This window comes from Anopheles coluzzii, chromosome 3 (assembly GCF_943734685.1).
Source record: "Anopheles coluzzii chromosome 3, AcolN3, whole genome shotgun sequence".
NCBI lineage: Eukaryota > Metazoa > Arthropoda > Insecta > Diptera > Culicidae > Anopheles > Anopheles coluzzii.
Genome location: NC_064671.1, coordinates 12,972,082 through 13,044,170, shown reverse-complemented (window position 1 = coordinate 13,044,170; position 72,089 = coordinate 12,972,082). Strand labels below are relative to the sequence as shown.

The 72,089-nt window shown below is 40.9% G+C and overlaps 1 protein-coding gene across 2 annotated transcripts; it reads right to left on the bottom strand.

The window, feature by feature from the left end:
- Positions 1 to 31,087: 31,087 nt before the first annotated feature.
- On the bottom strand, positions 31,088 to 71,595 carry LOC120957566 (ubiquitin-conjugating enzyme E2Q-like protein 1). 2 transcript variants are annotated; one of them, XM_040379838.2, is made up of 5 exons: positions 71,342 to 71,595; positions 34,581 to 35,574; positions 32,855 to 32,996; positions 32,430 to 32,779; positions 31,088 to 32,283 (listed from the first exon to the last, which is right to left on the bottom strand). In XM_040379838.2, exons 2-5 carry the CDS (start codon positions 34,955 to 34,957, stop codon positions 32,199 to 32,201), a joined length of 954 nt encoding a protein of 317 aa, XP_040235772.1. In that variant the 5' UTR covers positions 34,958 to 35,574; positions 71,342 to 71,595; the 3' UTR covers positions 31,088 to 32,198. The 2 variants fall into 2 exon arrangements, with proteins under 2 accessions (XP_040235772.1, XP_040235771.1); XM_040379837.2 differs by having other exon boundaries at positions 71,351 to 71,595.
- Between the last annotated feature and the right edge of the window lie 494 nt (positions 71,596 to 72,089).

The window sequence follows — 72,089 nt, the reverse complement described above, 5'->3', positions numbered from 1 at the left end:
GTACCACCAGTGCCACGTATCCCACGGGCATGTTGGGTCCGCATTTCCCGCATATAAATAGAAGCAAATATTTTTCACCTTCTCAATTGACCTCTCGAGCTCGGAGGAAAGGTGCAAGGGATAAAATCAATTCATTTGAAAAGTGCTGAAACACCTCCGGCTACCTTTGAACCGTACGGGGACATTGGGTTGAAAAATATTGCTTCCCTACCGTCGCTGCACAACAACATCAATCGGTTTGCTTTTTCCTGTAGCAGGTTGCGTGACCTGGATTGGCTTCAAATGATCAAGCAAGACAACTCTGCTCGTGGTTTTTTGCTTCTACTCACACACCAACACTCACCTGCAGCCTTACTTACACAAAAAAAAGAAGAACCGGGGGCAGTAAGAGTTGAGTAAGCGTTTCATGCAACACAACTGTAGTGGGAAGTTGCAACTATGCTGTATGATGTTGGAAAACAGCAGATGAACAGTGTGCATTTTTTTGACGTTGTTTTGGTTCTGGTTCGCTACGCCCAGAGCTATATTTGAGTTGGTCAAAGTGGCAAAGAGATGAGAAGGAATGCGACAGGAAGTGGGTAGAAAAGAAAGGTAGAAAGGAAGAGTTGAAATTGATTTCGATGAGCTGATTGACCGGATGATGTGAAAATAGATCGTTTCGATAGCTGGAAATAGGATTGGACGCTTTTGATGCTTTGCTGACGTTAGTGTTTGCTCCGCTGGTGCTGGATGCTGGCAGGGATCGATATTGTTTTGCCGTTGCAGCTTGTAAGCTTATCAGGAATTTTGGGTGCAAAAATAATTTGCTTGGTGCTGTAGGTGTTGATATCTTGTTTTAGTTAATTTATATGAAGTCATGTGATTATAACATTGTATTTAAAGCAAGTAATATGTTGGGGAACTAATTTAACTATTTTATTAATAGTATAACTTAGCACTCCGTCTAGCCTAGTTATTGGTTTGACATTTTATCATTTTTCCCACACTTTACTTTCATCACTTTGGGCGTTACATTTTCGTTGAATTTCTTCCTTTAATTTGATTCATCAAACCTTCACAAAACACTTGTTCTTGTGGAAGTTTAAAAGCAAGGCTCTATGACAGCTAAGTTTTAAGATGCAATAGCCTCTGATGTAAGCCTCTAACTAAGGTTAAATGTATGCAAATATCAAGGTCTTCCCTCGGTGGAATTATAAATCATCTCAAGACACTCTCCACCCCAAGGGCATAACCGAGCGATGAGATGTGACAGGTAATTAATTCAATTCCCTCTGTTATTATGCAAAAACATATTTTCGCGTTACGATTTACATGCTTGTGTAGTATAAATATTTATTGACGTTCAATGATTGTGTTTGCTTTAAACTTTACCACATACACACGCCTGCGCCTGGGTAATTCCCAACTAAGGCCCTTAGGGGATGTATTTTTTTGCTCATCCATATGCTTTAATGTGTGTGGGAACCAATTACGTCCTGGTGTGCATAAGAAATTGCCACAAGAAATGATAATATCCTACAACGCACACTACACACGGCTTTAAGTTCGAGGTGAAAGCATTTTAGGCGGCTAATAAATTCATCCCACCGGCTCATCGCAATCGCTTTAAATTCCTGCCACCGTCGCGCAACACTCGGAGAGATGGAAAATCGAGCCATAACCTCGTGGCTGGAATGTTTGTTGATAAAAATAGTCTGACCGTACGGGATGCGAAGAATGCGGCAGAAAGGCTATCTTCCGCCACGTTCCGGGACAATCTCCGGTTTCGTTTTACGCGTGGCTTGGTTCGGGGAAACATGTCTGACTATCGTGATGTTTTTTTTCTTCTTCTTGCAGTACTTTTTTCATTCCCATGTTCTGGAAACGACAAATATACACTCACACACATAGCACCTACACCCACAAAAATCTCGACGGCAGGCCACACTTTGGCACCGAATGGATGACCCATCATTAAGAGGTTCGTTTTAGCTACAAATTGCTAGCCATTCATCATTTTCCTCCAGCTAGTGGCCGAAAGTTCCTGCTTCTGGGTGAAGTGTGTGTGTGTGAGTGTGTGTGTGTGTGTGTGTGAGAAGGTTTCAAAATGTGGCGCGCCAAACATGACACACAATTCTATGTCACTGTCCCGATGTTGCTGTAAAGTTGTTCATCGAATTTCTTGGCCCAATCTTTGACCACGACAATCGGAAGTTTGTTGGTGTTTGTTTGTGGGCCAGCAAAGGGCAACGACGGCAAACGGAGTGAAGGTGTGTTGTGGTCTGTTTTGATAACACGTGTCTGCTGCGGACAGGTTTGCGGGGCTCCAAAAGGATGAGCGAGGGATTCAAAACTTGCCGAATCATTTGTCAAGGGAGTCCTTTGTGGTGAAAGGGCTTAATTGGATTGGGGACACAGAGGTTAATAGTTTGAAAGTGTGGTTGTGTGTAGAGATGTTTGGTGTTTGGACGTTGTAATAGAATGCTAGAGGGTTAGAGAATGGAGATATCATTCCCGTAGTTTTGTAAGTTTGTAAGAAACAAAGTGATGTTATTTTCTCGATTAAAGGAATTTATTCGTACACTCTCATGGTTTTATAATGTTTTGATTGTCACAACCTTTAAGGTTACTTCCAATGAAGATAAATTATAGCTTTTGCCAACGCAAATGAAACCGCATAATCAGTCTACTAACACAGTATATATTTAGGTAAAACCAGAGGATCTAGAAAACATGGGATTTCCCATTTCCCTCGTATTATGGGAAACATCACATTCCGCAATATAAAACAGATACGCAATTCGTTAATTAAGCATCTAGACAACGCACACAATCCACATAGAGAAGCATAGAGATAGTTGTTACCTTATGGTGCTACGGCACCAAAAAACTATACCGGTTATGCCAGTGTATTACCCCGATAAACCATGATTACGAAGTTTGTTAAGCCTGGTTGAAGCAAGAACAGGTAGCACGTGTACGTTTATGTTTGGAGATGTTTTTGCTCATTCTTAGAGCGAATGAAATGTAAAAGACAAAGTTTGGCAAAAGCTTTTTTGGTGAAATGCTCAAGTGAGAAGATTATCATTCAATTAGTGTAAACGAAAACTTTCACCTTATGGAAAGGCACAAAGTTTGTAGACGTAAAATACTTGTGAAGCTTATTGTAAGGGTTTATTTTTTATTTTTACAGCGTGGAATTGAAATTGATTTACATCATGTTTTCTATGTAAAAGCGAAAGGCCACGGGAGTGACAAAATGCTGACAAATTTTTCAAAATGTGAGCTTTTGTCACTTTTTTGAGCTTTTGTCAAAATTTTGTGACCTGGAGCAGCCAGGAAAAAAGTTGACAAAAGTTGACAAAATTTGACGTTCGTGAAAAAGCGTAAACAAACAGCTATTTGGCGCAGTTGTGACCCATTGTTATGATAATAATGCTAAAATGCATGATTCTAATTGATATATGTACCTAGTTAGTGCTTCTTAAACAAAATATCGATGATATTCAGATGTTGGAGCTTTTTGTCGCTCTTGTGTATGTTTTTGGTGCGGCCACGAGAAAAGCTCTTTTTTGCAGTTGACAAGCAATTTTGACAAAGTTGAAAATTTTTTCAACATTTTTTCAGCTCCGTGGCCACGCGCTATAACATATTAAGGCATACCGTGGAGCGCATATTATCCGGGCTTTTCGGGACTCGACCTCGCACAGGTAGTCGAATAACACGGATAATAAGTCAAAGTGTTTATTTTCATCACAAATTCCAGTTTTCTTTTTTAAATTTAGATAATGTTTTGGTAAAACTTAGCCAGTTTTCATAAAATTCATGTTTTCCGATGAGAATATTTGAAATGTGCCGTGAATTATAGCGGTTTTTGTTATGAAAATGGGCTCTGATAACCGTTTTTTTTTCTAATATCCTCTTCAAGACGCAATGTCATCTTTGCTTATGCTAATAATTAAATAATACTAATCAATATCAGCTCATTGTAAGAATATATAAATTAGTCTAAGGTTTAAAGTTATTTAAATTAGTTTTAAATTGTTAAATTGTAGCTACCATATCGTATTGCTTTTTTGATCACTTCAAAACATAAGAACGCAGAGTCTTCAGAAGCTAAATCTGACTGAAACAAACAGTAAATAAGAGAATGTTTTTGAAACAAATGAAAAACAAATGAAACAAATGAACAAAATCAAATAAGAAAATGGGTAAAAAACAGATTAAGGACAGCCATCATTTTAATATTTTTACGTATCTTTTTAAGGGTTTACTGTTTACAATTTTATTGTATCTAAATCGTCTAAGTGTAAAATAGATTTGTGGATGGTATCATTATGATATTTAAAACACGAATAAACAATGTGATTCATTAATGTCCTTCAACATGTGTTGATGAACTATTTAATTTCCATTTCCTTGAATTAATGTTTGTGTTATTTTTTAAAACCATAAATAAGATGAATTTGTAAATTGTATTTACATATAATTACACTTAATGTCAAATAAACATGTGAGCAATTCCGTAACACCTTTTTGTACCTTTCGCTCCTCGAGTTGCGAAACAGTTGCACATTTGCAATTTGCCTGAAAGCAATTCCCAACATCTGATGCTGATGGGGAAAAATACCCCTCAAACGGCGCTGTTGAAAGCTTCTCCCAGTGCTTTCAATACCATTGTATACTCCCTCGCAGTACTGGAGCAACATTAAACCCATTCGCCTTGCTTACATTAGAAATTGCGTCGTGAAATGTAGGTCACTTGTGCAGCACTGAGCGCAGCAATGGTGAGGCAGAAGAAATGGCAATAAAGATGTCGTACCGCCGTCGCGACTGCATTGCATCATGATGGCAGCCGTTCCGCTTCCGCCCCACCCCTGGGGCCTGCTTATGCATGAGGTCGAGTCGTCAAGATGCACTGTGACGCTGAATAATGGATACAGTCCACGCCCTGCCAATGACGTAGGTCGTTTCGCATTCCGCGAAGAGTTGCATTCATAATCAGAGCAGACCAGACGGTTCCTTAGACGGTTTTGCTGCGGCGCAAGGGTGGCGCGTAACAAATGACGGGGTCGCAGATGTATGGAAATTAAGCTCGAAACGATCCGGGGTTTCCCTTGATTATCGCTAACTAACGCTATAATAATTGCAACACATAACATGCTAATTAATGAGTTGTGTTTCACAACGTGGGACAGTTTTCATTGGATGTTATGGGACTGATTTAGAGCCGAAGGACGGCAGGCACCTTGCCAATGGTGCATATTGTTTGGGCTTCAATCAGGTTAGCTAAGATTTGTATCGCTAAAGTGAATTTCCCTTTATCTATGGTTTTGTGCTATGGTGGATCTTTTTTCTTCCGGGAAATGTGTTAATCAAAAGACACACTAGTAGAAAACAAAGTGGTATATGAATATATTCAAAACAATGCGACCCTTTTCAATTCGAACCCTCGAGTAGTGGACGGTACCTTTACGCCCGTGTACCGTTTATATATTCCTGCCAATCCATCAGGAACCACACAAGATCTTCACACTCCTTGTGCTGTTACTGGTGACAATTTGATGGAGCAGTGAGCTATCCCGGTAGTGTCGTTCCATTCTCCAGCCAGTGTATTTGTATCATTTTTTATCGCATTCAATGTCTCCCACTGTCCCACGCTTTTGGAAGTTCTATCCCTGCGAGTTAAGACCGTGTGCTACGTGATTTGTTTGGGGAACGTGTCTTGAATTTATTTGCTTTGTGGCAGTGAGTGTGACTGTTTGCGTGCGTGTGTGTGTGTGTTTTCACTGTGTCTTGAAGTCTTGAAGTTTAGGGTTCTGTTGGTAAAATAAAGGTTACGATGGAGTAGAAAACCCCCACTGCACAATCAGAGTGAAGTTGTTAGCCATCAACATCATCCACGACTCCTGGGGAAAGACTTTGCCCACCTTTGTTTTGGGCCAGCTCGAGTGGAGACAGTCGTACGTGCCGTTTCGTGCGTACATTATCTTTCAATATAACCTTTGTGTGTAGTGTTTTCGTCTTAAGAGCGGTGCTTAGTGAGATGGTTGAGATAGTTGAGAAACAGATGATTTTCTTACCGAATGTTTGCGTACTTGGGGTGTGCCCGGATGAAAAATGCCTATTCAGCATTGATCTTTGATGGAGTTCATTTAAAATTCGACTTTAAGAGGCTATGAAGGACAACCATTCGTAAAGTGTTTTGTTACGGGTAATGTATGGTTTAAGTTGAGATTACAAGATTTATTATGTGATAGATGGGATATAGTATAAACTACAATTATCTATTATAAGAATATGTATATAAACCAATCTAAATGTATGGTTTGATTTTCATAAAAAATGTATCTGTACAACTTAAGAGAAGAAAGTAACTCAAAAACGTAGCTAATATTTTAATTAATTAATATGTCACTTCTGGTCACGCCCAACAAGACGAGCAACACTTTTTAAAGTAAATTGTGTTGATTTGTTATGTTTAACTTTACAATTTATCAGTTAAAGCATAAATGTTTAATAAAAACGTCATGATTTTTTTTATTTTGCAGTTGCATCTCGAAATGAATTGTTTAAAGAGTTTTCCAAGAGATTTAAAGGATTTATAAAAAAAAATTTAAATCGTATAACATAGGTGGAAGATTGGTTCAGATGGTAGGATTGGTAAAGATGATATCAACTTTTCCACCCAAGTATTATTCAATAGTTCGTCTATGTAAATACTAAAATGGGGAGCGAATTTTATTTTGTAAGTCACAGATCGATCTAATATTTGAAGCAGCTAGCAAATAAATTCAATCGAGAATTCACAGCATCCATATTGATCTAGAGACTGGAGAGCATTATTTCCGACCACCAGTCAACGACTGAGTGGACTAAAAAATGGCTCTGCCCCTCAACTTAGAATAACTGTTTTTTTTTTACTAAAAATTGAAGGAAAATAAGTAAATATAGAACTATAGAGAAAAAACTATAAATTACAGTGAAATCTCTCTAAGGCGAACCTTCAAGGGACCATCAGCTTAGATAGATATTCATGTTGAAGAAAACTCATGGTGTAACTATGAAGTATCCAAGAAACCGCGGGGCCTCCTTTGATCAATTTTTTTTTATAAGCTAACATCCAAAAAATCATCTGAGAGATTTTCGGCTGCCAAATCGCATATGCAGCTTACAGAATATTCGCTTAAAGGAAATATTTATCTTGCAGAAACTTAAAATGTATGAAATATGAAGGGACCGTCAAAATGTTCATCTTAAAAAAAAACAATTCATCTAGATGAGACCTCGTCTTAGAAAGGATTACACTATTTTCATAAATAATTATTGTTTAATGGAGCGTGGCCACGGAGGTGACAAAATTATGAAAATATTTTCAACTTTGTCAAAATTGCTTGTCAACTGGAAAAATGAGATTTTTTCGTGGCCGCACCAAAAATATACACAAGAACGACAAAAAGCTCAAACATCTGAATCTGAACTTTATTTCCTGGCTGCTCCTGGTTACGAAATATTGAAAAAAACCAGAAAAAGTGACAAAAGCTCACGTTTTGAAAAAAAATATCAGCATTTTGTCACTCAAGTGGCCTTGCGCCTTAAGAATGGAAGTATTTGTTGTAGCTTTGTGTAGGAAAATAAGTTCAATTATTATTTCCATTTTTTTTAATCATTAGATAGACGGCACACGGCAACATCATTACACCAATGAGAAAACAGATAAAAAAGTCTGATTTAGCCTTTATGTAAAACTAAGCTGATTGTGTTAATGAAAAGTTGTTACATTACTCTTTGCAAGAAAAGGAGCCTGCATCACTAATATTACTGCTGGATGTATTAGTGCAAAGGCAAAATATACAGAAAATCATTCATTCATCATTCATCAAAATATGCACCAGATATTTCTAGCTCTTTTCGAAAGGTTTTGTACAAAAACTATTCTTCCTCCATTCAAAAACATAAACCATAAATACACTACAAACCAGCCTGTGCTGGCTTTTCCACAGAAACAAACAGTTGTTCGAGCATGCATGTGGCAAGATAAACATATGTGCTCAACAAACGTATCGTGCTCAGAAAAAGAAAATACACACTACCACCGCCCGTGCTCCGTTTGTTTACTGACGAGTAATAAAGGAATAAAAAAAACAATAGTAGCAAAGAAAAACAGCCCTGGCCTGGCTTTTGCACTGATGGCGATCTGGAAAAAAACGAGCTTCTCCACGGCACCCTCTATGCTCGTGGGAATTGGACCCAAAAATGGAACAGAACAACAGCAGCAAGCCACCAGACACGGTTGCAAAATGTTACGATTGTTGACCGCTGTTGACTAGCGAATGTGAAACGGACCGGCCATATACGGCCGTCACACACACACACACACACACACACACACACACACACACTGCAGATACGCGCTCACATGGAGGCGCCTGGTCCGGCACAACGCAGTACGTTTCGTCCACCAGGTCCGACGTGGTTGCCGACAGTTCAAATAAACCTGGCGACACACCACATCGCAGCCCGATCTTCAAGAAAAGCACCAACACTATACGGTGCCAACCCCTGCAAATGACCCTGGCGCGGGTACGAATGACGAAGCTAATAAAACATACCGGGCGCACGTGGTAGCGCATCGGCGACCCTTGCGTGGAGCGAAACGCTCCAGTGCACTGCATCCCATGTGGTGGTAAGACGCATCGCTAACGGGCCGGTGCCGGTCGGTCACAAACCTTCATTAGGTCCGGTCCGATCCGGTCTCGCAGGGCAGGGTGTATTTACCTTCTTTGCCAGCAAGCTTTTCTTTCTCTTTTCGCTGCTCGCCAAGGGACGCACTTCTGGGACATTTGGTAGAGTTTTGTTTTGCAGAGAAAAAAATATCGTTTCTTCGTTTTTCTTACACTCTTCCAACAGCAAGCACTTTTGTTTCATAACATGCCGCAACAGGCAAGGTTATATTTCGTGAAAACAAGCACCGAAAAGCGTTCGTTTCAAGCAGAAACGCTTCCAGCCATATCATTGAACGACAACAACAGAAGAAAGAAAAAAACTGCGAATATATCAAACGGGTTTCTACTCCACCAACGAATCAGGATTGCTAATGATCGCTTATATTTGTGCGACGTCAACAGTGTGCCTTCTGGGAACTGGGAATCGCGCTCCGGTTGATGCTGAAATTGAATAACTTGCTCGCTTACGGGGCTTTTCGATCGAGGCGCTTGGATAGATTTCATTGGAAAAATTAATGTGCCGCTGGCTTCTGCCGAATCACTCACGACATTGACGTCCTTAAAGCTGCTCCTGACAGCCTTTAAAAGAAACCGTTGACACTGATCGTTGCTGCGTCGCAGTAGAAAGCAGCGTCGCAGTTTTCTATGAAAATCAAGCCATTTTACCTCTTCGTAGTGCGTGCGCTGGGAGGGTTTCACGATGCGTGCACGGGCATACATATTGGCTGCTAGGATAAGGATCTGAAAATGGGGACAAAGATGAAATCGAAGCACATATATGTGCACATATTTGCCAAGAGAAAGGAAAAGAGAAAGAAATAACGAAAGAGAGAGAAAATCAAGGAGGGTATAGGGGTTTTGTTTTTCATCGAAACGCCTCAGGTGAAGTCGTGCGAGCGTACGAGTGATGCGAATTAAGGATCAGACAGGACACGTATCACACCATTGACGTCAGCCAGTGCCAGTCGGGTGGAAGTATGTTAATATACAAACACGACAATCAGTGTTCGCTGTGGCAGGAAACATCCCACACACCGTCACACAACGCGATGTCGTTTGCTCGGATCTAGGCGACTCTGCTGTGAGTGGTGTTTATCGAGAAACGGAAGGTTGCTGTTTGACACTTGCCTTTGGAACACGTGCGAGGCGAAAGGAAATTGGAAAATAATGTTAAAGAAAGTGGTTTGAAATGTAAAACGCGTGGAGAGTCTTTTGACAGCTTAGAAAATTATGGAGTTTTTGCTATTCATTGTAAATGATGGCTGTTTCGTTGGTTCAGATTATATTCTTTAGCTTTTACGATTTTTGTGTAGATATGTATGGAAAGTCTTCCAAGATTATTCAAGTATGTGAACGTAAAATAACATCTTAATTTATGTTTGAATTATTGTTCATATTATTCTTTTTCTTATTTAGTACAATAACCGGTGGTCTAGGTTAGCGCCAGTATCTCTTTTCGACCCGATGGAGAACTGAATCCATACTGAAGATCCGTGTTTTCATTTAGTTTAAGGAATTGAGTCATTTGAACCATCATAGCAATGTCTCCTGGTATCGCCATTTCCTCTAGCAATGAAATTTTGTACAACTTTTCTTAGAATTACTAAAGTGATAAAGTAACATATAATTACCATTCGTTATATTATTTTGCATTATTATTGAGAACAATCGGACAGCAACTTGTTGTAATGAATGCCAATACAGCTGCGGATGTTTTGAAGTAAATCACAAAATACGACAGTTTTATGGCACCAACTTAACCTGTAATGCATATTTGTCATAACAATGTAAAGCATATTCTGTCATAAAATAATATATTCATTAGGCTATTCTAAAAACTGGAATTAGCTTTAATAGCTACGATAATCTCTAGTTTAAGTCATCATCCTCGTCTTCCTAATACGATCGAAGGAAGGTATGAAGGAAAGATCCAAGGTATCTTCTTGGGCGGTCTCGTGGTACAGTCAACAACTCGCACGAGTCAAGAGCATGCCCGTCATGAGTTCAAACATAGAATGGACCGTCTCCCCGTAGCAAGGATTGACTATCCGGCTGTGTTGTGGGGTAATGAATTAAGTCTCAAAAGCTTTATAAGCCGACATGTCCGCGTAGGACGTTATGCCAAATAGAAGAATAACTAATCAGTTGAAGCAATATCCTCGCGGGTGATCTGACAGGTAGTTCCTTGTATACTGGGGAGATTTCACTGGTTTAATTTGCACACACTTTAAGCTTTATTGCCGACTGTAGTGGTAATGAAGGTTTCTCCCTCGGTTAAAGCGTGAAGGTATATTCTTATTACGTTACCGAGGTATGTAACAAACAAATTTTAAACCTGCATATGTTTGTGGCTGATTGGATATCCCGTAGCAGGATAATCCATGTCAACCATGTACAATTGACATGAAAGTTTAAATACATAAAAGAGAATATATTACATACATAAAACATACAAAATTGAGGGCTGTATCAAGAGACCAAACATCAGAAGTAAAGAGTTAAGATATTTTAGAAAATTACTCTTCTTCTTCTTCTTTGGCACAACAACCGCTGTCGGTCAAGGCCTGCCGCCTTATGCCTACTAGTGAAGTGAGCTTGGCTTTCAGTGACTTATTGTTTCCATATCAGGATAGTCAGTCCTACGTATGGCGACACGGTCTATTCGGGACTTTAACCCATGACGGGCATGTTGTTACGTCGTACGAGTTGACGACTGTACCACCAGACCGGCCAATTAGAAAATTACTCAGCTGCACAATTAAAATGAGATATTTATGAGATTCAAACTTGACAACGACAGTTTCATACTTTACAACATCAGAATAGAGTTGACTGCGTCCAGTTGAGGGTTTACGATGTTAAAGTCACACTTGACGAAAACCGATAACTAGTTTACAATATCGAAATGGCTATGAAAACCCTATAACATGGTGCTTCAAATCTTTTCTTACCAGATTCTGAGACAATGATTCCGTAATAAGAAATAATTGTTCTTTTGATGTATCTATCCGTAGCGTTATAAATTCAAACATATAAAAGCTTAAGTTTTATTCCAAACGAGGCGAAGAGTATTGAAGTACGTGGTAATGCACGGCAAGGTACACACGCAAAATAAACCCATTGCGGAACCTCTCGTTAGGGTGTTACAGGTAAAGTAATTTTCAATTCAATTTCATCCCTATTTGTCACCTGCGCTTGCATAAGCTTACCAGCGAAGAGGAAAGTTAATTACGGTGGGTTTTCACAGCCCGGAACCCTTAATTGGTTTATTTACCTTTTGACGGAGTGGAGCCGGTAGAGCGGAGCGAGTCTTAATCTTGATCTTCGCTCATTTACACTCAATCCAGCGTACGTGCTGAGTGTTGCTAATACGAACTTTGATTGATATTCCAGCTAATCTCTTCCTCACTTCACGCACATAGATTTCACACGCGCACACACACTCACACAACTAACTTCACCGGGGGACCAGGGGAAAGCTCTTGGAAATGTTGTTTTACGGTTTGTCGAGTAAATCCCGGCTAAGGCAGAAAGTAAGAGCACCTTCGTTAGCATTCAAATGAAGTGCTATCAATTAAATTTTGAGATTCTTCCGGACATGCCGGTCCCATGGTATACATTTTAATGGGTTTCCTATGAATTCTGTTATCCGAGGACGGAACTAGATGAAATGACGATTAGCAAAACGTTTGAAGAAGATTATTTGAGGCTCATGTTGGGTAAGAGCTGATTCGAAGAATTGAAAGAGTTTCAGCTTTGATGACTGCTAAAATGTTTCGTGGAATCTTGTGCGGTCCACGCGGGTGTGATAGTGTAGGGGGGGGGGGGATTGTTTTGTTTTGTTGATATCTGTTACTATGAACTTATTTTATTGTAAACATTGATACTAAACATTGCAAACATTGATTATGCATCCCTAAAACAAATCATAACAGCATATTGCATATCTTTAGGCGCTCTACAAAGAGAAAAAAGATATGTTTTTGCTAAACTAGAACTTGTTTGTTTTTTAAATACTTAAAAATAAGTTATATGGTATAAATTATAAAGTGAGATTCATTTTTGTCACATAGAGTGCGCTTCGCGGAAGAAAGAATTATGAAAATGTCGCAAAAATATGAGAACCCCCCAAAAAACCCTGTGTTTACCTATATGTATGTTTTAATAAAAGAAAATCTAAACCTTACTCGAGTAGTGGACACCTCAACATTTGGTGATAGAATTTTGCATTTGCAGTTTGGCATTTGAGGTGTGAAAGAATAAAGCATTTTACTCACCTCACAGTTGACTGCCAGTTTCACCACAAACCTAACCTAACGACACCTTTCTTCTCAAATATTCACCCAAATAATACCTGATGAATAATGTAACTTCCTTTGCAATCATCGCCAGCGCCAGCGATTGTAAAGCACGGCTTCACCACGAAAGCCACAAGCTCTGCCCAAGCCAAAGTGTAAGACCAAAAAGAAAAACATTTAACTTTGCCACTTCGTGGCAAATGCCAATAGCAAAGCCACACCAACACAACACGCCTTGCCACCAACTTCAGCACACGACATCAGCAGCAGCTGCCACCCCCTACCCCGGTCCACCGACCCGCTGCACCCGGTGCGGAATCGTGCGGAATCACGTTTGATCTGGTGGGCAAATATTATTCCTTCTCGAAGCTTACATTTTCCCTTCATTTCGCCTCTTTTAGCGAAACCCCCTTTTTGCGTACCCTCACGTGCGCGTAAGAGGGGTTTAGGAAACGAGCCAAGCTTACCCGTCACTCGTTTCATGTCCCTTCTGAGCGCGCCAGGCTTTACGCGTACGGCTGCTGTGTTTGTGGTGCTACAGTAATGATGGAGAAAATGGTTCGCTGCCCTTTTTCCGTCGCCGATGATGATGGTGGTGGTGGTGGTGATGCTGCTGCTGTTGCGACAAAGGGGGAAAACGCGAATGGCAAATCAAACAAATGTCGCTGCGTGCTGAAGCTGTGTTTGTATCGGATTTTGTGTTTTTGAAGTGCGATCAAACGAACCGTAAGTGGGTTGTTTTCGGGGAAATTCAGTTTGGAGCGAAGGCTGAGCTGAATTGTCTGCACAGTACAGTGCAACAAAATAGAATAACTTTAGCTTAATGATTTTATTACATTTTTTTTTTTACAATTTATTCTGCGTCATTATGCAAAACTGTACGATGACTCAGCACACACTTATTCTAATTCACCTCCGAGGTCCAACACTCACTTCATTCGCTGGGTGTTCATTCAAATGAGCTTACGACAATCATTTTCCAGGTTCAACATCATTTAAGAGCAATTCTCCGCTACGTTCGTCTAATCTTATCGGACCTCACCCATCTCAATTTAGATGAGCTTTTTGTGTGCGCGTGTATGTGTGTGTGTGTATCCTATTCCCAGCCACACTGTATTAGCTCAAGCTGGACACCTTTGCCCGTCTGTCTAGGGGTTGTTGGAAAGGACGAAACAGCGCCGATGATTCCCGAACCGCAGCAACCGCACCCAGCTAACGAACGTGCAATTATTGCTGAGTTAATGTTTCTGCTCAAGCCACGGCATTCAACCACATCTCGCTTCCTGGGGGTGGATTATATCGCCCGGCTTTTCTATCACAACCGACCCTAAAGCTCAAGCACTCTCGTTTTACCGCAATATCGACAAAGTCAGACGACAACCGCTCTTGCCTAGGAACAGTCGTCGCCTAGAACATACTGGTAGCTAGCCGCTCTGGGAAGGATTCAGCGTGAGCTCACACTAATTGAGATCAAACAATATTCCTTGCGTATGGTTGCGATGTACGGGATGGGTTGTTGAAATTGCAGGGTTCATTTAATTGTGCATAGGAAAGGAGGAAACATCGCGGGTTTGTGTGGCAGCCGGTTAGATCATATTTACTGTGGGTCGTTCGCCAGACACCATTAGGAATGTGCAGAGTCAATTTGAGTAAGCAGATAGTAAACGTTTAATCGTGTTTCTTGTGGATGAAACGCGGTAAAGTAATTGCAGCACCTCGGGTGTCATTATTTATATGAATACAATGTTGTTTAAAACATTCATATGCAGGTACCATAGATTATATTGAAATATAGAATTGTGTAGTGAGCGAAAGAGTTACTTCAGTTGCTGCGCTCACCTGAATGAGCGTGCACAGAACGCTCTGAGGAGCGAAAGAGCGATGTGGCTAATGTGCTTAATTGAGCGGGATGACCGGTGCGCAACTTTCGTTCAGGGTGTGTGATTTTCGCTCAAATGAGCAGGATTGTATTGCGACAGTAGTGTGCGATGAGTACAACAGAGCGACGTACGTTACACACTGTATTACGGATATGAGCTCCATGAAGGTATTTGAAGGTATCACAAATAACTATGTGATTTTCTTTGATTACTTAACACATGGTTAAGAAATTATAATGAAAAATATATTTCATATCATTATGTTGCTTCACTTGTGATGTATACTACACTGGAATGCTCTGGATTTCATTTTATAGTAGACATCTCACTACTTTGGATCAAAGGGGTTCAGATTAAGGCCGAGGTTTTATCGTAAATTTACCGTTTACCAGCAGAAAAATCCATAAACAATGTTTCAATTACTCTATCCCAAAATATTCTACCAAAAAATACAATTCAAAGCCATTTAACAAAAAATTTGAAAGAATTAAAAGAAGAGAATAGTAATATTTTATCGAAAAATAGAATGTAAATTTAATACAAAAATTAAATTAATTAAAATATTTGTTAGAAATAGCAAAAATGATACAACCTACAACAATTCTGCCAAAATTCAATAGTAGAACGCTTTTAATCGAAGGCCAACCAGTGAGTTCAAACTGTAGTTCTGTATGCAACGGTGAAGCTGTCAATGTACTCCATGATTGTGTTATGTAAAGTTTCAATAGCCTTGATTCCACGGAACGATTGCTGCTTGAAAATTCTTGTCAAAATCACCGTTTTCCATGGCAAATCCGGAAAATCGGGTAGAGTTTGGCGAATTTTTTTCGAGCAATTTTGCCATCTGATGTGGGCTAGATGGCACGAATCTTTGGTTGCAATCTTATGACAGGTATCAATGTGCATGAGATTACATTCGTTTGAAGATTTTTAGTGATATCCATACGGTAATACCAAGTGTTAATGTGTATACGTTAATCAAATTGCCATTGAATCCACAAAAAAATCGTTTCATGAACAAACAAACGTAAACCAACTCAAACACATAACCTTGCTGAACGATGTTGACTTGGTCCACATCTGTCCAGACATATCCGCGCTTTTTCTGCTCATATAATATCTGCTCATATCCGCGCTACATTCATGACGTGACCTCGGTACTGACCGACTACAGCTGCCTATTATACGCAGATGATGCAAAAATCTACCGTGAAATCCGAATTCCCAAAGACCATCACTTCAAGCGACTTCAAGCATCCTTAATTGAGTTCAACTCCTGATGCAAGCGGGACGCTTGAACTGTCAGCATTGAGACGTGTGCTGCTATCACCTTTAGTAGAACGCGTACGCCAGCACATTTCACCCATATGCTAAACGGACAAAGTATTGAAAGAGTGTCTTGTGTCAAGGACATCGACGTCAATCTAGACGCTAAACTCTCCTTCGATGCACAGCTGGACGACGTTGTAGTCCCTGGCTCGTCAAAGTTGGACTTCATTTGGTGCCCGCGACCCCATGATCTGCATGATCCGGTTGCACAAACTCTTTTAGTGACATTTACGAGCCCGGTACCACGGCAGTGAAATTAGCTACCCGTACCCGTACCCATTCGTCACTAAAATAATTTAAAATATCTGTCTAGTTTACTCACGCAGGACACAAATTTTAAGTTTAAGCAGTTTTAATTATGTAACTGGTACATAATCCTCCATTATGATACGTCAATTGCGACAAGTAGAATGACGTATTCAAGAAAACAAACGTAATATTATTGCTGCGCCGTAACACAACCGCAACAAAGACATGAACACAACGGCTGCCGGTCAAGAAGGCCAACTTCATACACTAACTAATCAAGATGAAGAGTTATAATGACGGCAAACGAATCAGTGAGAGTGCTCGTTCTTTCTTTCTTCTGCTACCAGCTTAACCTTCCCACTCATACACCCCCGTTTCGCAGTTTCCAACCGACTTTCCCGAAGTGCCTTCAAAAACTGAAGCAAACAAGCAGCGGCAGCAGCAAAGAGCAAACTTTCCTCAAGGGTTCATTAATTAACATTCGTGGTTGTGGTGTGCCGACGAAGCTTTTTCGCCAGTTGTTGGCCGCGTCCGAACCCAGCCCGAAGCGCCGAAACCGGATGTACTGGCGTGTTTTGTGATGACTCGCTCATTGTGCTGTGCGGACACTCGAGTGGGGTGAAGGGGGATGAAGGACAACGCAAGTACACAATCAGCCTGCAGGGGGGGCGATGAAGAGACCAGCCGGATACGGCATGAGCCGTGTGATTAAAGTGCTGCTCCAAAGTTTTCCCATCTCAAGGAGGTCACTGGGCGCCATCGTTCAGAGAGATGCTGTTGATGGGGCGGGGAAACACAATCACGCCTCTCCTTGGGCGGAAGGGAAAAAGCAATACCGATGACGACTGAAGCGGTTTTCCTTCGTCACTTGCGGTAATTTGTCTCGCAGTAATTATTATCGATCGGCTCAAGTCCGGGAGCGTAGGCTCGGGCGGAGCATACCAAACAACACGGCAAGGAGATACTCTTTCGCCACACAAGCGCCACAGCAATGCAGCATCGTCATCATGATCGCATGGCAGCATGTTTCTCCTTTGCTGCACAAAATGTGCTTTATTTTTAATGATGGTAATTTACGAGCCCGATCTACCGAAAGCACGGAGACGAGCGTTCGAATCTCGATGTGCTGTACGGTACTGTGTGTGTGTGCCTTTGTTTGGACAAGGGGAGACACATTTTCACCAGCTTTTTCCTGGGAGAGTCTGCTGTATCGTTGCCACAGTGACGCCATCTTTCGTGCGATTAAGGCGACTGAGGGATGAGCCGGGACCGAGGCGGATGCCGATCGTTTGTCGCAAGAGATGGAAAGTAATCAAATATTGGTTTTTCCACAGGCTTCCTCGTAGAGAGGGGGGTGGGTAAAGCCACCCGTCCACCGAGGTCGGTAAGTGAAACAGAAGCGAAAATTAATTGAACTTGTATTTATGTGCCTCCGTGGGTGGATGTGTATCGTCGCCATCGTTGTCGTCATCGTCGTATTCGTTGCGGTCGCTGTCGGGTGAAAGTGTACTCTTTTTGTGCTTCCCGCGTTGCTGTGTGTTTGATTGTGTGTGTGTTGCCTGTGTTTGTGAGTGTATATTTATGTGTCCATTTGTTTCAATCACCGTCCGTACGTATTATGGCGGATGATAAACGGGTACAAATCGAGCGGAAAATTAAACAAATGGTGTTTCCGAAAGAAAGCGAGCGAGTGAGAATGGCAGCAGGGAAAGCTAGAAAAGCGATAATGTCCACCATCAGCCGTGTGATTGGGGGGGAGGCGGTTTGGGAGAATGAAACGATACAGCGGTATGGTACCGAAAGACCCTGGTTGATGTTGATGTGTTTCTAATGCCATTGCTCTGTGCGCGCCATGTCCCTCGGGTGGTTGAAGTCGAACCACAAAGCCGCATCGAATGGACCGCTTTTGGCGTTCGGTAGTCGCCAAAACGGTGCAAAAGGTGGCCTGGTGCCGTCCAAGGTGACCTTTGGTCTCAATTTATAGGCCGGAATTTTGATTTCGTCCGGCTGCACGTTTGGGCTGCAGTTGAAGTTTGTAATTTGTAAATGTCGATTAATTTTCTGCCGCTGATGGCTCGCTTCTCACGGGTGGTGGGGGAATGGGTTTATTAATCAATTTTGCGCTGCGTACGGTGCACACTTTTATGGTGAATTATTAATGATTTATTTGTGGTGAAAGGACGCCCGTCAGCAGCTGATATGGAGATTTGCATCGCATTGATGAATCGATTTTAATGAACAGTTGGTAGAAGAAAAAAATCCATTTACAGTGTCAGATGAGGTGCATGTGAAAAGAATTCCGGAATGGTTGTGTGTCTTTATTGAAAGGTATTTGTTTTTACAGACTAATGATTTTGAGCGAAATTAATTTTACACACTGTGGTATGAAATCAACAAGCGGAAAAATGTTGAAAATTCCTTTGAGTAAGGGATACTATCAAACATTGTGTTGTGCTTTAACTTATTCTTATTTTGAATTTTTAATATAAAGCTTCACAAAAATATAAATTGAAACGTAGTATTTAAGTGAATATATTTGATTATATGTTATATAATTATAGATTTAAATATATTTTGATTCAAAGATACAGACACGCGAAGAACTGTGATGAAATGCAATTAAACTAACTTATGGGAAGATTTCGAGAAATTCCAGGTTTCTATACTATTCAAATTGCGTTACAGATAAAGTTATAAAAAACTAAGTATTATTATTAAATTTAGCCTTCCTTATAAACGTAGTTTCAAAGTCATTTCAATAGTCAAGTTGTTAAATTGTTTGCTGTTTCTATGTTTAATAAATATTGTCGATACTTTATAGTAAATTAAATCTTACTTTACTGTGTAATTTCAAGAAGCCTTGTAGTTGTAAAGATGTAAAACAATTTGTTACATTTATGGTTATATCTCTTCAACTTCTTCTTCTTCTGCTTAGGCACAACAACCCACTTGTGAAGAGAGCTGGACTTCCGGAGACTTATTGTTACCATAGCAGGATAGTCAGTCCTACGTATGGAGACACGGTATATTCGGGGCTTGAACCCATACCCATGACGGGCATGTTGTTAAGTCATAGGACTTGAATTTAAAGATTGATTACTGGATGTATTCGATTTATTTACACTTTATTAAAAAAAAAATCATTGAAATTTCCGTAAACGTTCCTTTGTCACTATGTAGTTTGATACAAATTCCAAAATATTGATGTGTATTTATATATGTATTTATTTATTTGGTTATTGGTTCTAGTTCAGTTCAGTTCCAGATCAGCTGCTCATGAGGGATGCTTGAAATACAAATAAAACCTAGAATTATTTTTTCCGAGTTCCCTGTGCTGCAAAGCACTGTGATTAAAATAAAATAAATGTTATTAAAATGCTTGTCTTCTGTTATTAACCACCAAACATAAACTTTTTACCAACATTTTCACATTTAGACGAAAAACATTAAGATCGTTTTTAGATTGCTCTGTCTCAAACTTGCCACAACCCGAGCATCTTCCTTTGCCATGCTTCACTGCTCTAATATATGCTAATGTGTGTCGGCACCGATTTCATTCCTGAGTTTATACACTGCCATAAACACACACACAACGCACACACCATATGGTTAACCGGCGAAGGGAATCAAAGCTGACAAGTTTGCCGAAGAACTTATTGCTTCTCATTTTCTCCCCCCTCTACTCTACTGGTGTGCTGGTGTGATAGATGGCAAAAGAAAGTAATAAAGGCGTACGGTTCCTCTTGTATCCGAGGCACGTTTTCATCGCTTTCATGCATTAAAATTTCATCGCAATTTTATTGCAGTGGGCTGATTTTGAAGGGACGTTTTGCTGTGAACATGTGTCTGTGTATTGGAATTTTAGGCATGCTGTTAATCGCTGTCTGATGAGCGAGTGTTTGTAGATGAATAATTTCCCTAAAACGGAGCTGAATGCTTACATTTAGCTGGTAAAGGAAGGAAAAAAGCTAAATGCTTAATGAAAACAGTATGAAAAAGGGTTGAAAATGTAAAGGGGTTTATTATTTTTTGTTGAGAAAGTTGACTTTTTTGTATTTTTGTGAAGAAAAATAAGTAAATAAAATCAACACATTTTAAAAAGAGTACCTTTGTAAAGCACATGTTTAACAAATAGGAACTATAATCATCCTTCTTTTGATTGCATTGAACCTCCACTAAAGCTCATATTTTATAGTAAATTTTAAAAGACATTAAAACTAGCTTAAAACGCACATTTTATATTCTTTTCAGCCTTCATAATTATAATTCTCTTATATTTTTGTGCTCCCACAATAAAGTAAAACAAAAGTGCACCCGCCCAACAGGGACGCCCCACTGGGACGGAAATGTGATCCGACAGAAATTGGAAAGGATTTTGCGATAATCATGCCCGAAAGTCATTCAGGAAAATGAATCCATTTATCAAGCGCAACTTGACGGATCATAAATCCAGCCAAAATAGGGGGGAAAAATTGGGAATGAAAGAGTGCTATTGAGAGGATATCTGTTTCCGTTATTTTCAGTGCTGGGAAGGAATATGATATTTTTCGCGCACAAATGTATTGTGTGGCAAGCCCGTTTTTAACATAAAAAAAAGCTTTCCGTTGAAGTTGAGAACAGTGGTGAACGCAGTTTGGTTTATGGTTTATTGTGGTTAATGATTTTTATACCATACAAAATTCATTTTTTTAATTTACGTTCATTTGATTTCTGTAGTGGAAAGATAAAAAGAAAATTATCAGAAATTTATTTGAAAAATATATGATAAATTTATAAAAATGATATAATTTGCTGCAAAGAGCAACATTCTGCAACGAGATGCAAAAAAAGGCGCAACAACACGCCATGATTATAATTCTTTGCAACTGCATTCCGATTGCTGATAGGCTCCCGCCGCACTGGCCGTGTCGATTTTCGTTTCGTTGCCCACCTTTCATGCACCCGGGTTTGGGTGGATTCTTTTGTGGCCATTGATAAATCTGTCCAGCGCTTCGTTGCTGTTGGCCTCATAACATCAAAGTATCAATGCCGTCCGATCAAAGTGACAGCTCATTGATGCCGGCGGTGCCAGCTCGATGGTGCGCTGTTTAAATGCACCCCAAATGGCCGAACCCCGCTCAGCACAGCACGTGTACTGCCGGGATGAGGTTGCTGTTGCAGGGAACGGGAAACAGGCGAACAATTCGCTGAATAATTTGCAAATAAAAACGTCCATAAATGTCGCCATCAGTTGTCGGTGTGGGCGTCTGGTAGCAGCAAATGATGTGTGTGAAAATGGTGAATGGTAGATGGACGTGGGCGATTTCAAAACCCTCCCAAAAAAAGGTATCTTATTTTCGATACATGCAGTGGAATGGTAAAAATGAAATGCTACTGAAAAAGCACATATACGCCAGAACCTCGTGGGAAATGATACACCATTAGCTGTTTCGCAACGTGGAGCAGAATTGATTGAAGTTTGTGAACGGGTTGAATTGGCATTTCACTGCCACCAGGCATATCGATTAGCGGGACGCTATTTCCGTCAGAATGATATGTCTTCCGTAGTAGTGCAGAGAAAAGTGTATCGATATAGCGGATGGGTTGATAAGAACTGATAGTTCATAAGAAAATATTGCTAAAATTAATGTTGCTATTTACTTTTTAATCCATTTGGTGTTTCATTGACGCTTTTCAATACTAGTTTTATCTAGAATGCATTGACTGCTTGGAATTACGGACAATTAAGGCATTTTTGGCATGTAATAATTTCTCACCAATTCATATTTCATTCTTCATACCCCAGCGTAACTCATTGTACTACAGCAAACCTTCTTCAATTGAGAAAAAAAAAGATTTCCAATAATTTTACTCAAAACACTGCAAAAATTTATGAAACTGCAACGATATTTTGATTCATATTCCAGACAGTTTTGAGCTCATGTTTCAAATTAAAAACGTTTTGATTCATATTCCGGACAGGCTCAAAATTTTATTTATAATCTTCATATTAACACACACACCCACTACACCTTTTTTGTTTTTTATCTTCCGAACATCTCAACGCCCAACGTTCCCGAACAGTTCAATATCTAGCTGAAAGAGTCAATTATATGCTCAAACGAATCAACAATTCAAAACACGTCAATAATATCATCGAAAACCCTGTAAGGCATTGGGCATGTCTATCTTCAAATATTGTTGTTTTCACCTGAATCTTTGTACTTGTTATTATCACTGTAAAAAACGCATTTTTATGCAATTAATAACCATTACTTTGCCTGTACGGAATTAAAAGCAAGATAAGCAATATTGCTCAAAATTCCGGACAGTATTAAATACGTGTTTAAATGAAAGTCAGAGCACAATATGATAAAACACTTAAATAAACGCTGACAGCAACTTCCACAATGGATTCGAACGTGCACGTAGACGCGATTAATAGGAATTATCGAAGAAATAACACTGGTGTGGGTTTGAAGTACAACTGCTAAATAAAAGCCTCTGGTGGTGAACTGACTGAACTGAATATTCATTAGTCATCAGGGCCCCACTAAGGGGTCAGAAAAAAAATATTCTAGTACATCATGGCATACATCTAAAATATAAAAAAACAGCCAGGGTCCAGGATGTAAATATAAAAAAAATAAATAAAAGCATAATGAATGTCCGAAATTAGATACATAGCGGTATTTAATAAATCAGTAGAAATTAATCTGGGAGCGTCAACTCAAACGACTCATTAACATGCCCGTTATGGGTTGAAGCCTAGAATGGACCGTCAACCCGTAGCAAGGATTTGACTATCCGGCTGCGTGGTAATGAATTGAGTCTCGAAAGCTTGTATAGGCCAGCCTGTCCGTGAAGGACGTAACGCCAAATTGAAGAAGAAATTCATGAACCGGATTTCTTTTTTAAAATCCGCAGCGACTCGGATTTCTGTCAAATGGCAGAACATAACACCCAGTTTGCCTTTTATTTATTTATATCTATTTGCTGCTATCAAAGATCCCGGAAAATGAGTTTAGTTATAGTCTCATGGTAGGCAGGACGACAAGTATCGATCACACGAAGATGTAGTCAACGATTAGAACCCAAGTCTTAAGCGATTTTTAAACGACTTCAGGATACTGCCAAAATCAAGCAAGTGGTTCACTTCTTACTTACTTACTTACTTAAAGTCTATTTTACGAACAAACCAAATCTTGGCATGAAAGCGCCACGACCGTATCCAAACTCAAATTTCAAATCAAACTCAAAAAACGCGACGACCGTAACTATCTTCGAACATACTACAATATAATATTTAACAAATGCTGGGTCCTTGAATTCATGTACAATACAGAACAGGACCCCTAAAAGTCGATTACACCCGGCAATCAACTCATTAGTTTGCCACTCAAAATTCAATTTAGTAATCGAATATGAGTTCGAGAATGACTTTAGATGAACAATAGAAGCGGAACATAACATCTAAGCCATTTCAGCAGACGTTATATGCGATGCTACGATGACCCCACAGATAGCAAAGTCTATAAGTAGTTTAGACAGACCTTGACCAACTCATAGTCTAAATGACAAATAGGAGAGAAAAAAGACAACAGGCTTAATTACAACTCAGCAACAGAACAAAACTCTGATAATTTGCCTTGTTTTTAGCAGAAAAACGAACAAAATATTACATTTGAGATATGTATAAAATCTTACCTATACCACTGTTTATCATCATAATCTTTGAGTGCTAGTCACAGATGACTCATTAAGATTTGATGATACTGGCTCATAGTCATGATGATTATAGTTTTTATCCGAAACGCAATGAAACCTTACACACAACAAACATAACATTCATAAGTAACGCAAATACAGTTTATTTTATTCTTAAATAAATCTCACAGTGGCGAAGTATCTTTCATGGTAATGCTTGATGTACAAGAAAGCGACAACGGTGATAATAATTTCCCAAGACCCAAGCTTTCATTAGTGCTTACATCGTTTAGCTCATCCAGCAGTATTTAGTGGGATAGCGGCACCACCATCACACGTCGTCAATTATCATACCGGTGCAGCACGGGGCTAGAAAATGCTTACCTTGCCTGCCTGCCTTACCATGTCGCTAATTAAAGCACCGCAACGCTAATGACTATTCCCTTTGCGTACCAACAACAACAAATTAAAAATGACTAAAAATCTTGCTTGAAAAAGCTGGCCAGCTTTTTACAGCTAAACGACAGCAAGCATTTAGCGCTGCGCTGCGATCCGCTTCTTGGCAGTTAAACGACTGTGGATCGTCCCATTTAGCGCGGGTAAGTGCAAAACGGTGCCTCGCCATATCTTCACCGGTATGGTGTAGTAAAGAGAGCATAAAAAATGTTTTAAAAAGGTAAAATTAAGAAAAAGGAATCTCCGGTCGGTTGTAAAAAATGTACCTTCAAGGTACCGAAATCCCTCCCCATTCTCCCAGCGCTCCCAGCCGAAGAAAAAGTAATTAATCTTTCAGTCAGTTAATGCAAGATGGTGGTTGAGGGTGCGAAATAAAAATAGAAAATGAAAATTCTTTCCATTGTGCCGAATTTATAAGAATGAAAGCTCACAACAACCAAAACAAAAAAAAAGGAAAAAGGGAAGCATCGTAAATTGGTCAGCAGAGAATGAGGCAAAGCAGTAGGAAAAAAGGCTGTCATCCAATTTCATTATTTATGGGAAAGGTAATGTAGCAAACCACGGAAGGATGTGCGCCATAAGCCGAAACCGTGTCATGGTCTGCGAAAAGGGATGTCATTATTACTTTTTTAAATATTTTTTGTTTAAACCTTTTTCCAATTTTAATTTTATCATTTTTTAGTGGAACAGAAAAAGTGGGTTTGCTTAATATGACCCAGAAGAAGATATGCTTTAAATAATAAATGAGCTTTCGATGCGGATGAGTTTTTAAGTATACAAACCTCCATTTATCACTCACCTGCAAGAGGTGATAATCATAATGCATAATCAGAAGCAAAGCATGACTATTAATTAAAGGATAAAGACACAATAAACATGGCAAAATATTTCTCAACTCTAAACCTCATTTTTGAATTGTAAAATCAGTGTTTAGCATGCATTTTAATGATAGGTCAAAAGGTCATAAAAGACATTCATTTATTTACGTACATTTTCTATTTCAAACTAACGCCGAAATTGCTCCCCTTTTTGAGCAACACATTCAAACAAATCCATACACACGCACATAAACTTACACAAACATGGCTGCTACCATGGTTTGATGCAATTAAGTGCACTACAAAGTGAACGTAACACAACACAGCAGCGCGCTGTGCATGAAATAACAAATTTCCCAACAATTAACCAATTCATTACCATCAAGCACCGCTTAAGCCGCTTCACCTGTGTGTTGTTGTGCAAGCTGCATACCGGAGCCCGTTGGTTCCGGTTGCTTTTGTAAACCCGGGTGCGCCTTTGCACACTTTCGGGAAACTTTCAGCATAAGCTTTTCCTCCTCCCCGTCATCATAGCAACAGGTTACAGGTGCTCGCTTACAAAAATTTCCTTTGCCCAAAAGTAGGCTAGGCTAGCTGGCCCGGAAGCAGAGGGAAGCGACTCATTACTGGTAAGCTTTTTCTTCGAAAAACCTTCCGACCTTTGGCATTGTGATTTGTTTGCTGGAATGAACCCAACAGACAAAAAAATAATCCTCTTGCGTGCCGCTACCATGAGACTGATTACATCTAATTGCATGTTTTTGGTATGGAGGTTTTTTTTTACTCATGTTTTATTTTGCAAACGAGCAACCTCACACGAGTGCAGCCCTTCGGAAAGGGAAACACGCGGATGATTTATTCAAGCGACCGTGCACACGGAGCTTTTACCGTTGGTGGTGTTGATGCAGCGCTGCTGCACGCGAGAATGCAAGTGTGGGGAAAGAATCCGGTACTATTAGTTCGTTGGGTAGGCTTATAAAATATTACTGGTTAGAGCGTGGCGTTCTTCGTAAGGCTGAATCCATTGGAAGCGTTCCACATTCGATGGATGCAGTGTAGGTGTGATAATAGGAAGTAAGTAATAATAATTTAAGAGCTAACCATTGTATGGACGGGCTGCAGCGTGGTTAAGAGTACATTAGGGAGTGTCTGAATCGTATGCTTTGCATTCGAATGCAAAGTACAACTGAAATGGACGATAAAATCGCACCTTGGGTTTGACCTTGGTGGTTTCATCATTGAATTATCATTAAAAACTTATATACGGTTTTTAATAGGGTTATAACGTATAAGGTTCGTAACGTTTATCAGTCCTGTTTTGACGCAACTAAACTAACTAAACGAAGATTTGACGCAACTAAACTAAAGCAAGAAACCCAAATGATAAGAGATAAAATGCTTAAAATGATTGATATGTGGATTTGTTAAAATGCTAGAAATTGTAAAGATTTGCATCGCATAATGTCTACATGCTGATGTTGTCCAATTATCATTAATTCCATTTGATCTCATTTTCATAAGTTTTGGGGAACTCTTATCAACGAAAATAAACTTTATTCTTAATTTATATGTCTAAATGAGCCTTATAAAAGCCAAAAATCTGGAGTCTGGAAGTCTATTACAACCAATATCTATTACAACTAATGCCTATCGGGCTAAAATAGTGCACAACTGCGCGTTTTAAATAGAGAACATTACAAGTTCTTTCAATTCCTTATTTGTGTTGTTGCATATGTTTAACCTGGTTTGATTGCAATGCTTTTACTGTTGTTACCATACCATTTAATTACAATTCATTTTAATTCCAATTTAATCAGATCATGTTGGTACCAGGTCTTGTGACGTAGGAATGGATGTTACTACACCACTGATGTTTTACCATTTTCAATGTTTTACCGCACAATTGTTCCGCAGACTTGTCCCGGGAGTGGTTTAACTGGTTTACGCGCAAAATACGTAGAATCGATTCATAAAAAATTACTCAAATAACATAGGAAAGCCCAGCAGGCAGAAGATGTGATGTGTTATTGATGAACCAGAAACATAACATTAAATACAGAGACATACTGTGTTACATGCATTTCTCTCACACAATTTGAAACAACGCAATGAACATACCTAATAATCATAACGTTGAACACGTGTAACCCAAAACATGAATAGCTTATGCATTGTAACCCAGAGCAGAAACAAAGTTCTTATCTACAATAGATAAATGGAACTAACTAAATGAATACAATAGCTTTCCATCAGGGCAAACAGGTAACCCGAAATCAAATATACGAAACCACAAAGCATAACACACCACCGGTCGGATTCGCACTGTCATAGGCCCTTCCTTCAAGTCTATTCCAAGTAGACTTCTCGATTCATGAGCATGGAGTGTCTCCCTACATAATTTAAGACCTCTTTACTCCAACTGTTCCAGTAAGAAGCGTCTCTTAAAGATGTATATGATCGCCTGGACACAATTTCCAGCTCTATCAGTCTATACGATACGTTGGCTTTCCTCAAACGAAGTCCGAAGATACGGCGTTTGATCACATTGGAATATCTAAAAACCAGAAAAAATCCTGGATACAATGAAAAAGGAACCTCGCAACACTTACTAAATAATACGAAATTAGATTAGATCATCATAGACCTACAATGTCGGAGAATAGCCAGAGTACTGACCATCCTCTACGCCCGGCTAGTTCAGACATGTCAAAAATGTGGCCCGCGAACCCTATGAATCCGGCCCGCGACGAACTTTGGCAGTTATTTGAATGAAACTGATGTAGATTGTAGGTTTCAAAAAAGATTTCAACATTCAGCCTTAATAGTAAGATTAACGAAGTGTGAAGTAAGTTACTCACAGTGGCTGTTTTTGGGAAGGTATCCGCGAAGATGCCATATAGCATGTGTTTCAGCTCTTGTTTGCTGGCGGCTCCTCAAAGTCGTACTCATATTTTTCCATATTTTCGCCCATTTTCTGACTTTGAGACTTTGTTGAAAATTCGGAAACCATGTATACCACTCGGAATACCATTTACTTCACTTCATTGATGAGGGTACTCTTTACCTAAGCTTCTGAAAAAAATCAGGCCAAAATCTAGAAAAACTTAAAAATCCAAGCACTTGAAAAAGGCGTGAATTGTATGAGGCCTATTAGAAGTTGGTAGTATCTTTTCTTAAAAAAAAGGCCACATAGCTTGCAAATATTTGCCGATATAGTGCTAAAATGATGAGATATAATTATTAGTCATCAGCGTTGTCATGTAGATACGATTCTAGGTCAAACAATAAGTCCTTAATGATTTTTACCAATCGAAAGCACCATGTGGTATAGTGCGTGATGGACAAAACAAAACCTACACCAAATATTTGAATTTTTTAAATGATATACTCTGGTATAAAAAGGTAGAATGTTATTCTCCACATAATCTTCCCACCCAACCTACCCAACACCGCTCAATTGCGGCCCGCGAGCATATTTTCAACAGTAATCCAGCCCGCGACCCTAAACGAGTTTGACATCACTGGTCTAGTTGATAATTCGAAAAAGATCATTGTATTGGATTAGAGCTGCAGTGTCCTAGTTCACCTGGGACCTGGGAGAAAGACAATTTTCTTCTGTGGGTTAACTACTTGTATTTGTACCTTGATTATTAACTTGTCTTCATTAACATTATCATAACAAAACATTATCAAGTTCGTTTTCTTTGAGGATTAAGTGGTAAAAGGGTTGTTAAGCCTACCTTACAAGTTCCATGATTGGATGCTTACCAACAGTTGAACCTAGGATTTAAACCCACTTTTCAGGACACAGTAATATCAAGTTGTTCAAGGAAAGATGTTATTTTTTTAAATATCGGATAGTTAGAAAAAAGTTAACAAAATTTGTTTGTCAAAAGACCTAACGCCCTTTTTAGTTTTATTCCAGCATGCAAACATGTTTAATGTTCAGTACACTAGTTGATGGTTGAACGTATGAAACAAAGGATCGTTGCTTAAATATAATTATCCGTGAAACGAAAGAGCAATTCAAGCATTCATGTATAACACTATGGAACGTGAACATTTCTCTCAACAGTTAAGCGCAGTTAAGCACATTGCAAGGAAGCATACTTTGCATTGAAAATGTTGCCATGCACATTGTGTCCGATTTACGCTCATTATAAAAAAGACAGCAAAGTAAAATTACCTTTTTCCATTCCATTCACCGGAAGTGCTCAGGTAATTCGACAAAATTAGGCATTCATTAAAGGATGCTCCTGGTACAACGGGGACGTGTGTATGCACACATACATCCCTTGCGGCCCATATTTTCCACGGAACAGCGCACAAAACGCCACTTCCCAACGGTAGATAGTGCTGCCGACACATTATGTGCCAACGGCAGCCGTGCCGGGAGAATTATGCCAAGGGTGGGCGTTAAAACCTCTCCCGTTCCAGGGAATACATATACATCCACGCGCACCTGGCCCTGTGAAACAGCCCGCCCCGGGAACGCCCCGGTATTGAGTGCTAGTTTTCCCCTGTGCAACCTGAGCGGCAATTGAACGTTGGTTGGGGGTGGTTCAGGCAGCAAGCGATTCGTTGCCAGCTGGTTGAAAAACATAAAAAAGCCCTAAGAAAAGAAAAAGCAGCTTGCACTGTGCAAAAGGATTTACCGACAAGCTTGTCGGATTGTGGACTTTCCCTTTTTTTGGTTCGTTTTCTGCTGACGCTACGTATCTAAATAGGTAAATTGGACAAATCTTGTGAGTTACAGCGTCTAAAGGGGAGCGAATTGAGGGGAAGAAAAAAAAAACCCGGCAGAAGTAGCAAGAAAATTCATCCTGAATTGCTACTTACGCGGGGCAGGATGTATGTGGCAAGATTGTTGGAGACAAATTTATGCTCGTAACATATGACGCTGTCTTGTGGGGGGCGGAGTGGGTGAGCTGTATGAAAGAAGTCCACCCCAACCCGGTTAGTACCACAGAAATGGGACAAAAAAAGGAAGATTTCCGGTAAAAATCTATTGCACTTGGTACCGTTCGGTCGCTTAGTTCTTTTACTCGATGCTCTCCGCCGTGCGCCGTGAAAAGGGGATTATTTTCGCAACGACGGCACAGTACGACGCGGGACGGTTAAGGGCACTGAACACAGCAGTGAATGGGGGCTTTTCTTTCTTCCGACCGAACGAGTAATCCTTTCTTCACAACTTATTACGTTCGACAAGCGTTATTGCAAGTGGTTTGTTGCAAGTTGGGCTGCACAAAGTGTGCACCATTTTGTGATGTTTTGCAGCATGTGCATGGTGCTGTGCTTGCCGAATCGAATTATGCACGAACAAATGCCACGATGCAGGGTTTTGCAGGAGTTCTCATAGCTGTCGTACACTTTTTTGACTCTTTCTTCCTTGAAATGAACTTAATGTATTGGGAATCGGTCTCTATAGCAACCTTGTTGGACAAATCCAATAGGAATTTCCAAAAAGGGTGCCATGAAATCCAGCTTCCATTATATGAAATTCACTACCCATAAGAAAGAGTCAAGGAAGTGTCCCACTACTAAAAGAACCCCCGGAAAACCCTGTAATGTGGGAAAATACCATTAAAAAGCACCTCCCAAGTAAAGTGTAGCTACAAATTTCTTTCCGCTCTAAATTAAAACCACTCAAACACAACCAAAATCGCTTCGATTTGTTGGAATACATCTCTTATACCATTAAAATATGCGGGCTGCTTTTTTATTTACAAAAATCTTTTATCCTTATACACGGCGATGAACAATTTCATAAACAAAGCCACATTGCCTTTCTCTCTCTGTGTTTTATCCTTGCTTTTGTCTGTCCCCTTTTCGGCCAGCCGTAACACGCAATACTAATAACTCGCACCACAATCACAAGCGAAGCGAGGAGCTCGTCCTGCCCACCAAAACAAACAAATCATCAGCATATGTATAATACTTTTTGAGCACACGGTTAGTTGGTTTTGGTTTGGTTTGGGTTGGTTCACAATGTTCCTTTCCTTTCCGGCTCTACTCACCAACCTGAATCAGTTTGCGTTTGCGTATTTAATCACACCCAATGTTTGTGTGCTTGCCCTGCTCTACGGTTCCGGTTTGCTTTATAGTTATATCTAGATCTCGGTACGCATCAATCGATGCAGCTAAATACATTTCATTTTTTCTTCCTATCTGATTTTCGCTCTATTTATGCGTTTCTTTTTGCCGTTTTTTTTTTGTTTTGCGCATTATCCTGGTGCTTTTGTACATTGCTTAGGGAGGGGGACCTTGCTAGTGGTTGTTTGTATGGGTGGATTGCTTCACCTGCTTGTCCTGTGTTATCAAAGCTCTCGAAACTTAACGATTTTACATACGATTCCTTCAAATTTACGAGCCACTTACGAGGAGTTTATAATCGTAAAAATATCACGCGGGTTTTTCGGTTATTCAGGGACAGATCGGTTCGTTTGCTTACTGTATTTTCTTTTATTTTTTATGGTTCCGGCAGACAACGGTGGCGAGTTTTACGGGCAAGTTTTGCCCGCACTGCTTCAAAGGTGAGATCTTCTCAAATAGGACATTTTGATAGAGTGGTGTAAAATTCCGAATGAAGCGTTGAGTTCAAGTTCGAGTTAAACGTATATGATATATATTTTACTAGCTAGAGAAGGTGTGTAGCTTTTGTGGGACGAAAAATGAAACGAAATACTCACAACACCTATACCACGCATCGCTTCTCAATGCTTTTACGAGCTTAAGGTGCATTGCACTAGTGTGTACAAAAATGAACAATCTAACCTTCTAACCGTCGTTCAGGGCGGGTGTCACCCAGCCATACTTTTCGTGCGTTTTCACCAGCGATCGGAAGGCTTCCTCGGCGGAGCGTCTGTGTGGTGGGAAGAAAATTGCCAAAAATTCAACAACAACAATTATAGGAGGTGTGTTTATAAATATGTCTCATTTCATGTTAAGATTTTTGCACAAATTGGCACACAAAAGAGGAAAAGTATTACACAACGAATAAATACTTACCGGCTAAAGTCCTTCGCCGACTTTGGCTTGCGCGACACACGGCCCTGCCCCTTCACCAGGCTCGCGGCAAACTGCATCAGTATCGCCTCGACCGTGTAGGCACTGGCCCAGCCGCGGGGCGTCAGCAGCTCCATGCAAATCGCACCGCCCTCCATCACGAACCCCTTCTCGATCCGCGGCTCGACGACACGCATAAACGGTGGCGCAAACGGGAAGTTCTCCGGGAACACTAGGTGCAGCAGGATGAAGGGTATGTTCAGCTCGACCAAATCTTCGGCCAGCGGTGAATCGGGATCGATCCGGAACAGCCGTGCGTGCCACTCGTACAGATTATCGTTAATCAGCTCCACCTGCACGGGGAAGGGACGATGGAAACGCACGTTGAGTTCGCGCACGGGTACATGGCACGTTTGGTCACGACTTACCGTAAAGCATGGATCCGTCCGGGAGTGCTGTAACCGTTCGATTTCCTTCAGCTCCTTCATTAGCCGCCTCGACCGAATGGTGGTGTCAAGCGGTTTCGAGACAGGAACGTGCACCATAGTGGTGGTGGTGGGTGCCACAACGCTGGACAAAGGTGAAAGAAATAATAAGGGAAAAATAGATCAAATTCATATGACATTACCAATAATATTGAATGTTTTATAATGAGACATCGTAAATCGTAAAATGTGTGGTAGCAAAAGACGTTTGAGGTTTAGTTGTATCTTCAGACAATAATAGTTCTTTTATCTAGTAAATTGGAAGGATGATAAAGGTAAGAAACGGTTTTTTTTATAAATAAATAAAATCTATTTGTTAGATTAACGCTTTCATGACCATAACATTTCGAAGACTAAATATGCCAATACAATACTTATGTGAATGTATGCTAAGAGAATATCACCAACAGAGTCGTCCAGTTTTGTTCGTTGAGAAATAAATTTGCCAGCTTAAAATACATTTTTTCTCTCTCAATCATCTTATTTTTCATCTGATCTAATCAATAATAATTTAACAACAAAAACAAGACTTTTACAAAGGATTTTTTCCCTAGGTCGTGAATGGTTTCAACATAATATGAAGACGCGTATAAACCCAAACCACAATGAAAATAACCAAACAACATTACAGGGTTTTCCAGGAGTTCTCATAGCTGTGGGACACTTTATAAACACTTTCTTACTTGAAATGAACTTAATGTAATGAGAATTGGACTCTCTAGCAATCTTGTTGGCCAAATCCAATAGGAATTTCCAAGGAGCTTGTTCAAAAAGGGTGCCATAGAGTTCAATTTCCAACGTATGAAGTTCACTTCCAATGGGAAAGAGTCCAGGAAGTGTCCCACAACTATGAGAACCCCTGGAAAACCCTGTAAACTTTGCGCCTGAATGTATGCAATCCTGAATTGAAAGACTGTGTACTATGCACTTACGACTGAGTTTCTTCTTCTTACGACTGAGTTTAAACAAAATAAACAAAAAAAAGTAAATAAAAACACAAAATAATAAACATATAAAATAATAAACTGCAAACAATAATACATATAATGAACAAACAACAATGCAACGATCCGCCTGAGTGTATGCAATCCATATTTCATTCAAAGACTATTTTAGTTGTCTAGTATACTAGTGAAATAAATATTTAAAATCGTCGTACCTTTTGAATAAAAATTGTATCTCAACGAAGTGATCAAAAACAAAACTAACACTGAATACTTTTCACATAACAACATCAAAGCAAATATTTCAAAATGGTTAAGGGATTCTAGTGTTACATTTAAAGAATTAATTGATTAAGAAAACACAAAAAAACTAAACTAAAATAAAGATGACTTAATAAATCAGCAAAACACTTCAGAATAAAGACTAAAATTCTTCAATTTCAGCATCAAGTGAACAACGAAATCAAGTGAATATTTAAAATAAGCTGCAACAAACATTTGCAAGATATTGAACAATGATTCAAAGATTTCAAAGAACAACCAAACTTAATTAAGAAAACGTTACATGATTGCAAGGATGACACCAAAAATGAAACCGAAATGTGTTAATGCTCATCGTTCTTTTTCTCTGCTCAAGTAACTAAAGCAAAAAAAAACACATGCACACGGGCATGAAACACTGCAACATGATATACACGAGCATCCTTAAGCCAACACAAACTCACCATCGTAATCGCCGCATGGGGCTGTCAGTGGTGGCTTTACTGTTGCTGCTACTGCTATTACTGTTGCCACCGGTGCCATTCGACACTGGGGCACCGCCGTTCGCCATCCCACTGCCGGCGACTGCTGCCGTCGGTCCGCCCGACCCACTACCGCCCATCCCGCTCGCACCCGGCCCGGCCGGATGGGCTACGGACGCCGCGGACGGATGGTGATGGTGGGCGGGAAGATGCAGGTGGCTCGAATCGGCGCCCTCGGTCGGGGCGGCCGTGTGGGTGCCGTTGCCATCCTTGTCTTTACTTTCCTTGCTCTTGCTTTCCGAGCTTTTGAAGAACTTCCTAATGGCGGCCGTTACTTTCTCCTTTGATCTGGACGACATTTTGTGCGGGAGCGTTCGGTACGGTGGAACCGGTAGTTCTTTTCCCAGGACCGGCTGTCGGTTGTAATGCTATACCGCGCAAACCGTTCGACGCTTGGGCGTGATGTTTGGACAGGGTGTGTTTTTGGGGAGGGGAGGGTACGAACCGAAAATCCGTCTGTCCGGGACGGTTTGGGCTCTCGGCAGGCGGCGCTAGATGTGGGCAAAAGTCACCTCAAGACAAGCTTTACAGCTTTTTCCTTCCAGTGTTTCGTCGGCGTTTCTTTTTCTGTGCCTCCTCTCGTTCAAACAAACCGACCCCAAGCCAGCACAGTTAAACGGTCGCTCGTGTAATGTGTGTTTGCGTTCGGTGCAGGCAAAATATTAGTGTAAACTTTAGCGCTTGCCTTTCGTCCGGGTGAAACGTTTCTGTACGCGCCAACTGCACCGCACAACGGTTGACGGATCGAACTGAAGAAAGTTCACTGCTGTTGCTGCTGCTGCTGCTATTGCTTCCTTCCTTCGACTTTCGAACTGTTTGTGATTTGGTTATCTTTATTTCAACATTTCCAACTCGGTTCCGTTGCGAGGTTTTACGTCACGGGGCCTGCAGCCGCTTTGCTCGGTTGCCGGTTGCCCTGGAGAGTAAGAAAAACAACAAAAAAAGGAAAGGAAGATACCATAAAGTTCTACTGTCATGGATATTGATTTCGCTTCACTCCCAGGCCCTGCTACATTTGCTTCTGCATAACAACGGAAAAGGTTCCATTTGGAATGTGGTTCGGGAAAAAAAAATGGAAAACATTCACCGTAACGTTGCAAGATAAACAGAAACGCGCTTGAGTCGATGTTTTCCCCTTAACATGTGTGTATGTTTTTCGGGGTTTTCTTTTGCGTCAGACATGAGGTGGTTTTGCGTTTGGTGTGCATTTAAAAGCTCACCGGCATTTTCACAATAAAAAACAACGTTTTTAAAATGAACTTTTTGGGGATAAATGCCTGTTATTGCTGTTCGTATTCTTTTATCCAAATTTGCAGTATAAATCTCAATTAAGCGATACATTTTCGCTACGTTCTTGGGATCTGCATCATCATAGCTCTTTGTTTAAAATATATTATTTACAATAGCAATCCACAACCGAACTTGAGAGCAAATTTAAGATGGTAGAATAAATTAGCAACAAACATTTTTTAATAAATTCTGCTCAGTTACGAAAATAATATTTTTTCTAACAAAACCAAAATAAATGTAATAGATAGTTTGAAACAATTGTTTTTAATTACATCAAACCATGTTAAAAATATTACCAAATTGCTTTGAAAATCTTAACAACAAATGCTCTTAATGAAATAAAATCACACTTGAAAGTTTCAAAGAAGAAACAATCTTTTAGTAAGCAATCTTTGCTGATAATCAGTAAATGTTCAGTTTGGCTTGTGTATAAAAACTCTTTCATTATAACACATGATATAACGATATCAACACTAATTCACATTCAGACTATAAAAGCGCTTGAAACGAGACCAAACCATCGCCATTCCTTCCATCCAATCCAGCTCTGGGAACATTCCTGTAACGAAACAAAACGAGAGAAAGAGAGAGAGAGAGAGAAACAAAACGTTATTACATGTTTATTAAAAATAGTTGCAAACTAACATAAATTAATCTACCAAGACAACACAATAAGAGCTGCCCATTCATTCGGTTACAACTCTATCCACCCAGCTAGCTTTCGAGACTCGAGCATTCTTCCCATTAAATCATTCATAATCACATCGTCCTGCGCCAGCTCTGTGCCAGCGCGCATAACGAGCACTGCAACCTGCAGCGGCAGATGGACAGTTTACCAGTATTTGCCGTTGCACAGAGGGCAAACACGTTCCGTTCGGTCGTAAATTACGATTCCAATTAAGGCTTAATTCAATACATCCACCGGTAGTAAATGTTGCAATCATAAGAGCAACGACGAGCAGATCGGGTGCAGTTGGCCAGCCAAGAATGTATTATTCAAAAGGACGACTGACCTAGTTTGGGCCGATGTGCCAGAGCGAAGGATCCGGTCACGGGGCCGGTACCAGAGAGATAGCTTAAACAGCAATTTAATCGCTTTTTGATTTAAATGAATAGTTGTACAGATATCGTGGCGGATTAGGCTCGAACGCGCATAAGCACGGTTTAATGGAGAGAATGATGATGAGATTGTGATAGGCTTAGCGTGCGTATATTTATTGCCGATAGGGTGTCGTACAGTGTGGGATTGTTTTACATTTAGTTGGACGAGCAGACAGTAACTGTAGCATGCACCGTTTTTCCAATAGGAATGACAGAAAAGGTTGTGTTGCGAAGTTGAGAGTTTTATAACATCAGCCACCGAAATTGCAATGATTTATTTGTCAACGCGCAAACTAGTTTAAAATGGCTCAACCTACAACTCAACCACCAGGCAAGTAAAACATTTTCTAACTCTCATTTGCAGTGACAATGTTAAACTTTTTGTTCCCCTTTTTCTGCTGTCTGCAAAGTATCATGATCTCACATTCATCACTCATCAGCTTGACGTAGACAAATACTGGCAAACTTTATCCTGCCCCGGTATGGCATGGCGGGATCGGCAAACGCAAACCTAGCTGCAATGTTTCACCGTTTACCCTTCAAACAAGCGAAAGGGAGTAGCGAAAGCGAAAGAAAAACAGCCCGCAAGCATCGGGACAGCTCGACAGGAGAGCAAAACCAACCCACCGATCCTAGGACCAACCAGCAGGACAGTTGACGATGAATGTCATGTGACGTTGCCTGCTGCTGCTGCTGCTGCCATTGCAGCTGGTAAGCTGTGGGATGCAGCTAGAATAAAGCTATTTATGCAAAAACTAATAAACTACAGGTGAGGCCTGAGATGCACCGAGAGCGCAACGACGAAGCGAAGGGGAAAATGCGGAAAAGCGTTCAACACACACAAACTGAACCGGGCAGAGGGCATAAGGAACACACACAACGGATGACGGGCGGCGAGGGATGGTTGTCGTTCCTGTTTCATATCAAATTAGTGAACCACCAGGCAAAGGACGAGGTTAACGAATGCGGTCAACCTTCCCGGTCGCCTAAAGTGTAGACATTTTGTGGATCGTTCTATTTGCACTGGAGTGTGGAGAGCAAAAACAGTGCGGGAGGAGTGAAAAAAAAAACGAATCTAAAGTTATTCCATTGCCAAATGTGCTTTAGCGTGGGAGGATTGGTTTTGGGTTGGCCCAGCGCCTGATGTTATGCAAAGTGGTTTTATGTTTATTTATTTTCCTATTTCTAATGCAAAATGTTGCTCAAACAGTCAACAACCAACGCTGCGAATGCTGTTTCTGTAACACTAGCAGTTGCAAAAAATTGCATACTTTTAGGCGTTTTATTCTTTATGCTTAATGGGAAATCTAGTTATCGACCTCTTTTTCCTATTGGAAACTGCCATTAAAGCTTACGTTGTTCTGTGAAACACACTAGATTTGAGATTTTGAGATTATGTCCGTCTCAAAAAATGAAATTTTTTTAATGACCCAACCACATCGCTTCGAAGGACACGACCTTTACCATCACGTAGATAAAATAAATAAAACGATTATGCTTTCCTCACTCCCCCCTCCACTCACCCAACGAACGGGTCGTCCCCAAAACAAACAGAATGGCAGCTCATTATGCTTTTAATGGGACCGGTTAAAAAAATCCAATTCGCAAAGCAGATGCTCGATGGCCCGGAATGATAATGTAAAAACTATTTTCTAACCATCAAGCACGCACCACGAACAACGAGGCAGAGGGTAGGTAACCGGTGACATGATGTTTATCTTCTGTTCACCGGCACAACAGCAGACGCACCCGCCAGTTGGTTTAGCAGCCAAAGTGTGCTGTAAGAGGGAGCCCGGGAGCCAAGCGAACAAAGATCCAAGATCGGCATCAGTAGTGAAACGGGGATCGCTTTACGGGTTTGAAAATTGCCATTTTTATTGCTCAATTTAGTGTTCGGCCATCGAGCACAGCGTTGGATGAAGGTTGTCCCTTTCCCGGTATGGCCCGGCAGCAGGAGAACGTTACCAGCCTCATGAAAATAAATAGTCCCCGTCGGCCCGGTTCGTTGCGCATGGGGATGGTTGGGGGCTTTTGTTTGTTTGTTTCCGGCATCAGTCATATGCCGCCTGACGGGAAGCGTATCGTTAAAGCGTTTTTAAAGTTTAGTTTTTGATTTTTGTGAGCTTTACAAGAAATGAAATTTTAAGGAAGAAAAAAGTGTAAATGAATTAGATTTTAAAGACTTTTCAAAGAATTTTTTGAGTTATAAGGTAAGCTTAACAAAAACATAAAAAATAAATAAACTCATAACGGATATATAACTTCCAAGAATATATAACATCTGTAAAACTTTATTGCAGTATTACCGAAACCGATAAAGCCTATAAGCAGCTTTGTGCAGCTTTGTAAGTGTACTCCATAAAACTGTCCAATAAGATAGAAAAGTAACATTGTGTAAGGATTAATCTCCATTCTTTTTTTTTTAAATCAAACTTATTTCTCAACTTCCTCTCACACATAAAACCATACATCCCAATTCCCCTCCTGAATGATGGGCAGCAGTGTAAGGTTCAATCCTGTGACATTTGCAGCTGCTTGGTGCGTTGTTTTATGCAGCAAGAGAGAAAGAGAGCGAGAGATAGTACTCGTAAATTGCACATGCACTCACGAGTTTTTTTTCCATTATGGCAAAAGAGTGCTTGTTACTAGTCAGTTTTTGCATTACGCCGTCGATTGCTCTCCCCAGTACACCAGTTTCGGTTTTATGGGCTTGATTTCCGTTTCACCTAGTTTGCAAAAAAATGGGGTTGCGCAAAAAAAAAGATCAGGTAGAACAAAAAAAAAACAATAGGCAAAATTGACAGTGCAAACGGGGGCAACAGAAAAAAGGACACTCGAGAAACTAGACACTCGACAGCTAATGGAAACCATCCATCATGGAATGCATACCCCGTTGCGCATCGACGAGTAGACTTATGCGGGCAACAGGAACAGGACGCGCACACGCAACGCAAACAGCGCGCATACACGTGCGGCGGAAAGGAAGCGAACGCAGCATGGCGAAAGGTCACCGCGCTAGTCTAATATCGCGCTCGCTGATGTATGTATGTGAGTGAGTGTGTGCACAGTTTTTTGAACAAACAAAGCATGATTGCAGTAGAAAGCAAATGGGGGGAAAAAAGGTAAAAAATGAAGGAAAAACTCCAAGTTGATCCTTTCCCCGAGCGCGAGTGCAACATTGGTGCACATGGTGAGCGGTGATTCTTTTCCTCGTTTTTATCGCTGTTCGAGATCTGGCTCAATTGAATGTGTGTACGTGGTAGTGTGTATAGGGCTGTACACTCGAAAAGGGAACGAACACGCTGAAACCATTCAGTGTCCGATCGATGACGAGAAGAATAATGGGAGTGTTTCAACGACGACGACAACGACGACGGGTTTTATTGTGTGTATCGTGTGCCAAGCAAGGGGAAGGAATTGCCTAGTTCCACCCAGAAGGAAATGGGCTCGGATGGGTTTGAAAAGCTTTGTCAACGACCTCTCTCTGCGTCTGCTTCATTCATGCGAGAATGTCAATTTTGATGTAATAAATATTTAGATTAATGATTGGCATTCAAAGTTGTAGCAAAGGCTGTACGCATGAAGCAGCATATCGGCGTAAAAATTGTGTGCCTGTGCTTTGGTGCTGCGTGATGACATAAATCATCGTGTCATGCGGTACACACTTGCAACTGTCACTTATAGAAACACGCCTATTGTTGTACTGCTGGTTTTACATAATCATTTTTTTTGTCGGCTGAATGTACTTAGCAAATGCTATTAGTGTGGTAAAAAACAAGCATATCGAGCTGAATCAGTACTAAACCAGAGCGGAGCAGGAACCAATTAATTATTCTTTGCTCGATTGTGGTGTAGTCTGTGGTTTTCTCGGAAGGGTTTACATTTTTTATGCTGACAAATTGATAACCCTGGTAGTGGTTGTTATTGTGGTCTTGCGTTCATTTGATCGAATAGACAATGTTTTTTTGTTGTGATTGACCAGCTGATCAAACATGTTTTTTATTGAAATGTTCTGTGTAGACGAGCAGAAAATTCTCTTTTGCTGTACACATTAATATATTCTCAAAATACAATATTTTAAATCATTTTCAGTGTTCATTTCAACCAAATCAAATTGTTAATTGATTGTTTTTCAATTGAAATATTTTATTTATATTACTTTTTTACTAGGTACAAAGTTTCGCATCGTCTCAGCTTTTATTTATTGGACAAGGTTATAAGCTCATTTTTTAAATTTTACGATACATCCTATATTTATACATTATTAATAATATTATTTTCGCTCAATGAACAAGATAATTTAAAAGATTTAATCCAAAGTTTAGAATGTTTTTACCTGTATAAACAAAACGGTTTAGAAGCCCATGTAAAATGCATTTTTATGTTATATGCTTATTGTATCGTGCTTATTGTATTGTCTTATTGTGAACAAAATGTAATTCAAAATGCTTCGAACACCACCAAATGTAAATCAAACGTTTCCAACTGAAATTGATAAATATAGCAAAAATGTGTACAAAACCACTCCATTAAACAAAAAGAATTATTTTTTACAAGCAAAAAAGCTAAGAAATAACAAAACATCATGTATTTAAATAGTAATTAATTACATCTTGCTTCATAATACAAATTGGACTCAAAAGTTACTTTACTTAACGTTATTTTACAAATAAAGATACCTAATAAATTTCATAGAGAGTAAAAGGAAAAAAACAACTCAATCAGATAGTACAATTTACCTTCTAAAACATGATGAATATCTAAATTATCTAAATTATCATGAATATCTAAATTTTAAATTAGATGAACATGAATTTAGGAATCAAATTCGATGGAGACGCCAGGTTGCTTTTAACATGTTGTTATTTTCAACAAGCCTGGTAAGCCTCTGAATATGAAAACGGCACGGTGGGTCTATTCATAGGAGAATATATCCCAAAGATCGTATACGTAGAAGAAGAAGAATCTATTTTCAACAAATCAGAATGTACGTAAATATTATAACCAGATTTGAACCATATTTCAGTTATTTGTGAACCAGTTGTCATTAATTGATAAAGCTACTGGCTGAAAATCCTACTCGGTATTAGTTTGAATCATAACCTGCTACCTCTAAGTAATACGGCAAAGCCGTCCCTACTGAATAAAAAAAAAACTGCTACCTCAACATGTTAATATTCTAATCCGCAAAATGTTAATACCTGTTGTATTGCAATTGTTTGATCATCTACCATATGTACCCAATAAGTGTCCTTCTGCTGAATTTGCGATGTCAATTGTGTTCAAATGACTGTGACGAAATTGCCACAAATATTTGAAACGTACCCTAAAGGGTGTCCTTAACTTTATCCATACAAAACATCTGCTAAACTCTACAAGAAAGCGACAGAACGCATAAAGTCATTTTACAACCCTTTCTTACGCACACGTTTCCGGCACACACTTAATCATTGTCATCGTGTCTATCTACGACAGGCGTCTATCAAAGAAAATCTATCATTCCACCCCACCGGGTGTGCTTCCTTCTTATCATCCGCCCCGGATCGATGGGGTTGAACGATTTCGGAGCGTATTTTACGCCCAGTTTCGCGTCGTGCGCCCGTTCCCGCCACGGCAGCAGGCCGCTGACCCATTTATCGTACGCATCGAAGGGTGCCCTTTTTTCGCAGCCAGCCGGTGTTGTCCCGCATCTACTTATGATCTGTCAAGGCCGTGTAACGTGATTTATTTCTGGAAACATTTCATGAATTCATGTATAAAGCCAACGCACGCGCTATCAGCCGCCACGTACGCTCATCACCCACACACGCCTGTCCTTTTGCTTTGGATTTCGGTAAACTAAATGCGCCTACGAATTCCACGCTTTTCTGCCACGTTTGCTTCTTCTTTTGGCGTTCCACTCACACACACACACACACACAATACAGCGCGTGCGGGGAGCGTCATGGTTGGAGTTGGACCGCTGAAAGCAATGGTAGCAATGTTTGTTTTCTGTTCCTTTCTTTTTGCTTCTTTTTATAGTCACACTGCCATGGGTGTACCATTTAGATGGGACGCTTTTTCTCTCCCCAAAAACGCCTCCTCCTTCCGAACGATCCATCAACGATCAATGAATTCAGAACACACACCACCACACACTGCAATGCTAGAGCATGTGTGAGTGTGCCTGTGTGTGTGTGGGTTGGATATTTTGGGATGAGCTCGTTTTACAAGGACGGCCGAAAAGAATCGTCCGGAGCGAAAAACTAGAGCGAAAGAAACACGATCGATTCCTAACCTCTCACCTGCTGCGAGGTGGAAGTTTTCACCCCGCACCCCCAAGGTTGGCTAACCCCCGGGTAATGATGGGGAGCCGGCATGAGACAGGGAGAAGCTCGTCGATGGATTACGACAAGCCTATATTGATTGGATTTTGAAATCGAAATGAAATTCTTTTGAAAACACCACTCACTCGGTGGTGGAGGCGTTTTTTTCTTCTCTCCACCCAGCTCAACGGTTAGCCCTCGTCAGGATGTTTGTTTGTTTGCTCGAGTGAATCCAATAAAACTGACGACCGCACACCAATGCACACAAACACACACACATACACAGACGAAAACGTTTTCTTCTCCCTTTGGAATGCCATTTCCTACCGGTGCTTCGCTTTTAAGCTCGTAGGTTTGATTACACCGAACCCCAGCGAAGAAACACAGAACATGGGCTTTACGGCCACAATAAAGCACGGCTCGAAGGTACGTGCTTCGGCGGTACAAATCGAGTGGAACGCTTTGCATTTTATTTAAATCGCTCTCCCACAACCGTAAGCTACGTAGTAGTAGTAGTGGTCATCGAGACTGGTTGTAATTGAGGCTGGTGCGGTGCGGCCGCCGAGACGAGCTGGCTAAGGGAACGAGTACATCGATGCCCAATTTATGCACCATTTAAATCCTCGTACCGAATCGATCGATCTTCGATAGAGGGTAGCGTGTGAGCGAGTGCATTTTTTTTTGTTTTTAATTTGTGAAAGAACGAAAACATGGTAGAAAAGCACAATATTCCACCCTCCGTATGGTTGTAAACCTTCGGTTTGGTGCAGCTTACCACTTAAACAATTCATTTTTCACTTCTTACACAGCAGAGCCGCTTGTCCGCCGTTCCGTACGTTGAGCCTGTCGAAAGTTTAATGCCTCGCTTCAATCGGTGCATGATTTATGGTAAAAGTTTCCTCTAAATCTACCTTCCTGCTGTATGCCTGTGAGCTGCATACAGATGTGGTGGTGGTGGTGGTGGTGGTGGTCCGCTTCAAAAGAGCGCAAACGAGATGAATAGGGATGAGAATGTGAAAAATGTTATCGAGAAACTCGAGAATCACGAAAAAAGCAGCACGGACCGAAATTTGCATTACCAAAGTGCATGTGCCCATGTCGGAGCTTGCACAGGCGAACTTTGCGCTGTAACAAGCATGCATAAGAGATTCGGCACGTTGCGCTTGTCGAGGCGTTGAGGGGTTTTTTTTTTAGTTTTACTTTTCGGAATGGGGTGTTCGGTAGAAGATTTAGGATGGTGTTACAAGCTCGAAATCGAAAATGTTTCTAGGATTAGCTTTTATGGTGGAAGGTGGAAGGAAAAAAAAGTACAGGTTTACATAAGCTTACATCACATTTGCATGTAGATGAGCGATTATTTTTAAATTGAAATTTTGTTTCAGGTTAGCTATACGAATTTGGATTGCTGTAATTTGCAGTAAAATCAAAGTTTCAAAGAATGTTAATTTAATTAGGATTGGACGACTTGAATCTTGCAAATGCTTCAGTTTAAAGAAACTACAAAAAAAAAGATTTTGTCAGCATTGCGAAGTCATATGAGCATTACGAGTAAAATAATCTCTCTATTACAATATTTAGAAGAAAAATGGTCTTGATGTTAATAGTTCTTCAAACAAATGCATGCGTTTTTCAAGGATGAAGAAACACACCTGGCTTGTCTTTCATGATAAACGATAATAATATATATTTGAATTATTTGAGCCGGTCTCGTAGTACAGTCGTCAACTCGTACGACTTAACAACATGCCCGTCATGGGTTCGATCCCCAAATAGACCGCGCCGCCATACGTAGGACTGACTATCCTGCTATGGGGGGGAACCAATTAGTCACTGAAAGCCAAGCCCACAAGTGGGTACAGGCAGGCCTTGACCGACAACGGTTGTTGAGCCAAAGAAGAAGAAGAAGAAGAATATATATTTGAATTATTTCTACATTTTAACCAAAGTACAGACATTGCACGTGATGCCACCGATCTATTAAATCGCAGTTTATTTAATTTTATTTCAAAAGTTCAGTGAGCAAACAGCCGACATTTTGCATATGACCCAAATGGAGTAATAATTGATGTTGTATTGTTGTTTTATTTTGTTGTTTTTCTCTGTTTTATTAAACAGGTCGCCAATGATAGCCTAATTAGAAGTATAACCAGTGCTGTAAAATGTCATGAGTATAACGAGATTTTCACCAACGAAAACAATGAACATATCCGTGGTAGCTTGATGCTCATTGCTGATAGTCTATAAAAGTGCGTCATGAGATGCTAAACACGACATGTAAATTCTTGACTCATCAACACTCATGACTGAAACAAAGCTCAAATCAGATCACGTACACAACTGAGATGATCAGTAATGATACTCAAACAGTTGAAGAATCAATCACATGCTTGGTGACATTTTGATCAGCACCCAACTCATGGTTTCTCACTTGGTCACGAAAGTTTTGTCGGCGATAATCACGACATTCTTGGAATATACTTGACGCGTAGGCTCTAACAACAAAATGAGCATGCTTTCTCGCTCTATCGGTTTTGATTATCTGTCGGGTCAAATAGAGCGAGAAAACATGCTCATTTTGTTTCTTGCAAACACTCGCACGCACCGCATATCTCCCATGACCTTCGCGATGATCACCGACTGAAAATGTCGCGACCAAGTGACTGATGTTCAGCATGTGATGGTAGCACCAACTGTTTGTGGGTCGCCTCTGATCATCACAGTAGAGCTCGTGACGCTGACATGATTTTGTTTCAGCCGGAATGTGTCATGACTTTGTCAATGACATTTTGCAAAACTGGTCTCAGGAAAAAAAAGGCGTGACATAGTGACTGACCAAGCGATGGTCGCAAACATGTCTTGAGCATGTATTGGTCACACCAATCGTTTTGAGTATCACCTCTGATTATCACAATTGAGTACGTGACGCTGATATGGATTGTGTTTCAGTCAGATTGTTTTGTAACATTGACAGTGACATTTTGCAGCACTGAGTATAACACGAATATTATAGATACATTGTACAGTATTGCAGCTAAGAATCTTTGCGGTGTTTTTCAGCTAATTTTATGTTTGTCTAAAAATAAAAAATAGTGAGTTTTAGAAGCTTTATTAAACTTTAAATTGTAAATATATGCTTAAAGAGACAACAGAACCATACCAGGAAAGTAATGAGTATTGTTCAACAAGAACATAATTATTATCTAAAATCTAAAGTGAGTGAGAAAAAGCAAGTTAGCAATGATTAGGCGTCATTTTAGATCATCACATAGTGCCGATTCCATTTTTAGGAGTTTAAATTGACCACTCAAACAATTATTTGCAAATTTTCATCAATAGATGGTTTTAGCAATTCAATACTTCCTCTTCACACACGCAAAAGGATCGGTTCGACACATTCGGCTCGGTCTCAAGTCGATCCCAAAGGTACACCCTCGCAAACTAAATTTAAAACTTGTTTTATGCCAATTACGCATTACACTAATGGAAAGAAAAATCTTTTGGGAGTTTAAGTTAAGAGTGCTCACGGGAAGCACGATAAGTTAAAGGTATAGCAGCATCAAAGACTACTCAAATAATTTATGGAACAAGAATAGTGAACCATCGTTAGTGTTTGAATAAGCAATGAAATGATTAACATTAACATTTCATAACTAGTGGAGTAAAATGTTAAATTAAAACCATAACTTAAAACAATGTTCGATACAAGGTTCGCTTGCTGATCTATTATGTAAAACAATATTATAAATGCACCCTACAATCACAATCTTTGCTATTGCTGGCGCTTTAACAAACGCTGATTTTTTCTTGCTATAATTTATAATACAAGGCTATATTCCCCACCAAAACAATGCCTTCTCGAATGAGCTTGTACATAGCTGGTACGATAAAGCTATCGCACAGTTGCTTCGTAGCATCGTTCAGTCTTCCCTAAACCCTCAGCCTGCTACTAGCAAGGAGGGCAATATTTGTTCACCACGAACCATAGCGTTTGAGCGTCCACAGTTCAGCATACCGTCCGGTGCAGCTGGATCGTCCGGGCGTGCAGATGAAAACTATAAATTTGCAAAACCCGGGAAGCAGCGTTTTCGCCATCGGGAGGGTTGAAATATTTTAAATTCTTTCTCGTTTGTGTTTATCGACATCATGCAATGGATTGTTCAAGTGGAATTTTCTGACTTTATTCCTTTATGCTCTTTAAACATCTTTCTTTTAAAATGAATTTCGAATGGTAATGCAACCAACGATGCTGTTATTTCTGTACGTACAGGATGTTTTTAAATATTGTAAGAAAGGGCTTGTTTTATTGGGTATAAAATAACAACAGTAAACAGGAAGAATTTCTTTTAAACGAATATTACGACCCACTTTGAAGATACTCCTTGGTATGGCATATTTTGCTTGAAGCTTTACACTTTCAATCGCTTTATCAACAACATTCCATGCACGTTACGTGCTCCCATTTTTTATTGTCGGATAATGTTGCCCTCTTTTCAATTGCACGTTCACAGCTAAATCAGCTGCACTTTTCGCTCCTTCCCAGCACGGTACGGGCTACTCCTTAAAGATACACGGTACGGTGCTACTTTTCGAACGCTCCCACAATTGCTCTGCCGTAGCACACTCAGCGAAAGTGGACGAACGGTTTTGGAAGACGCTTTTCAGTAGCAAAAGCAAAACTTTTCCTATTCCGTTTTCCCCATTGTGCCGTTGTGCATTCCGCGCTACGGCAGGGAAGTTGTGCAAGCAGCAGCGTGCACTTATTTTCAATAGTGATGCATCTCGCAGAAACGCGTTACGACTGGTGCTTTGGCGAAGGGATAAAGCTTTTCTTGCACTGACAGGGTTATGTCTGTATGTGTGTGTGTGAGTTGAAAGAGGAAGAACCAGGCGGGGATGTTTATTTGGAATTGCATCCCCGTTTAGATAAGACGTTTGGGCAACACGGGCAACAAGCAATAGAGGAGCGAATGCAGCACTCTTTGCTCCATCCTCCATTGAATGTAGGTGTGTGTGTGTGTGTGTGTGTGTGTGTGTGTGTGTGTGTGTGTGTGTGTGTGTGTGTGTGTGTGTGTGTGTGTGTGTGTGTGTGTGTGTGTGTGTGTGTGTGTGTGTGTGTGTGTGTGTGTGTGTGTGTGTGTGTGTGTGTGTAGGAAAAGAAATGGAAAGACATGCTCGGCATGATGATGATGATGTGTTAGGAGCAGATAATTTCAGTCAATTATTGGCCCTATCTGTTTACTCGGAGCGGTGTGCGGTTGGTCAAGTTTTGGGCAAGAAGAAGTTTGTTTTTCCACCACCACCAGTACGGAACGCTATGTCAAGCGGTCAATAGCAAAGCAATAAAACGGACAGTATATCCGGTTTAAAGCGGATCGCAGGGCGTGTTATTGCGATAGAGAGTAGTATTTTAATCTTAAAAGAATGTAAATTGCAGGGTCTTGAGAAATGTGGAATTATATTCTCAATTCTGCAATAATCATACACCAAGATGTTTTCTTTTCAAAGATGTTGAGTTAATTAGTGTTGTTATTTAAAACGTAATGCGAATTTTGTTAGTAGGTAATGCAGTCTTCTCAAAGTTTTTCACATGAATTAATTTTTTGTTCATGAATCAACTTTTTTTTCACATAAAAACAACACTTGGACCTGCTACTTTAATGAAAAAAGGTGCAAATCGCGTGAAATGATTGCATAAATATTTGTACAGGAGCTATCGAAATCAAATATGGTGTAGTGTCAATGCCAAAAAAATATTATATTAATGATACAACTTGCTACCAAATATTTGTAAATTTGTTTACTGCTAGGATTTTAAAGGTTGGACTGCAACAACTACAGGGATATTACGGTGTTGAATACCGCCTATAAAATCCTTCAGGATCGACTTGTCCCTCACGTTGAAGAGATAGTCGGAAGCTATCAAAGAGGATTCCGAAATGGAACCAGTCAACCACTGATCAGATCTTCACCATGCAGCAGATCTTGGAGAAGATGGCAGAATACAGACACGACACATACCATCTCTTCATTGACTTCTAAGCTACATATGATAGCATAGCCAGGGTAAAACTATACGACGCTATGAGCTCTTTTGTAATTCCGGCCAAACTGATAAGGTTAGTAAGAATGACTATGATCCACGTCACTTGCCAGGTGAAGGTAGATGAAAAATTCTCAGTGCATTTTGCTACCACCATATGTCTACGCCAGGGGGCGAATTTGCCTGTCCCCTATTCAACTTGGTACTAGAGAGGGCCACCAGGGAGTCGAATGTGGAGACTTCGGGAACCATCGTCTATAAGTCAACACAGATCCTGGCATACGCTGATGATATAGACATCATTGGTCTGCGGCTCTCCTATCAGAAGCCTATCAAGAGGTTGAGTAGGCAGCAGAGAACCTCAGATTGCAGATAAACGAGGTAAAGACCAAACTGATGGTGGCAACATCGATCCGCCGATGTACCAATAAATAATACCAAACCTACGTAGGCGTGACGTACAGATAGGTGAACGCACCTATCCAGTCGTCCCAGAATTCACCTATCTTGGGTCAAAGGTCAGTAACGACAATAGCATGGTAGCCAAAAAAAATCAGTCCCTCTCAAGGAACCTGTCGCGACGGACGAAGCTGGAACTATATAGCTGCTATATAGTACCGGTACTCACATGCGCCTCTGAGACATGGACACTCATGGATCCTTTTGGATGCTCATAAAGGATATTTGGCCCCGCTTGTGTGGAAGGACAATGGAGGAGCCGCTATAACGGCGAGCTATACGAGATGTACGGCGACCTCACTGTCGTACAGCGTATCAAGCTCGCCAGGCTCCGGTGAGCTGGCCATGTTGTACGCATGAAAACGGTCGACCCAGCCTTTAAAGTCTTTTCAGACCATCCACAAGGACAGAAGAGGCGTGATAGGCCCCAATTGAGGTGGCAAGTTGGCTTGAAGACATCCGGCATTAGGGCCGAGATAATGGATTGGCAGACGAAGGCGCGAGAGCCGGACACTCCTGAGGCAGGCCAAGACCGCGGTTGTAGTGCCGGATAAGTAAGTAAATAAGTAAGATTCAAACAATAGAGATTTAAGGCTAAACACATGAAACATTACCTTGTGCGAAACAAATAAAATAAGATAAAACACAGTCTTTCCCAGAGTTATGCGAATAATACGTTGTGGTACATTCGGTACATACAACTCAGAATTTTGAGTAAGCTGAATATAACGTTTTTTAGTCAAAATTTAATTGACAAACAGGTTTTTTTTAGATTAAATCTAGTAATTTCATACATTTAATTATTTATTCAACTCAATTTAAAAAGCACACACATACACAAACACTTCTCATTTGCCCTGACGGAAAATAAACCACACAATGCTATTTTTACTTATGCATGAAAACATAACAACAAATGCATCCCCACCACATCTACAATCTACAACAGGTACAGAGGTGTGGTAGATAATCCACACGCTCGAATCACTCGAATCGGGCCATTCCTGTTCATGCCGTTGTTCGCCATCAAATATGCAGAAGACCGGGAAGCACAACTTCTACGGAATCTCACAATTATCATACTTATTGTGAAGCGCCCGGCAGCCCTAAATGGCTCACAATAATCGACTGCCCAACGGAACGGCACTTCCGTAATCCAATTTACGGCCAAAACCTCGACCAGCAGACCAAACACTGAACCTTTGGCCGTTTTCCTTTCACCCGTAAGACACAGCACAGCACAGGGCAGTATGGGCAACAGAACCCATTGTCATTTACTGCTCCCGTACCAAGAAGGATCCTCGGGAGAGTTGGGTTGGGTTACGTTTGGTGGTGGTGGTGGTACTATTTCGTCTTTCTCGTTGGTTCAATATTGCACACTTACTTCATAAATTATGCAACACGTGAAACATATCCTTTTTGCCCGGGTTTTTGCGCCGTCGGAATGGATGGATCGCCTCGGAGCGCCCCCGAAAAGCTTGCACCGAAAGCTACGAAATGCTACGAGTCCGGCAGCAGTTTGGTACAGGTAGCTAGCTCGGTAATGGCATTGTCTGAAGTGCTTTTTTGCGTTCGCTTCTTACCTCGGTTTGCCGGGTGCCGGGTGATAAAGGATCGGTTTGCAATGAACTGCTCCAGCAAACATCGGTCCACCTAGGCTTGTTTGTACAAGGCTCGGGGTACTTTAATTTCTCCCAGCGATGTCAGTTTGTTTTACACCCAAGCCTCGTGTGCCATGTTATTAAAGGGACCGATTCCCGGGAGAAATCGAAGCGAAAGCAAACCTTGACACGGCACAACGCTAACCTTGAACGTGCCTCCCCCCACCAGTGGTTGCAATATACTTGTGGCAAAGCCGTGCTTAAATTATCTCTCCAGAGGGCGCAAGATCAAATGGTACCACACGCGGGAAGTACGCGTTAATAATAGTCCTGAAATGTCCTGTTGCTCCAGCACTTGTATGTAAATTAAGCTCGTACGCTCTGCTTCGCGCATGCAACTGTGGTGTTTTGTTCTTACGCTCCCTATGACGTCAGCGGAATTAATGTTTTACCACACTCTCCGACGTCAGAGCACGTACGCAGGGTACACGGTTTACCCTTTTGTACAATCATTGTTGTTGGCAGGGTATTATTACATTAAATAAAACAGCAGCAGTTAGAGCAGCAACAGCAGTAAAAAATGGCACTAATTTGCATTGATACGGATCGTGCTGGTTCACGCGATTGTTTTATTTGACGTTAGGAGACGTAGCAAAAAAAAAAAGAATTCTATTTTATGTAATCGTGAAATTCTATTCTTATACTTCCCACATAAGAAAGCTTGGTTCTTTTACGCAGGACGGCCTGGTTCGATGAACCGGAGTTAAAATTAATTTCAGCTTTTATCGACCCACCCGCGGTGAAATAATTTCACGAACCTACTACATACGATAATGTATTTCACAGGAAGGAATTCATCATCAACCTGAGACCTGCCAGCAGCGATCCTGTACGCTTCACTCACTGCGATTGGGTGTTGACTGGGTGGCAAGTTAAACACTGTGACGGAGCCAAAAAAAAACAAGAACCAAACCGGCTACTGGAGCAAACGTAATTACCCTCTATATATAGCTGCTTTATTGATCAGTTAAGTTTCTTGGAGTTCTTCCTATGACTATCGTTGCTCCAACGCAAAGGTTCTAAAAACAAAACGGAAAACAAAACGCGAACCATCTAGCCGTGGTATTATTTACCGCTTTCGAATTACTTTCAAACGCACGGTGAAGGTGAAATGGGCGTGCAGGGTGAGCGTATCGACGAACAGGAGGTAATGTGTTTAAACACGCTGAATTAGTTAATTGGTATTGATCGTTTTTTTTCCGGTTCTATTCTGAAGACAGTGGAAACCTAATCAAATAAAAGTGAGCTTTGTAAATATACAGGATATATGTTTAATCACATGTGTGGTGAAAAGGTCATGAGAGCTTTTACATGCAGCATGTTGGTATTTTATTCAGATCTAACATATCCAAAGAACAAGTTTTAGCTAACAAATGAAACTAATTATAAAAGAACATGATAAATGCTCACGAAAAAGAATGATTTGTAATAAATTGTTAAACTCTTACAGGATTTCTCAGGTTTTGGACCTGTAAAATCCCAACTCGAATCTGCAAAATGTATGTTGGCTGTGTTGTCACCCATTATACATTTTCCAAATTCGAGTTGGATTTTACGCGATTCTGTCTCTGCATTGAAGACAAGTTTATTTTTGTAAACTTAAAATATTCCATGAATTATAGAAATGCCATACATATACATAAAAATAGTCCTTTTTTAACATAAACCATTTGTGTAAGCTTTATTTTTTAATATCCCATTGGAAAAGGTTCTAGGTTCGTTCCGTTCCTTTATGGAAAGTAACTAGTTCTGTTAGGTTAGGATTGACATAGAGTTTCACTATCACTACTCTTTTGATAAACGGGTAAAGATATAAAAATAGAGCATTAAAATCAGCTTCTGGCTCCATTTTATTAAATAAATAAAAACATCGTCATCTAAAAAAATAACTCATAGCTCCAGATTGTTGGTAAAATAAATCCTAACGAAAACAACACCCTAAGATAGCACAAACCTTTGCAGAAAGTGTCCCGCTACTCCCTCGACAGCACAAACGAAGCGTAAAGTAAATTTATCTACACTCGAAAAACAAAGCCCCGGTATCCGGGTAAATGAGTTAGATCCTGCAATCGCCCGGTTATTCCCATCGGGAATCATAAATTATACTTTATCCTTCTCAATTTGATTATCTCGGGCCGAGAGAGCCGAGACGGCCGAGATTTGTTTCATTGCTGTAGGGAATTGTAGCGAAAGTAAAGACACACCGAGCAATCGGGTTAAAAAAAAAAGTGTGGGTGATAGTTGGTGTGCCGGTGTGTGTGTGTGTGTGTGTGTGTGTGTGTGTGTGTGTGTGTGTGTGTGTGTGTGTGCCCATAGAAAACGACTACGAAAAAGCGTACCGGCTGCGGGCGGTATGGCGAAATTGAATCGGATTTCTTCTTCTTCGAGTGATAAGTTTCCGAGAAAATTGTGAAACCGGATTCTAACTAACAACACCGGGAAAGCGTACCGGTAAAACGGACAACAATTCAAAAGATGGCAAAGAATAGTGCGGAAAGCCGGAAATTCCATCTCTGTTTTCTACCCCTCACCCGTTTGCAGGCGACTGCCATCGTTTGGTCAGGGTTTTGAAGGACACCGAAGGATGCGAAATGGGGTCCCTCCGCCCGAGAAGGGGGAAGTGAAATGCGGCCAACCGTCCACACACCGATAAGACACCGTGACACTGGAAAGATATGTTTGCTCTTCACTTTTGCTTACTGGCAACATAAAAAAAAACCCGGAACAACAACGAACCCGGTGTGCGGCAGCACATCGCGTATGCAGAGACCTTGCCACCCTTGCAAGGACATCTCGACCGAGCTAGCGCACGAGCGAGTCGAAGGGGGCCGACGATTGCTTCGCTGGTCTACTTATGCCGGGCACGGTACGGTGAAGCACCCGTTGTGTCCCGGTTGTGTAGCATTAATTCTAATGCTCAACCACCGTAATGCAAGCGCTTCACATTCTATATACCTTGTTCAGAAACCTCACCCCTCACTGGTGTGTGTGCTTGCGGAGCAGTGGTGATGCTTGCGTATTGATGCGAGAAACCGTGCCAGAAGTGGTTAGGGCTTGGGCTTTTCATACTCAACTCACATAATCCTTTCCACTTTAAGTGCGAACTTTTGTTTTAATTTTGCATGTATGAGGAGAAGCGAAGATACATTCCAAGGTAAGTGTAAGTGTGTGTGTCAAACTAGCAAAATGCAATGAAAAGAACTTTTTTCTTTGCTGTGCACTACAGAAAAACAGTTTGCACTTTTTATACGAGCATATGTTATGAAATTAACAAAGCATTGAGGATGTAAGAAATGACGAGTAAGGTATTAAGTATGTGAGAAATGTTTTTTGACAACACCTTCAAATAGGAAACGAAAAAATCTGGATAAAGAATACAAAGTAAACAAAAAGTTAACTCTAAATGAACAAACAAGTATAAAAAGTTAGTAAAAATAATTTATAAAAACATAACTGAAATGGATAGAATCTTTTGCGAATATCAACCAAGACATCCAACAGAACAAACAGAAGAATATCAAAACTAGACAAGTACATGCATGAATAAATCAATCAAACATAAATTGAATACATAAAAAATGAAGTTTTTGCACATAACAAAGTATAAGTGAATATATGTATAAATGATTAACAACATAAATAAATGTTAAAATATGAAACAAAGAGGACAATAAAGTTGATGAAATATAAAATACAAAGAAAAATTACAGTTGTAAACCGTTCCACTTGTTAAAAGATAGTTTAAACGTAACGATCAAATAGCATGTTATAATGGCGATGTTTTAGGTAGCAAAATTACTACAACAAATACTTCCTAATCACCATTTCCTCAACTCTTACACAACAACGTACAAGTTTTATTGCATCCTTCTATCCAGTAAGTGCTCATAAATCTTCTTCGCACAAGACAAATTTATGTAGCTCTTCCCAAGCCCAAGAACAGCTCATAGCACATGCTTCACAGATGAGTATCAGTCTGCCGGGACGATGGTATGCGCTCATCACACATCACACCGACACCAACACAACCCGTGCAGCCCCGAACTCATGGCGCCGTGTGCAACAATGAAACCAGCCTCTTATCATTCAACTTTAAACCGATAACGAGGCCACTAGCGACGCATTCAGGGCACACTATCTCTCCCGTCCATGCTCCACAATGCACAATGCACCGCACTCGATGCGTTAGGTGTCGCCTGTCGGTTGCAGCGATCAACAGTGCCACTCATGGAATGCGCTCGGTTTTCGCCTGCATTCCGAAAGGATGGGATCCGCGAGCCACCACACACACACACACCCAAACACCGGCACACACATACACACACCCACACGGTGGGTTGGAATATGTACTATATCTCCTCGGGCAACGCGCTTCGCTATGTGTAATTAAATCCATCAACGTAACCGCGTACGGGAGCTCCCAATTCCTTCCGGGCGGAGAGAAGATCCTGCTGCTTGGTGCCTTCGAGCAGTTCGAGGTCCCTCACAGTTCCTGCCCCACTGCCTCCTGTTTTGTGAAGGAAATACATACACATGCACGATTTCATCTCGTGTTACAGTAATCGAAACCGTACGACTACTGCAACCACTACCACCATTGCCACATTGTATCCGATGCGCTAATGAAAAGCTAACTTTAATTAGGATCATATTCATTACCCACTTATTACCGCACACTCGTCATCGGGCGTGGGTTTGTCAAAGCGGTGTGAGCTTTGGTACGGGATCGGGAGCGAGAAGGGCCCACCCGATTGTGCGGGTCCCAGCGGGAGCAATAAAGTGCTTAATTATTATGGCGGCAGGAAGAGTAAATCATTCCCAGGTGTCCCAGGCGGGTGTGAAATCTGTATCGGCTTGAATGTGCACGAAGATGCAAACGATTGTACGTGGGCGCGTGTTGGGAGATGATTATCTCTATTTTAGGATCAAATTAATGTGCTGCATACATTAAGATGCTTTATTGCGCTATTTCAATTGTAATTAGTACTAGCAATGAGTGCTTTTATTAGTTTGCCTTAATTTAGTAGTAAAGACGATTTGTGGTATTTGTGGTAAAAGGATGAAATGTTCGTTTGTATGAAAGATTAAAGCCAAAGCAAAATGCAAAGCTGATCAAATAAATATTACGCAACATACTATGGATAAATTCATCAATTCTTTTGCCTTAAAGCTGTATCATAAATGGTTGTCTAAGCGCTTTTCTTTATATTAAACATGGATGAAATATAAAATTGTTAAAAAGATAGATACAATTCATATTGGGATACTATTCTCCAAGAATACAATTATCCATTTCTTGATTTTTAAGAAAGGAAGAAGCTTAAGCCTTTGGATTGTCAGTAAGAATAGTTCTAATAATGGCGCTCTTTCTGTTTTAAGTTGGTGGGTTGAAATTTCAGTCTGTCAGCTGTTTGCATTGTCTAGCAGTTTTCGAGTAACTGTCGAAGTGGGTATAATATGAAGGTGGGCTTATCCCAAGGTGTATGAAAAGACTGATTTTTATCGCTTCTTTTTCTGAATGAAGACTTTAAGAGTGATTTGTGTATTCGTCAAGCCTCCAAAAAGCTTGTTTGAGCAAAAGCTTTCACCTGTCCTGTCAAAAAGTGATGTTCGAATTTGGTTATAAACAACATGCTATGAGACTAGTGATGAGTCAAGTAGCACTGTGCCACCACGCACACACAGCACAGTAAAATGTGCGAGCACAATTGCACATTTTATAAAACTGTGGTGCCACATTTCGCACATTTTTTGTGTTCCGCACGATTTTTGTGCTCCGCACAGTTTGTGTGCTCCGCACAGTTAGTGTGCTCCGCACAGTTAGTGTGCTCCGCACAGTTAGTGTGCTCCGCACAGTTAGTGTGCTCCGCACAGTTTGTGTGCTCCGCACAGTTTGTGTACTCCGCACAGTTATTGAGTGCTCCGCACAGTTTCTGTGCTCCGCACAGTTTGTGTGCTCCGCACAGTTATTGTGTGCTCCGCACAGTTATTGTATGCAACTGTGCGGATTGTACACAAACTGTGCGGAGCACAGAAACTGTGCGGATTGTACACAAACTGTGCGGAGCACACAAACTGTGCAAGTGAATAAATCGAGGTTTTCATTGTTATTTTTGCAATCTAAAGTGTTAATATGTTAATATGTATACTTAAAACATCATTTATTTGTAAAGTAAGATTAAATCGAATAAGTTTCATCAAAATGAAACTTAAATGACTTTCATTAGAACTAGACATTCAAAATCTGAAATCCGCTCGTGTCGTCCTGCGGAGCACACAAACTGTGCAAACTGTGTGGTAGCTGTGCGGAGCACAAAAAGTGTGCAAAGCACACTAATTGTGCGATAACACAGTAACTGTGCGATAACACAGCTACTGTGCGACCACACATTAAGTGTGCTACCACGCACACACAGCACAGTATACTGTGCGTGGTACCACAGCACCACACAGTGAAAAGTGGTACTTGACTCATCACTATATGAGACCACCAAGACTACATACACTTTGATTCTGGATTCCATCACCAGATGTTTTTAATGCACCTGGGGATAAATGTAAACACCACCTTGTTTTGCCATTTTCCGAGCAGGTACTCGAATCTAATTCTAGCTTTGAGGCTAGAATAATCTAGACTGAAAATCACTGGCTAGTTTTGTGTGTGGTTTTGTATGGAGTGTTAACATGACTTCAGCCTCCAAACGTTAAACTCCATATAAAAAAAGCTAACTAGAATCGTAAAGGGCCCTAATATTTCAATTAGTCGAGTTTGTTGCTTGGGTTCCATTATCATGATTCCGCAATTATCTCTTGGGCCTTTTGATTTTTTGTGGCTTTTTTCTATTTCCTGTACTTACATTTACGACTGAAGCGAAAACTAACAAGGAAGTAACAACTATGAGAACTCAAACATGTTTTGCTTTAGACAACAAATCTGCAGAATTATGGAAAAGGAAATGTCTGACTCACAACAGAGTACATGAAAGAATGAATCTGATCAATGAAGCATTTTTTTTTGGACGGCTATGCATGGCGCAAGGTGTTTGACTACTTTAAAATAGTGCTTTAAAAACTAATTACAAGGTTTGCTTAAACGTGTGTTATCTCTGTACAAATACATACCTACCGATTTATATTGGATAGTATATGCATGAAAGATCGTTTCAGCTCAAGCATCATCAATGCCTTTTGACAGTTCAAAATATGCGGATGTGAACTCCAAATGTCAAAATTTTATAACCCATTTCGCTCCTTATAACTGTTTCTTGGGCTTCAACAAATCTTAGCCATATTCAAGTCTTATTGTCGTAGGTCTGTGATTGTTCCACCTTCCGTGTTAATCGTTACAAAGCACAAGTTAAATATTCGCCCATTAAAACTTCCTCCTTTCACGCGTGATCAAAACAACTAAAGACCTTTGAAAAGGCCATCTGACAATGACCCCATCTACCCATGACTCATCTAATAAATAGTGGTAGCGTTAAAAGCATTCAAAATAACACACAAAACAATTAAGTCAATCACATTTTTAAGAAGCATCAACTAAAGACATTACAAATTCAATAAAATAAAAACAATTTTAAATTCATGTCTTTAACCTCCGTAGCTAGCCATGAACTTAGTGTGGTACAGTTATTTTTTTCCATAAATTGCATCCAAAATCCACCCACTTAATTAACCATCTGTTCAATCGTGAGCGTAATCGATGCACAAAAGAGTACAAAAATAGCAACGAACAAAGATCGATTGAAGGTAAAATGAAACGGTGCAACCCTCACAGGGCGACACCATCGGGTGCACGGGCGGAACACAAAAATGAAAGTCTTAACAGGCAGCAACAAAAGCCGCGTCCATACGCGCCCAGCGCCACAACGTCCAGCACGAGACGCGAGCAATTAATGCAATCACGCGCGCGCGCCATACGTTACGCCTCGCGCGTCCAGTCGAGCGGTTCAGCAGTGTCGTAAATGGTTTTATTCCCCACAACCCCAGCTACCCGGACCAGTGCCACCAGCTACCATTACGCAGCGTGGTGCGTAAGTTTTTTTTTTTTATTTTTTACTACCGTGCGATTTAACAGCAAAACGCACCACACAGCAAAGCGTTGGAAGCTCTTTTGACGTGCGGTCACTTACGCGTTACGTTCACCATTTGGCAGCCAGGCCAGTGCCGGGCGGGTCGAGCAACCATTCCAGACGCGTTCTAGACACACGCTGCGCGCATAGTAACCAATCGATCGTCTATCCCGGAACGGATTATCCGATTAGCCGTTTATCGACTTCGCGTTGTAGCGCGTCCCTTGTTGTTGATTGTTCCTCGTGGTTTGGCCGAACAAAAGCCAACGAACAGACTGTGAAGCGCATGAGAATAGCGCAACGCAGTGTGAAGTAAAGCGTCTGCGGTGGAATAGAGTAGAGGCAAAAAGGGAACGACGATGACGACGACGGCGTGCTGAAGGTACAAAACATAAAAAAACTCACTCACCGCAAGATGAATGCTGCTGCGGGTTCGGAAATGGTACCGCGTTGAACGCGACCGGCGACCGCAAATGGCATTCGCCGTGCTCAAGGACGCGCCGATGGCAAAGAACTTGAAAACGGTTTAGGCGCTGCCGTGCCCGGAACTTGTGCGATTTCTTGCGCAGTTAACCCTTCGCTGCATGGGTAGGAATCATTCTTGGTGGAGGAGTTTGACTTCGATTGCTGCTCGATACATAGAGCTAGATTTGTCGAGCTTTTGGTTGAGGGTCTAGTGAATGTTGAGTACGGAATGGGCCGGCTGATTAGGTTATGTGCGACGATAGTTTTGTTCGATTGTTTCCTCTCCTAACGCTAGCTAGCTGCCTAACTAGTGCCGCTGGTAAATGGATTTCATGCCTAGTTTTGATATTTATCCCATTTTATTGTGATTGTAGTAGAATGAGGAAATGAATGCGCCCGCAGAACAGCTTTCAAATTTCATTCAACTACCTAGTCGCAAAAAAGCACAATAATTTTCACGTTAAATGCTGATCAATTACAATTAATAATCTTACTTATTAATCATTTGATGTTTTTTTTTGAAGTTTCAATTAACATTACAGAAAAGTTAATAACCAATCATCGTTATTATAAATGAAATCGAAACAATTTATAAATAATTTATTAAAGTTTTGTTCAAAAGTACCAATGCTGCCGTTTTTATGCACTTATAGTTTAACAGAAATAGTAACAACAGTGTTATAATCAGGAATGTAAACGACTTTTTGTAGCAATTCAGCCGGTGTAATCAATCTGTAACGCAATACAAGCAGGCAGTTGAACATTCATGCAATTCACGGACGCGGTTGATTATTCTTGCAATTTCTAGCTACATTTCTAACCAGTAAAACAATAACATTCACAACGCAATTCGCAACAGAGTTGTAGGTTGTTATCTACACTCATTTTCAGATTAGTCAAACATGATATTTTAGTAATTGTTAATCAAGAATTAAGATAAGTTTGCTTTGTTAAAAAAACATATCGTTTCGGTTGTACTGCTAGATTAAAGGTTTAATGGCTGAACTTATGTAATCTGTACTGGTAAACTAATGTGAATAATAAAGTTAAATAACGAATGAATCAATTAATCTTACTTAATTATCCGGCGCTACGACGGCTTTGCGGTTTTTCAATCAATTAAACAGGATATAGGTATTTTTACCCTTTAAGAATATAATACACTAATAAAAGAGTAATAGCATTTCATACACATTTTAGTTTAATATCAATTTTACTTAAACTTTAATCATACATATATATCATATCATATGTTATATTTTAATCATATGTTATATTTTACAACAAAGCTTCTGACCATTTCATGAATGATCGCAAGTAACAGTAAATTTATCATATCAGGTACAAATCGTTAAGATACATTCAGTTCTTGTATTTGAATGGATTGAAGCCGAGTTCAACATGAAACAAAATACAGTCGTTGCCACCTAATTTTACCTCGAAGGCATCAATTTTTGACAGTGTGTATCAATTTTTGACTTATGTTTGTCTGTTAGTTTGACACGTGTAGTGACAAAAACTGTAGGTGACAACGACTGTATCTTGTAAAGTAATTTTACAAGATACAGTCGTTGCCACCTAATTTTGGCTCTAAGGCATCAATTTTTTACTCTTGTAAGAATCATGATAATTTTACAATGTATTTTAGCACATTTTTAACAAATGTAATTTTAAATCACATAAATAATACAAAAATATGCCCATCATGGGCTCAATCCTAGAATGAACCGCCCCCCCGTAGCAAGGATTGACTATCCGGCTGCGTGGTAATGAATTATGCCTCGAAAGCCAGTATAGGCCGGCATGTCCGCGTAGGACGTTATGCCAAATAGAAGAAATAATACAAAAACTGTGTATTTTCATAGTTTTTTGAGAAAAAAAATGAAATTTAATTAATTTTAGAGCCGTTGTTAAAACTTACAAATACATGCCAATATTTTCACTTCATTAAAACTTACAAAATAGACATATCAATTGCTATATTTTAACTTCTATCAACTTCTTCTTCTTTCTATTCACTTCTTAGCTTAATTTCAATAATTTCAGAACAAACAGTTTCAGAAATTACGTATAATTGTGTAAATAAAGCGATTGACTCACAGTTCAAAATTGATGCGCACTGTCAAAAATTGATGTCTTGGAGGCAAAAATTGTGACACGATATCAAAAATTGGTGCCTTTGAGACAAAAATAGGTGAGTAAGAGTCAAAATTTTGCGACAACGACTGTATTTGAGCAGACTATAATAATTTTAAATTACAAAAAAAAAAACAATGCCGTGTAGTGTAAAAACCGTGTAGTTTGATTTTTTTTAGAAAGTTTAAGAAGTTTAATGAATTCTGAATCCTTTGTTTACACCTGCAAATACAAGCCAACTTTTTTTTACTTCTTTGAAACATCCAAAATTGGCAGAACAGTTGTTATATTTTGAATTCTATCAATTAAATTAGTAGCTACTTGACTTGTTTTCAATAATTTTGGAACAAACAGTTTGAAATTTTGTAAATAAAGTGAAATACCCACAGTGAAAAATGTAGTCTTATGTCTTAGAGACAAAAATAGGTGAGTTAGAGAAAAAAATTAGAGCATCAACGATTACAATTACTGACCAAACCAACAAACGAATGAAATACACGACAAAAACTGCACGAAATACAAATCGCCAACTGTAAAACCTTTTAATTAAAACCACATTTATTGAGCGAAAGTCAGAAAAAAAGGTCCATTCCTTTCGCCCGATGTAAAAGAGAGGTTTCAAAAGCAGTCATGATTGTTCGTCGAACACTCATTAACCAACTTGAACATTTCATTACTTTGCCCAGCGAAACAGGAACTGCTTGCATTAGCATTTCAGCTCTTCTTCGTGCCCTTTCCGCTTAGCAGCCCGCATCAACACCGCACCGAGGTTCTACAAGAGGATTCGCTCGCTCTTACACCACCAGCCCAGCGTGTCCCAGGCTTTCTATTGAAAGTACGAGTGCATCCTTCGGGAGAAGACACTTGCTCGTTTCATTACTCATTTAAAACGACTTGCCTGCTTCTCCCGCGGTCTGACTGCGCTTGCATTCCTTCGACCCCTTCGCCGAACCACTAAAGCTCGTTAAAAAGGATCCCCCCCCCCCCTTTAGCACACACTGTTCGAACCAGGGGACTATTCCCATTGCTCCCGAGCACACAACAGCCCGTCAATCCGGTGTGTGTCTCGTTACCTCCTGATGCTGCTTTCGTGTGCGCGTAGTTCATTTACCGATCGGTGCAACCCTGACGTACGGCGACGTAGTGCGTCTATATCCTCCTGTGCACAATTTCTCGTGGTTCAAGGTTCTAGCTTATACGCAGCGCCAAACTCGCCTCCGCCCCGGTGCGAGACCCTGCCTTACAAAGCGGTGACTAACGCTCCTGTCTCCTCCTCAAGTCGGCTCAAGTTCTTGTCTCTCTCTCTCTCCCGGAGGAGTTTTTATTGTAACCCTTCCCGTGGATGTTGGTTTTAAAACGCGGAACCAAACCCCATTCAACCGTCGTGCTCGATGCAGAATTACGATGTACCGTGTGCGAGGGCGTCTAAGTGTGTGTGTGTCTGTGTGCGTCAGATGTGGTGCATGAAAAACCAGTTTCACAAAACCAGCAAGGACAGGTTGGGCGTGCAAATGCGAGTGCACTCTCTCTCTGGCACTCCGACCGGTCGCAGTCTTGTCGCGGAACGGACAAAGAAAACAGACGATGGGTGCAGTTGCAACTCCCCTTTCCAACGCGTTTGAAGCGCCGTATTTCACTGCGAGTTCTTTGACTTGCGTCCGTTGCGTGGCGCAAGGTTTTTGGGACGGAGGAGTTCAGTGCAGTTGAAGCAGTCCCTGTGCCCGTCCCGTTCAGCTGTTTTGATGTTGAGGTGATGAAGCGAACGAATCCATTCCCTCGCAGCATTTGCATGCGAACCATGGGTGCTTTATGGGTGACACCGAAAACAACACAGCAGCTGGGCTGCGCGTTGTGTGACAGACGGCAACGACCGAAAACCCGATAAAGCCGTACCAAGGCAACGACTCCGGGATGCCTCACGGAGGGCGTATGCATTGATAAGTTCACGGAACTAGCCAGGAAAGCGGTCCGGTTGCCCCGGAAAGCGATAAACGCCACCATCAGGCGCACCAGGGCAAGCGTAATGTATGGCGTTGATAGTGTGTTAAGAATTCATTTCCTCTAAACAAGTGCCATTATCGGTGAAAAGGATAATATTATGACTAACCGCATAAAAAATAACTACTTCCTCCCCTCGGCAAAATCAATCACCCTCGCTCGGGTGAGTTTCTTATCCACCGCTCCGATCGAATGGACAAATAAAACGTAATAAAAACACTCGCGATAATGAGATGGCACGCGAGCGCCATCTGGACACGCCGTCGTCTGTGTGTCATCATCAGCAGCCTCCCTCCGACCGTCATTATCATAAACCAATACAATCATCTTGCTAAAAACGGCTGCCGCTGTTTACTGATGCTGTGATGAAAAATCGAACCAAGTGGATGTAAATCCGGTTGAGTTCTGCATGGGTTTTTTTCTGCTCGTTTTTCCACCTCGTCGGACCGCAAAACCATTCGGGTGGCACCACTCAACCAGAACAGAAGGCAAACTCGAACGGAAGAAAAACGCCCACCATTCGCACCGTTGCTGCTTAAGTAATCTAATCTTTTCTTTCTGCCTGCTGCTTTCCACTGGAACCACTTCCGGGGCGTGGGACCGTGGAACCGTCCGAAAAGGGAGGGGAGGTCTTTGTTGGAAAGGCTTTTTCGGGTTTGGAAAGTTTCAGTGCGTAACAGTGCGAGATTTCCTTGCGCACTTTTGTGTTAGTGTGAAGTGGAATCCTTTTTTGGGTTTTTTTGCTCTTTCCTTGGGCTGCTTAGCAACGTTGCAAAGTCGTTTTAGGAAGCTCTGTCGCATCAACGGCACCATTGCGAATCTCGTCCCCTAAACACCTAAATCCCACACACATCCTTACCCGACCTACGATGAGGAAACTTAGACACCAGTCCGTCCATGCCGGGAAAAGACACGGAAGCAGGAAATGGGAAACTTTTAATGAAGGAACAGAGAGAGAGAGAACAAGGCAAAACTAAAGCTGAACAAAAAAGGCACGAAACACTATTAAACGCTTCTGTCCAACCATCGGCCTGAAGGACAAGCAAAGCGCACATTCTCTCACACACACAGCCAGTAGGCAGAACATCTCTCTCTCTCCGTGTGAGTGCGAGCATGGTGGTGGTGACGTTGTCATCTTGTTCTGCTATTCCCTTTACGCCATTTCCCTTTTTTCCGGCCAAAGGTTTTCCTGGCGGTGGAAGCTTCTTCAGTAATCCAGTGATAATGACCGGATGGTGGTGATAATGTTGGGGTTTGGTTTAAGCGCACCAGTCCCTGCTTTCCTCACACCAATCTCGGTGGCCCGCCAAGGAGGGCAAGTTTTTACGCTCTGCTAAGCATTGAGATTTTTTCTTTTGGAATAACGACGAAGTATACAGAAGGCCCAGTGGTAGTGAAGTACGTAAGAAGTGGTGTTTGCTGGGTGCTATAAATTTATTATTTAATTAATATCTTGTAACATTATTGCGGCCAACAGTTCGTTTAATCAATTCAGCTAACTGGAGTTGGAGTTGGGACGCTGTTGCGCTTGGTTATGTCAATTTGGCATCATTGTTGCAGGCTTGTATAATATAGAGATTGCGTACAGTAAATTGTGTTTTTTTAGTTCGATATAAAGAAATATGTCAAACTTGTTCGTTTTAGTGAGTAAACAATGAGGTTTCCCTGTTCAAAGACCGTTTCAAGTCCCTGGTTAGTTTCGGCAGTATCTTGTATCCGTCATGATACTGGGTGGCAATCTCCAACACTTAAAAGATAAATCTGAACCCAGGTAGATTGATTTGCGTATGCATACTACCTAACAGACAACATGTTCTGATCCGTCTGGAGACTTCGTGTCAGTTACATCGTCAGCTCCAAACACCAATCGAACATGACACCGGACTCAAAGAAACGAATTGAGTTTTATGGAGCTGCACAGTCAGACATCTCGAACAAATAAGACAAGCAGATCCTTCTCGATCCTGTCAAATTCCATACATTTGTCATGTCTGATGTCTTGTTCGATAACAGCCAGAACGTAGTAAACGTACGTACGTAATAAATAAATAAATAAACTACTTGTGACCTCACAGGAGCTCCAGGAGAAATTGTATCCTAGAAGATGTTATGATATTTATCAAACAATTAATTGTCTTCTACTTATTAAGAGCCGGACTCGTAGTACAGTCGTCAACTCGTACGACTTAACAACATGCCCGTCATGGGTTCAATCCCCAAATAGACCGCGCCGCCATACGTAGGACTGACTATCCTGCTATGGGGGGTATCAATTAGTCACTGAAAGCCAAGCCCACAAGTGGGTACAGGCAGGCCTTGACCGACATCGGTTGTTGAGCCAAAGAAGAAGAAGAAGACTTATTAAGAAAAATTGAAATTCCCAAGGACTAAAACGAAGAATTACAGACGATGGTTTTCAAATTCTGAAAAAAGATGAACTAATATTTTCATTTAGAACATGGGTTTTTTCCAAAAACGAATGAAAAACAAAGCTGATGTTTTATTACAGAGTTTTCCAAGTCACTTTCGAATGTGCACATCATAATTTACCGCCTCGTAGATGTTTTTCAGCAACTGTGAAATGGTTTATTAGCTTCATAATCAAATTTCAGTTTTTACACATGATTTTCAACACATCACAACGAACTGTCATACTGGATGCAGCTTGAGACGTGTTGAAAATCATGCTGAAAAAGTTAAAAATTATTATGATGGAAATGAAATATCAGATTGATGTGGATAAACATCTTGCACGCGGTGAATAACAACATTTACATTCGACACTGGCTAGAGAAACCCCTGTAAAAATGTCTACATCCGTAATTGACTAGGAAAAACCCTGTAATATTTTTTTAATTTCTTCAGCATACTTTTCAACCCTTCAACGAGCTGCAACTATCGTTTTTTTCAACCAGGGTTTGAAGCCGGATCGCTTCTCCCGTTGATAGTTGAAGTGTTGAAAATCATGCTGAAGAAGTTAAAAATTATTATGATGGAAATGAAATATCAAAGTGATGTGGAATAACATTTTGCACACGTTGAAAAACAATGTTTACATTTGCAAGTGACTTAGAAAACTCTGTAAGATCAGGACGGTATCGACTGGTAAGGACTGAAGTGTACATAAATATAAATTCTAGGACTAACGTCACTTTGGAGTTCATTTGGACATCAGGATGGTACAAGTATTTATGTCGTCAGGTGAACTGAAGGGACGAACAAGTCCAATAAAAGCTAAAGTCTCTAGGAACACAAAAAAGATAGTTGAAGTATAGTCTAATCTCTGGGACGGGCTATTCAGGTTACCACTAATACTCCTCTTTGCACATTACATTGCTGTTCAACTAATAAGGTTATTAATACTGGATAGTATTGGTACCTTGTCTAAGTATTATATGAAGAGAAAACGATCTTCAATTTCTTGCAGTAAGTTCGTACTACGTCCAGCGCCCCTTTTTTCTAGCTATCTATGACCGAGACTCCTTCAAGCGTACGCCTTAGTAATTGGACAGTATCTAAAAAGTGTCCTTAAACGATGTATTTGTAAGAACTTTTCTGACTTCAAATTTGAGAATATAACGGGAGCTACGTATGACATAATTAGTCCCACATGTTTCATTATTGCATCTTTCAACCAATTCTCGCTAGCTAGAATGAAAAATCGATTTCTAATCTTTTTCAAGCACGTCAACAATTAGCATTGTTTTGAACCACCTTTCCTCACCATTGCATGAGTACGTTTAATTCAGTTTAAAAAAAAAAGTAAACGCTCACACTTATACATCGTCGTCTAAACGGTGGCGGCCAATTCCACGGTACGTGTGATGCAACACGATTTTCTTATTTGCGCGCGTTCAATATCAAAGCAAGTAAATCGACAGCAATTGCTGGCCGATTGATTGTCGGCTCTCCCACCGGGGGGGGGGGGGGGGGGGGGGGGGCGTACCGTGCTGAGCAGCAAACCATCGTCCAATAAATCGTGCGTGCGCCGCTCACGGGGTGCGATGTGATGGTCATTAACGCTTCGAGGGTCATCATATGTACCACGGTTCGGTGGTCCAAAGTGGTCGCGCGCCCGCGCTCACGACTCCCACTTTGTGTTCAGTGAACTCGAACACGCAACACCCGGCCACTTGTCCGGTAGCAGCAGCAGCAGCAACAGCAGCAACCGTTGGTATCTCCCACCCTCGCATCACTTATCAACTTGTGCCCCAGTGACAGCCCGTCTCGCTTGCGCGCCCGTTTGACGGTGGCCACCCATAGTTTGCTGCACAGTGCTGCGGCGCTGGTCGTTCCAAAATATGCAACATAAGGGGCCGAGGCGCGTTAAAGTTCAAACGAGCTTCGGCCGCAAGCTGACAAGCAACTTCATCTTCACGACCTTGTTGCGAGCGGTGTGTTGCTGACCTGTGGCGTGCTCGCGCAAAGGAAATGGCTACGAAAGGTGGCGCTCTCGCTGGTCGTTCCACCGGCTCAAGATTTCCATACACACAGACACAGCTAAAACAAGTGATCAACAACAACAACTGTAGGAAAAAGTATGGGTAGCATCACCCACCACCCGATCTGTGCTGTATTGCGTTGCTTTATAAATGCCGGAAATTAATGCTTTGTGTTGCGAAGGCTCCGGTCTCTGGCAGTTAGCAGAGCGCGGTGGCCGTTCAGCAGCCAATTGGCAGCCGTAGCGAGAGCTGGTAGATCATTCTGTTTACAAAAACCGAACCGAAAAATATTGTTTCGCCGCTCTACAACGGCTGATGCGCTTTTATGTCTTTTTCTCGCTCTCTCTTTCTCTCCCTCGCTGTCTATCTCTTTCAACGTTACAACCGGAAGAAAGACGATGGTTGATATTTAATTTATTAAAGCTAATATTAATCCAACCGGCCAAATGAGAGACGAGCTGGAGGCGAACCAAACGAAGTTAGCGGAAATATAAATCGCACCGGGTGAGCTTAATGGGTTGAGCGATTTTTTGTTGTTGTTATTCAGGAGGAACGGTCCGAAAAGACCGCTATTGCTATGTGAGTTGAGCGATTTATTCACCAAAAAAAGGTTGGATTGATTAATTTTTAATTTCAGTTTTAAAGCGACAGACAACCATTTAATTGCAACGCCATCCATCACGCTCTGTGATTTGGTTTGATAACATCTCGGAAGGGGGGGGGGGGGTTCTTTTAAAGAAAAAAGCTTTATCTTATCTCTGTTTTTTTGGTTTGCTTTTCTTATAAATATTTACAAACGTCTTTCATCCTTATTTTTACCAATTTCAACATCAATTGTGCGCCAATGATAACGTTAAAAAAAATCAGGCAAACACGATTCACCCCAGGCCTTGCAGTGGGAATGTTATGGGATAACACCGCGACATCGCTGACCTTTTTTGAATGATCCACTTCTGTCTGTAGCAGCACCACCACCACCACCTTCATAAATCAATTGCATTCCCTCCTCTCTAGTGCAGCCAATTGACTAGCGCTCAATCAATACGGATGACCCTGGGTTGCACCAGTGGCCCCATCATCATCAGCAGACCCGATAGGTCATAAAATGAGTCCACAAACACACACACACATACACGCGCGCCCATAATAAAGGGTCTCTTATTGATCAGTTTTATTAATCACTTGACTGCACTTGCACTGGAAGGAAAACTTTCATCACCATCATCATCATCATCATCATCATTATATGGAGGTCAGCTGCATCATGGCAAACATTCTAACGGTAGATTTCTGCCCTCCCCTTTTTCACCAATACCATCACCACCAGATAAACGTATGCAAATCTTACCTTTTCCTGCCTCACTGCCGCCCACTGCCGCTGGTCGGATGGAAAGAAAACGGTCCGCGGACCGGTCTCGATGCAAACTGATCCTCCCGACAACAACAACAACAACCACAACAACAAACACCGTTGGATGCAAGAGGAAGGTTTGAGAATTATTGCAGCTGCTTATTATCCGGTCCAGTCGCCGGCGGGTGCTGCTTAACCGGGTTCAACTTCCGGCACCAATTCCGCACCCGGCGTCTCTGATAAGCAGCAATGCACCGAAGGCGCGCACTCACACACACACACAGCCACTCAGTGCCGTTGGTCTGGCTTTCCAACGTTTAGTGGGATTTTGTATTTTATTCTATTTGCATTCGGCTCAGAGATGCACTCTTGGCTCAGACGGGCTGCTGCATCTTCCAGCCAGCGAGAATGGCCGGCCGGATTTAGTACTGTTTACACTACTTTAAGGGGGGAAGCACCAGCTCCAGTGGGGGTGTTATTTTTGCGCAACACAACACCGAGCTTGCCTGCACACACACACACACACACGCCCGACGGAAGAGGCGGAAACCATTTTAGGTCACTGAACGATACATTGTAGCGCTGTACAAAGAAGAACTTTTGTGCATAACATCGCGGGCGCGCGATTGCTTCAGCGTGTGACCTTGTGCACTTTTTCGCTCCGATTTCACTCTGACAGCATAAATTAGCACACACTTAAACACACGCGCGCGCGGGCACAGTCACTCACTCACAGCTTCTTGTGCACGGGGTGGCAAAAAAAGAAGGAAAAAAACACACACACGCACACGAACTAATCCTTCACCTTGCGCCATCCGGGGCAGGGCGCTCTCAACGCGCAAACAGCTGTCCGATAGCTTTCGCGACAAAACATAAAAACCCCCCGAAAACACTACAACGATGACCTTCTGTCGTGCTGGTTTTTGGCAGACTTTCAGCTTGTCCCAGACGCACCCGTCAAAGTCGCATCAAAGGTGGCGATAATTGTGAATTGAAGCGTCCGCGCGTTGTCGTGGCGACCGTAGCAATCAATAAAGCCTAAAAACGGACGCCCTAAAATTCGCATAAAGCTAACCTCGCTGAAAAATAGGGTTCATTATTGATGAAGCTTGTGCGTGTGCTTCCGTTTTTTAGTGTCGCAATTTTCGCTTCATTTTTATTTACATATTTGTCTACAAATTAACACGTGAAAAGCAGTTTTCACGACACAAAACCAAAAAGCAAATCGTTTTGCAACGAACGCTGCACATAAATTACTCCAGTGGCTTCGAAAACAAAAACCGGTACACAATTTCGCATTACAACCTGATTCTTCCCTACCCACACACAAACATACACACACACACCCATACACACTCACCCAACTCACTTTGCTGTTATTGTACGCCGTATTCTTGCTTCTCCGGTTCTTGGGTTCGCCCTTCACTTATGCGCCAGAAGCCAGCGTACGAAGCCACGCGTTCAATAACGTTTTGCTAGCTCTGCTCTGGTAGCCTCTGCGTGTGATCTGATCCGCGGCAGCACGCGACGATCCATACACGACCACAGTTCGACACAAACTTGTGCGTGCGACGGAGTTTCGCGCTGGCCGTACCCGCGTCGCGTGCTTCGAGCATGGGTGCACAACCCGAAACCCGAGCGGCCGCATGGTCCGACCCGAGCGGGGGCCGATAGTTTATCGATCCGCTTTGTTTACGGCTCGGGGCACAGCGGGCACGATGAAGTGGCGCTGTGGCAAACATATATTTATTTATTGTCTGAAAAATTAAACAAAATTCTTTAATTAAATTGTAAAATTGGTCGCTAGCTTAAAATAGATAAATTGGAAAATGATATTAAAAAAAAATTAAGATATTAGGATAAAATTAAAAAAAGGTTTTATCGTGTAAGATTTGTTTCTAATTCTTCTTGAATTGTTGTTGCATTGAATGTTTGAAAACTAGCATAAGAACATTTATTTATATGTTTTACCAAATTTGTATAAGAAATTTGGGTTTCTTATTATTTGGCCCTACAAACGTATCATAAACACAAACGTACCGGTACCACTAAAAGGGCTCGGGATCGTTATACCCATAGCAGGAGAGTGATGTTCACTTATAACTTAG

What these genes read in the sequence shown, in the direction of transcription:
- LOC120957566 (XM_040379838.2), bottom strand. Translation starts at nt 34,957, where the DNA reads ATGTCGTCCAGATCAAAGGAGAAAGTAACGGCCGCCATTAGGAAGTTC. An exon ending in GGACGGATCCATGCTTTACG is followed by an intron (nt 32,780 to 32,854) that starts GTAAGTCGTGAC and finishes TTCCCCGTGCAG; the next exon opens with GTGGAGCTGATTAACGATAA. An exon ending in TCGGCGAAGGACTTTAGCCG is followed by an intron (nt 32,284 to 32,429) that starts GTAAGTATTTAT and finishes CCCACCACACAG; the next exon opens with ACGCTCCGCCGAGGAAGCCT.